The 72,089-nt window shown below is 35.5% G+C and overlaps 4 protein-coding genes and 2 pseudogenes across 8 annotated transcripts; 4 read left to right on the plus strand and 2 right to left on the minus strand.

The window, feature by feature from the left end:
- The first annotated feature begins 5,548 nt into the window (after positions 1-5,548).
- On the plus strand, positions 5,549-11,468 carry LOC120121728 (glyceraldehyde-3-phosphate dehydrogenase, cytosolic-like). The gene is made up of 4 exons (XM_039141029.1): positions 5,549-5,609; positions 5,684-5,781; positions 6,072-6,214; positions 11,360-11,468. The coding sequence occupies exons 1-4, from the start codon at positions 5,585-5,587 to the stop codon at positions 11,466-11,468; spliced, it is 375 nt and encodes a 124-aa protein (XP_038996960.1). The 5' UTR covers positions 5,549-5,584.
- Positions 11,469-15,025: 3,557 nt separating this feature from the next.
- On the plus strand, positions 15,026-18,135 carry LOC120121690 (lysine histidine transporter 1-like). The gene is made up of 9 exons (XM_039141002.1): positions 15,026-15,176; positions 16,168-16,318; positions 16,400-16,783; positions 16,873-17,266; positions 17,347-17,452; positions 17,529-17,620; positions 17,705-17,773; positions 17,860-17,991; positions 18,023-18,135. The coding sequence occupies exons 1-8, from the start codon at positions 15,116-15,118 to the stop codon at positions 17,956-17,958; spliced, it is 1,356 nt and encodes a 451-aa protein (XP_038996933.1). The 5' UTR covers positions 15,026-15,115; the 3' UTR covers positions 17,959-17,991; positions 18,023-18,135.
- Positions 18,136-19,430: 1,295 nt separating this feature from the next.
- On the plus strand, positions 19,431-21,377 carry LOC120121691 (annotated as a pseudogene).
- Positions 21,378-21,605: 228 nt separating this feature from the next.
- On the minus strand, positions 21,606-26,342 carry LOC120121689 (transcription factor GTE8-like). Of its 5 annotated transcripts, XM_039140997.1 has the most exons (11): positions 26,125-26,342; positions 24,147-25,388; positions 23,962-24,010; positions 23,743-23,871; positions 23,206-23,261; positions 22,964-23,108; positions 22,724-22,801; positions 22,529-22,647; positions 22,389-22,455; positions 22,106-22,236; positions 21,606-22,022 (listed from the first exon to the last, which is right to left on the minus strand). In XM_039140997.1, the coding sequence occupies exons 2-11, from the start codon at positions 25,209-25,211 to the stop codon at positions 21,756-21,758; spliced, it is 2,106 nt and encodes a 701-aa protein (XP_038996928.1). In that variant the 5' UTR covers positions 25,212-25,388; positions 26,125-26,342; the 3' UTR covers positions 21,606-21,755. The 5 variants fall into 5 exon arrangements, with proteins under 5 accessions (XP_038996928.1, XP_038996927.1, XP_038996932.1 ...); XM_039140996.1 differs by lacking the exon at positions 26,125-26,342 and having other exon boundaries at positions 22,964-23,036; positions 23,191-23,261; positions 24,147-25,190; XM_039141001.1 differs by lacking the exons at positions 22,724-22,801; positions 26,125-26,342 and having other exon boundaries at positions 22,964-23,036; positions 24,147-25,800.
- A 4,014-nt stretch (positions 26,343-30,356) lies between these two features.
- Positions 30,357-37,997, plus strand: LOC120121729 (annotated as a pseudogene).
- Positions 37,998-38,220: 223 nt separating this feature from the next.
- On the minus strand, positions 38,221-39,925 carry LOC120121692 (probable adenylate kinase 7, mitochondrial). The gene is made up of 4 exons (XM_039141003.1): positions 39,508-39,925; positions 39,149-39,289; positions 38,807-38,965; positions 38,221-38,623 (listed from the first exon to the last, which is right to left on the minus strand). The coding sequence occupies exons 1-4, from the start codon at positions 39,856-39,858 to the stop codon at positions 38,471-38,473; spliced, it is 804 nt and encodes a 267-aa protein (XP_038996934.1). The 5' UTR covers positions 39,859-39,925; the 3' UTR covers positions 38,221-38,470.
- Between the last annotated feature and the right edge of the window lie 32,164 nt (positions 39,926-72,089).

Below are 72,089 nucleotides of genomic sequence, written 5' to 3' on the forward strand. Positions count from 1 at the left end.
TCCGTCTTCTAGCTCGCGTAAATACACACAATGATCATATTTGCTTCTTGTGTACTTCTGCCCTATCATAAACTTGTCACATCGCTTGTACCACTACCTTGGAGATTGCTTCAATCCGTACAACGATTTTTCTAATTTGCACACCATCTCTTCTTTTTCGGCAACTTTGAATCCATCTGGCTGAGTCATGTAGATTTCCTCATCCAAGTCTCCATGTAAAAATGCAGTTTTTACATCCATCTGAACTAGTTCCAAATCCAACTGTGCTACCAAAGCTAACAAAATTCTGATGGAGGAATGTTTTACAACTGGAGAAAATACTTCATTATAATCAACTCCCTCCATTTGAGCGTAGCCTTTAGCCACCAATCTTGCTTTGTAGCGGATATTATTCTTGTCAGGAAATCCATCTTTCTTTGCATATACCCACTTGCACCCAATTACATTCTTTCCCTTCTGAAGACTAGCTAGTTTCCACGTCTGATTCTTTTGAAGGGATTACATTTCTTTATTCATGGCGATCCTCCACTTTTTATGTTCTGAACTTTGAACTGCTTCATTAAAAGTGGCAGGAACGTCATCAATTGCAATTGGTGATGCAAAAGAGACCATATCAGCATAACGAGCAGGTTGTCTAATGGTCCTCTTTCCCTTTCTGAGTGCAATTGATTCATGTTGCTGTGGAGGTTCTTGGGTCTGAACCTCTTCTTCATCTGACTCTTCTTTTACCATAGGAGAGTCAACATCAGTTTCTTTATTGGTTGGGACAATCTTGCTTCCTTCAAACTCCTTTGGGAGTTCCATCTGTCTGGTCTAATTTTTCTGAAGTCACCTTTCTCAACACGGTAGATTCATCAAAGGTAACATCCCTGTTGAAGATTATTTTCTTTGTTTCTGGACACCAAAGACGATAGCCTTTCACACCAGAGGTGATCCCCATAAAGATCGCCTTCTTTGCTCTTGGATCCAGCTTTGACTCCTTAACATGGTAGTATGCAGTGGAACCAAACACATGTAAGGAATCATAATCTATAGCAGGTACTCCAAGCCATTTCTCTAATGGTGTTTTACCACCAATAGCAGTCGATGGTAAGCGATTGACAAGGTGACAAGCATAGACCAAAGCCTCAGCCCAAAATTCTTTGCCTAACCCAGCATTAGACAACATACACCGAACCTTCTCCACTAATGTCCGGTTCATACGCTCTGCCACCCCATTCTGTTGTGGTGTACCTATGACAGTGAAGTGCCTGACAATACCTTCCTCTTCACAGACTTTCAGAAATGGATCATTTTTGTACTCTCCACCATTGTCTGTACGGAGACGTTTGATTTTTCTGCCTGTTTGAGTCTCTATCATCTTTTTTCCATTTAAGGAAAAATCCTAGCACCTCATCCTTTGTCTTCATTGGATACACCCAAACTCTCCGGGAAAAATCATCAACAAAGGTGACATAATAGTGTGTTCTTCCAAATAAAGTTGTATTGGAAGACCCCCATACATCTGAATGAACATAATCCAAAATACCTTTAGTATCATGGATTGCTGTTCCAAATTTCACCCTCGTCTTCTTCCCTTTGATGCAATGCTCACAAAAAGCTAATTTGCAAGTCCGAGCACCCTTCAATAATCCTTGATCTATGAGTAATTTCAAGTATTTTTCACCAACATGCCCCAAGCGCATATGCCATAACCTGGTTGCTTCTGAGTCATGTTCATCAGTAGAAGTTGCCACTGCTGCTGTCCCAACAATTGTACTACCCAGAAAGTAATACACATTGTTTCTTTTTCGGATTCCCTTCATTATCACCAGTGCACCAGAGATAATCCTCATAATCCCATCTTTTGCCCTCACTTCTAAACCTTTTGACTCTAAGGTTCCCACAGAGATGAGATTTCTCATTAAATCTGGTACATAATGGACACCTGTTAAGGTTCTGATTGATCCATCCTGATTCCTCAAGCGAATTGAACCAATCTCAAGTGTTTCAAGAGGGGAATTATTTGCTGTGTAGATAATTCCACCTTTTAGTTCTTTAAAATCAAAGAACCATTCTCTATTGGGGGTCATATGGTGGCTACAAGCTGAATCTAACAGCCATGAACTGGAACAGTTGGTTGATGGCATAACAGCGAATGCGAAATCTGAATCTGAATCATCATACTCGACCACATTTGATTCTGAGACAGCCTTCCCCCTTTCAGGTTTGCCTTTATTCTTTAGCCTGGGACATTCTTTCTTCCAGTGCCCTTTTTCTCGACAAAAGGCACATTCATCTTTGCTCAATCTAGACTTTGACTTCGATCTCCCTCTGATTCCTTTATTCTGACTCTTCGAACGGCCTCTAACAACAAGAGCTTCTACTTCGACACTTGTGTTTTCTTGTTTGTCTTTCTTTCTCAATTCATAACTATACAAGGCAGCAGTTACTTCACTGAGAGACACATCAATCTTCCCATGAAGTAGAGTAGTTTCAAGATGCTTAAACTCATCAGAAAGTGATCCCATCAACATCAGAGCCAGATCTTCATCTTCAAAAGTCACGTCCATATTCATCATATCAGTCACCAGCTGATTAAAGCTAGTAATGTGATCATTCATAGTGGTACCTGGTATATAGTTAAAGCGGAACAATCTCTTTTTCATGTAGAGTTTGTTCTGACCGCTTTTCTTCAAAAATTTCTCCTCCAGTGCCTTCCACAATTTACTTGCAGAAGTTTCCTTAGAAAATGCATACTTCTGCTCTCTAGAAAGACACGATCAAATAGTACCACATGCCATTCTATTGATCCTCTTCCATTCTTTCTCCTCAACATCATCTGGTTTTTCTCCTCCAATAGCAATGTCTAGACCCTGCTGAAATAGGGCATCTAGAACCTCACTTTGCCACATGCCGAAATGACCGGTGCCATAAAAAATCTTCACTGCAATTCTAACATTTGTCACATCATTTCTTGCCAAAATTAAAGATGAAGAAGCGTCTGTGATTTCTGCTACAAATTCTATTTAATAGCTGCCAATGCAGAATGTCAATTATCCCAAGGAAATTTTTTCTGATGTAGAAGATCATCCTAAGCCACAACCACATAGCATACTAAAATAAACCAAGAGCTCTGATACCAATTGTTGTGGAATTCGGGTTAATTTCCACCAATAACAGATTCACCTTCAAAACTATTATCTAGGTGACTAGTGTGAAAACGATTGTACTAAAAATCACCCCAAGGTATATTCCCAGGAAAGAGGAGGGGTCACAATGGTCCCTCTTAAAACCTACTTTCCTTAGACAGAACTACCAAGACAAGTAATTTTAATAGGACAATAATTAACAACAACTATACCCGACAATAGCTATTAAATAGATATAAAAGAGAACACCAAAATATTTCACTAATAGATGAAATATTACAAAGAGAGAAAGAATACAAATAGCCTTTAATATAGAAGAAGGCTTATATTTGTGGGATGATTAACTAAAGAGGAGGATGGTTTTATTTATAACAAAAGAATTTCCCCTCCTCCTTATACACAACCAATGTGGGACTTTGCCAAAAACCAACAGGTAGAACAATTAGAGCTTTAGAATACCTCTGGAATGTCCTCGTTACATTTGTATTTGGACCAAAGAAATTTTACCCATAGTTGGTCTTTCTTGGTTAAAATGTTAAAAGCAATCTTCATTATAAATGCATTATTTCGTTGTTCAAGATTCTGAAAACCAAGACCACCATGGTTAATCGGACGACAAACATCCTTCCAATTAACAAGATGAACGCCTCTCCTACCATCATCAATACCCCAAATTAATCTCTCGATATCGTTACATACGCGTATTGGAAGCACCGCCAACTGTATTGTATAAACAGTTAAATATGCGAGGACTAATTTCGCAAGCGTGACCCGCCTCGCGAGCGACAGAGATCGCATTTTCCATCCATTTAATCTCTCACGAACCATCTGAATTAAATATTGATAAAATGCGGCTGTAACACAGTCATGCAACAAAGGAACTTCCAAGTACTGGCCCATATCAGATACCATTCTATAGCTGAAACTAGCACTGATCTCTACCCGTTTTTCAGAAGGAATGTTCTTAGAAAAGAATATGGCGGTTTTCGAGACACTCACTTTTTGTCCTGAGGTAATGCAAAATTTTGTCGAAATTGAGAGAATGATCTTTTGCTCAGACGATGCTTCCGTAAAAAGAAGCATATCATCAGCAAGAAACAAATGCGATATACCGGGTCCTGGATTATAAGTTTTGAAAGGTTTCCAATTCCCCCGATCAACTTCAATCTGGATTGCTTATGCCAAACATTCTATACAGAGAACAAATAAATAAGGCGATAGGGGTCACCTTGCTGTAATCTGCGTGAGGGCGTAAAAGAGGATGTCATAGATCCATTCCAAAGAATATGAGTACAAATGAAAGATACAAATCGCATAATAAGTCTCAATAACATCTCCAGAATACCCAAATCAGTCAAAGTGCTTCAATTACGCCTACTCCAAGCGATCATAGGCCTTCTCCAAATCTATTTTGATTATCATCTAACTCTTTCGCCCTACCTTTTATTTCATTGAGTGGATAACTTCCTAAGTGATGATGATGTTATCTACAATTGATTGACCTGACAAAAAACTGGTTTAATTATCTGAAACCCACCGTGATAACAAAGGCTTTAGATGGTACACAATCAGTTTTGTTACGGCTTTATAAACCACATTACAAAGGCTTATTGGTCGAAATCTACTAATCATTTCTGGGAATTGAACCTTTGGCAGTAAAATAAGTAAGGTTTGATTAAGATCAGTACGCCATTGATCTCTCTCAAAAATTCCACTGATATATTAACATACCACACTGTTTACTACCTGCAAAATTTTTATGGTAGAACGCTACATGAATACCATCTATCTCGGGAGATTTAAGTGGTGCCATACTAAAAAAAACAGTCATAACTTTATCATCGGTGAGAGGCCGGTCTAATGTAGCCAACTAAGATTGCGATACATGTGGAAATAGTCTCTTCATGTACTCAACCTCCCTTCCCTCACTTTGAAGTAATCGACTAAAGGACACAACCAAAAGATGTAAGTCCTCTTCATGAGTACACCATAAACCATTTTCGTCTTTTGAGAGCAGTGATCTTACTTTGTCGATGTTTCGCCATGACAGATGCATGATAATACTTAGTATTACGATCTCCATGGACAACTCAATTCGAAGATGCTTTCTGTCTCCAGAAACTCTCTTCTTGTTCGAGCACCATTTATAATTCTGCACGAAGTTGAACGTCAAGGTCGTAGAGGAAATCAAAGTGGCCATTCCTCAACGCCCTTTCAATTCCCTAAATGCGAGCTAATAATAATCTTTTTACTTTTACCAATGTGACAAAAAATATTGGTGTTCCAAGCTTGTGCTTCAAAAGTAAAGCCACTCACATTCGTACTGAAATCCTAGTCCTCATGCCACACAGTCCTTAGGAAATCTTGAAATTGAGGATGGTCATTCCAAGCATCTATATATCGGAAAGGGCGATTAGGTTATTCATGACAAATTCGGTATTGTTGAGGGTCTCATGACTACTGTACACTCGATCACTGGTAAGTACTTTGTGTTCTATTGTGTTTTTTGCATCAAATTAGTGTATTGTTGACTGACTGTCATTTTTATTCAGCTACCCAGAAGACTGTTGATGGTCCATCAATGAAGGACTGGAGAGGTGGTAGAGCTGCTTCCTTCAATATCATTCCCAGCAGCACTGGAGCTGCCAAGGATGTATCCATTTTTGCACTTTCTGGTTAAGTTGTATGATATTTTTGTTTTGTTTTTTTGGCAGGGCTTGTAATTCTACCATGATTTATAAATTTTATATTTTTTTATTGAAAATGTAATTATTTCTGAGAAAATCCAACCTCAGGGCCCAATTAACTTGTGATTAGTTTCAGACGTTAAAACCTGTATTTTAGCCCCTTAGCTGGTTATGACTAGCATGCTATATATTGTTGTTAAATGATTATTGGAAATAAAGTTTACTGGTCGATTATCATCTTGTAACGACATAGGCTGTTGGCAAAGTGTTGCCAGCATTGAATGGTAAGCTGACTGGAATGGCTTTCCGTGTTCCCACTGTTGATGTCTCAGTGGTTGACCTCACTGTGAGGCTTGAGAAGAAGGCTTCTTACGAGGATGTCAAGGCTGCTATCAAGTAAAGATTAAGAATATTGATCTTATATAGTGTTGTATTTAATATAAAGATGCATGTTGTTGAGAAATAAATGAGTACAAGTAATTTCCCTATAACCAGATTAGTGAGAATGCGAAATAAAAGCGGAAAAATAATACTCGAAATTGATAACAGAGTTCAGTCAATTGTGCCTACGTCTCCGGACTGCTGCAGATCTTTTACTAAGAGAGAAAATTTACAGGTATTTACAAAACACTCATTACTCACAAGAAAGCTCTTTAGTATTGGGAGAAAGAAATGATTTGGAATTATTTTAAAGCTAAATGGGTTAGGGTATTTATAGTTGAAGCTTAGAGACTAATCTTTGAAAATACCCTAAAGTCCAAGGACTAATTATAATTATCCCATTACCCAAAATTCAAAAAAAAAAAAACTGCACCGAAATTCGGTGCCTACCATTCCAATGCATTTTTCAACAATTTGTTCTGCCTAACCCTTGCCAGCCGCCCATGTGGTGCTTGACTTTTCAACAATCTCCCACTTGAAGACTGATTTTAATCTGTCTTCACACCTCGATCAATGCAACAACATTTATGGTCTTGTTAGTCTAGCATGCCAATAGAAGCTGAAAACAACTTCAGTTTGTTCGTAGTCACCGTCTTTGTTAACATATCTGCCGGATTTTGAGCTCCACTAATCTTTTCAAGTTTCAAAATCCCATCTTACAGAAGATATCGGATAAAATGATATCGCAATTGTATGTGCTTCGTCCTGGAATGAAAAGACGGATTCTTTGCTAGATGGATAGCACTTTGAGTGTCGCAATACAAGACATTGTTTTCTTGTTTCTTGCCTAAATCTTCCAAGAAACTTTGGAGCCAGACCATCTCCTTGTTGGCTTCCGTAACAGCGACATATTCTGCTTCAGTTGTGGAGAGAGCAACTATCTTCTGTAGTTGAGAAACCCAACTCACTGCGGTTTCTCCTAGAGTATAGACATACCCTGTAGTGCTCCTTCTGATGTCAACATTTCCGACTAAGTCAGCATCTACATAGCCTGTCAGTATCGTATCTCCACCTTTGAAACAAAGTGATTTATTTGTGGTACTTCACAAATATCTGAGGATCCATTTGACTGCTTCTAGTGTACCTTGCCTGGATTATTCATGTACATGCTAACAGCTCCCACTGTATGAGCAATATCTGGTCTAGTACAAACCATGACATACATCAGACTTCCAATTGCTGAGGCATACAACACCTTCACCATGTGTGTACGTTCTTCCTTCGTCTTTGGTGATTGTTCTTTGGAGAGTCTAAAATGAACACATAGAGGTGTACTTACTGGTTTAGCATCTTGCATGTTGAACCTAGAGAGTACTTTGTTGATGTACTCAGCCTGTGATAACATCAAAGTCCCCGAATTTGTGTCTCTCTTAACCCTCATCCCAGTAATCTACTTTTCAGCGCCTAGATCTTTCATTACAAACTGCTTCGACAAATTTTTCTTCAAGTTTATAATCTCTTGCATGTATGAGCCTGCAACGAGCATGTTATCAACGTACAATAATAAAATAATGAAGTTGTTGTCGAACCTTTTGATGTAGCAACAATGATCTGCTTGACGTCTGGTAAAACCACTGCTACTCATAAAGCTATCGAACTTCTTGTACCACTGTCTAGGAGCTTGTTTTAAACCATACAAGCTCTTCTTCAACCTGCATACCAGGTTTTTCTTGCCTGCCTCTATGAAGCCTTCTGGATGCCTCATATAGATTTCTTCCTCTAAATCACCATAAAGGAACGTTGTCTTTACATCTAACTGCTCAAGATGTAAATTCTATGTTGCTACAATTTTCAACACCAGTCTGATTGTAGACAGCTTCACAACTGGAGAGAAAATTTCATTGTAGTCAATACTTTCTTTTTGCTGAAAACCTTTGACAACCAATCTTGCTTTGTAGCGTTTGCTCTCATCATGCTCTTCTTTGATCTTGTAAATCCACTTGTTATGGAGTGCTTTCTTTCTTGGTGGTAATTTAGCTAATTCCCACGTCTGATTTGACATAAATGAGTCCATCTCATCTTTCATAGAAGACTCCCACTTGACTGAATCCTCCACCTACATTGCTTCATCATAGCACTCTGGTTCACCATTGTCAGTTAGCAACAAGTAGTGCAAAGAAGGCAAATAACGCTGGGTTGGTTTAGGAATTCTAGAGGAGCATCTCAATTCTGGTGTGCCTGGTTCTTCTTGTACTGCTTCAGGACTGATCTGAACATCATTTCCAGAAATCTCCTCGAACTCAACAAATTCCTTTTTTAAGCTTCGGTATTTGAGCTACTTGATTCTATTGACCTATCTTTGTACATCACATTCTCATTGAAAATGACATCTTTGCTTCTGATGATCTTTCAATTTTCGTAGTCTAAAAAACGGTAACCGAACTCATCACCACCATAACCAACAAAGACACATTTGTTGGACTTGGCATCAAGTTTACTTCTTTCAACAGAGTTTATGTGTACATAAGAAATACAACCAAACACTATTAAGTGTGAAAGGTTTATTTCTTTCTTGCTCCAAAATTCCTCTGGTATTCCACCATCCAAGGGAACTGAGGACCCACGGTTGATCAGGTAAGCTGCAGTGTTGATAGCTTCAGCCCATAGAAATTTGGGCAATCCGGCATGTATCCTCATGCTTTTGGCACGTTCATTCAGAGTTATGTTCATGCGCTCTGCTACACTATTCTGTTGCGGTGTCATGGGAACTGTTGTCTCTATCTTGATCCCATTGTTTACGCAGAAATCTCTGAATATTTTATTTCTGTATTCTCCTCCATTATCAGACCTCAACCGCTTGACTTTCAAACCAGTCTCATTTTCCACCATGGCCTTCCATTTTCTGAAGGTATCAAAGACTTCTAATTTCTTCTTCAAAAAATAAACCCACACATTTCTTGTAGAATCATCGATGAAGGTGACATAATATAGTGAGCCTGTAAGAGATGGAACTGGAGATGGTCCCCATACATCAGTATGAACCAACTCTAACTTTTCTGCCTTGGGTGTCTTGTCAATCTTTGCAAAACTGACTTTCTTTTGTTTACCAAAGATGCAATCCTCACGTAGTCCGACATCTACATTCTTTAGATCCGACAGCTTCTCTTTTGACAAAAGTGTATTCATCCCTTTCTCGTTCATATGACCAAGCCTTTGGTGCCATAGGTTTGATTTTTCCATCAGCATCTGTTACTGCAATGATATTCTCTAAATTTGAGGTTACATAGAGAGTATCAGTCTTCTTACCACGAGCAATGACGATTGCTCCTTTGGTAATCTTTCATTCACAACCTGAAAAGGTTATACTATATCCTTCTCCATCAAGCTGTCCTACAGAAATCAAATTTCTTTTGAGGCCAGGAATATGTCTCACTCATTTCAGCGTCCAAGTGGTCTAGTTTTGACAACTTTAATCGGATGTCTCATTTTCCGACGATATTCAAGGTTTCATCATCAACTAGATGAACATTCCCAAAATCACCACTGACATAGTTCTATGTGATTTATTGGCATGGGGTGGAGTGGAAAGATGCCCCTGAATCCAAAATCCATGATTCAATCGGACTGTTGACGCTTAGAATCATGGCATCATCTGTCTCCTTTGTCATGTTGGCAGATTCTTATGCGCCGGTATCTTTCTTCAGTGCTCGACAATCTCTTTTAAAGTGACCCTTCTTGCCACAATTATAACAGGTAAAATCTTTCTTTCATGTTCTTGATTTGCCCCTTCTGGATTTCGATCTGCCACGATTTGAATTTCTTTCTAAAGTTCTCCCTCCGAACTCCGTGTGCAAGGCTGAGGAGCTTAATGCTTCACTCGATTCTCTCCGTCGAATTTCTTCACTCAATACCAGATCCCGAACATCGTCGAATTTTAATTTGCTGTTTCTCGACGAGCTGCTGACTGCTGTAACAGTAGTATTCCAACTATCTGGTATAGATGATAAAAGAATTAAAGCTCGAATTTCATCATTGAATTCAATTTCCACGGAACTCAACTGGGTTGTGATTGTGTTGAGTTCATTTAGGTGTTGAGCCACTGATGCCCCTTCCGCCATCCGCAAATTGAATAATCGCCTCATCAAATGAACTTTGTTTGAGGCCGATAGCTTCTCATACATACTAGAGAAAGCCGCCATAAGACTCGCCGTGGTCTTTTCCTTTGCTATGTTAAAAGCAACATTGCAGGATAACGTCAGTCGGATAACTCCGAGGGCTTGTCTGTCGAGAAAAGCTCAATCTTCATTCTTCATGCCCTTTGGTTGCTTTCCTGAGAGAGCTTGATATAGATTTTTCTGGTACATAAAATCTTCAATCTGCATCTTCCAAAAGCCAAAGTCCGCACTATCGAACTTTTCAATTTTCATCTTCCCTTCGTATGCAACCATCGCTCCCACTCGAATTTGGCTTTGTTTGGATCGTTTCTGACAATTCTTGCGAACCACCGTGTATTAGAACACCTCCGTCGACAAATTCGTATCGCCGACAATTTTTTTTACTATTCACAAAATTCACTATTCACATGAATAGTAATTAATAGTAATGAAGAGTAACCTCGTAAAAAAATTAATAAAATTCACAACCAAAATCTCTGATTACCAGTTGTTAGGAAATAAACGAGTACAAGTATTTTCCATATAACCAGATTAGTGAGAATGCGAAATAAAAGTGGAAAAAATAATACCCGGAATTGATAACGGAGTTAAGCCAATTGTGCATGCGTCTCCGCACTGCTGCAAATATTTTACTAAGAGAGAAAATTTACAAGTGTTTACAAAACACTAACTACTTACAAGAAAACTCTCTAGTATTGGGAGAAAGAAATGATTTGGGATGATTTTGAAGCTAAATGAGTTAGAGTATTTATAGTTGAAGCTTAAGGACTAATCTTTAAAAATACTCTAAAGTCCAGGGACTAATTATAATTATCCCATTATCCAAAATTCAAAAAAAAAAAACTGCATCGAAATTCGGTGCCTACCATTCCAATGCATTTTTCAACAATTTGTTCTGTTTAACCCTTGCCAGCCGCCCATGTTGTGCTTGACTTTTCAACACATGCCTTATTTATGTAACGATGATGTGGATCTTTTTGTGTAGGAAGGCATCCGAGACCACAATGAAGGGAATTCTTGGTTACGTAGATGAAGATTTGGTCTCAACCGACTTTGTTGGAGAGAACAGGTGCAGTGCCGCATTCTTCCAATAATATGTTCTTTAATGTTGATGGTTGTGGCTAAGTTTTGTATAGGTCGACTCTTTAGACAGGGAAATTGTAGCCTTTGTGATGCAGTGTTGTGATTTATTTAAAGAGATCAAGCATCTTTGATGCCAAGGCAGGAATTGCTTTGAATGACAACTTTGCTAAGCTTGTTGCCTGGTATGACAATGAGTGGGGTTACAGGTAAATCATATATATCCTTCACTTACGTTGTAGTAAACAGAGTTTCTCGTTGGTGGATTTTTTGTCTAATGGTGACATTCTTTCGGTGCCGCAGTTCTCGAGTGGTCGACTTGATTCGACACATGGCTTCATGCTAAGTGGGCGAAGCTTTAGCCTCTTCAGCTTTGGCAAGCAATTTAGATAGAGCTAGAGGAGAGATGCATGTTGTCCGATGTCGGACCGATAGATGAATAAAATAAGATAGAAAATTCCTAGTTATGTCGATTTGTTCTATATTAATTTTTTGAGGTTTCTTTATATAATTACTGTTCTCTTACCTATAATAGCGTCATAATTGTGCGTTATGTTTCTACCAACTATTAGTTGATTTTTCAGCGTTCACATGGAAAATGAAATCTAAGGCTCCGCGTCTCTCTAACAGCAGATTGATTCTCTATTATTTGAATTTTCAAACTAAATTCTATGTTCATATTAATTTTTTATAAAAAAAAATTAACTAGATTTTTTTTATTTTTATTAATATATTTGAATAGAATACAACGTGGACAGGTGTATTTATAATGCAACCACTGGTAAAGGTTCAAGTTGGAGTAGAGTTATTTATTACAACCCCACAACAAAAGGTCCATGAATCATATGACATTCTTAATTAAATCAGACGTGCCGATTGGAAATATAAGTTCAACCGTTGAATAGAATATTCATTCCTATATTATCATTTCGGGGTAATAATTTCTTACTTTCCATTGTTTATTAATTAGGGAAAGAGGGGTGTAGTTTCGGCCTCGAATCATGAGTCAATTAATTCAACGATGTTAGGATAATATTAATCAGATGTTAATTAATTAGGATCTCATTTAAAAGATTGTTTAATGGAATTTAATCATTTGACACGTGTTAACATCTCTTTAAAAATGAATCCAATGTCTAAAAATCCAAGGAAAAGCGGAAAAAAGGGTCCCCATAGATCGAGTTAAGAATACGAGGGTGGAATTTCAATTAAATTAAAAATATATATACGTCACAGGGTTATAACTTTTGTATAATAGGGTAAACTACACATTTAATATCTAAATTATTATTTTTATTCTATTTTAATACCTAAACTTTATTTCTTTTAAAGTCGTACTTGATGTTGAGTTTTCGTTTCAATTTATATTTCGCTATTAAAATATTTTTGGGTTTAAGATTTTCCTTAAATAAGTCGGTGTAATCTTTTAAAATGCAATTCGGGATAAGAAATTATAATTACCTTTAACGGTAACTATGATGGGAATGGAATTTCTTTATTTCCACAAATGAAATTAATTTAACATTAAATGTATTTAATTAATAACTACATAAATAACAATTCCAACAGCTTGAAAAAATATCCCAAAAATAATAATTAATTTAATATGTCCCAAATGTGTGTTGCCATCTCGTGAATCCATTGAAACGTTACAGATATCAATTAGAACTAATTTGATTTTTACACATTCTAATTAGCTATTTTTAGCATTTTCTTTATCTGTTTAGCTATTCATACGAAGCTTTAATACAATTATTTCTATAATTAACTATTTTTCTATCTTTGCAAACCTATATTTTCGACATGTTCATATGTTCTTACTATATTTATGTTATTTTCTATTTTTAGTCTTAAATTATTATTCTTCGTCATCTTGAATAAATTTAACAATTTCACTCTGTTTTGCATGTTATTATAATCTTTAGAATATTAAAAATTCATATAAATTTATGACATATTGTATTGTTTTGTATTTCATGTCGCCCATTATTATTTTTATATAATTTATTATGACGTGGATTTCAAAATCTAAAAAACTTTAAGAAAACCTAATTTTAATTTAAGGAATAAAAATATAATTTGTGTTTTCTTATATTATATTTAATTAATTTGTGGCTAACAACAATCCTACTTAAAAAAAATATCACGCCTTTTTCATATACTGTAATATAATAAAACACGAATGATGAAGAAATAAACAGCGTGAATGTCTCAACCATAAACTAAATATGTAGAGTCTGGTTTAATCCACAACAACATTTCCCTACACTAAAAAGGTAATCAAATAAAGAAATAAAACTCTTTAATTTAAAATAAAAAATTAGACGACATATTTCTAATTACAAAGAGTAAACTATATTGGTAGTCTTAAACTTTTAGAGTACTTTCACTTTGATCACTGAACTTTTAAAACTTACATTACAATCGTTAAATTTTAAATTTGCTTTCATTGCAGTTACCGTCATTACAAAAACCTAATGTGTCACGTTCAAGTCTTCTTCTCAAATAATATCATAAGGTTTCAAATTAACAGTCGTCGAAAATGTTAAGTTTCCGATGAAATGAGTAATTGTCAATCAATTTTAAGGATGAGAATGGTTCGTTTGATAAGAAGGTTAACATAGTTTAGTTTCAAGTTAATCTAATAGTTAAAAATGGTGGATCAAAAAGTTTAGTTGTTAGTTTCAATTAGATTTGAGTAGATTGAGAGATTTTCAGAAGAGAATGAATCGAGTGAAAGAAATAGAAGAAAATAATGAGTAGTTTGATGATCTTTTCGATTGAAGAAACCATTGAACGAAGACAAAAACGATGACAAAATGAGGTGACAATTCAATAGAAACTAAAAGCTAAAACCTTTTGATCCACTATTATTAACCGTCAGATCAACTTGAAACTAAACTATGATAATTGTCTGATCAAACATACCATTCCTATCGTTAGGAGTGACTGGCAACCGCTCCATTCATAAAAAAAATAGTCTTTGCTAACAGTCAATTTGAAAAATTGATTTTTTTTAAAAAAAGAAGATTTTAACATATCAAATCAGCTTTTCTTAACATAAGTTACCTTAATGAGAATGAATAAAAAATTTAGAGATTGTAATGTAAGTTTTAAAAGTTTAGTGAACAAATTAAGAGTGAGTTAAAAGTTCAGGGACTATCAAAGTAATTACTCTAAAAATAAAACTCTTTTAACTAATAATTTTATAATATCTTTATATTACTTTAAAAAAGACTTATTTTATATTATGCTCAACAGATATTAAATAATTTATGTTAATCCTAAAAATGATAATTAATATAATTTTTATCTGGACTATCTGTGTAAAAGTATTGATTTCACGATATAATAAAATTATTAATGAAATATAATTATTAAGTACTGTTTGGTTCGTCGACTTTAGCCCCCCCTTTTTTTTGTTCATCAGAAATGGTTTAAAAACATAAAGTCAAACAAAAAAACATGAAACCCGTCAGCATCGACAACGGGTGAGGCCCTTTTCTTTTTCTCATTTCCTTTATTGTAGGATCCCTTCAGCCTTTATAAGCACCAACCCAACACAGTTTTGATCTGTCTTCCTACTCCTCAACTTCCGTTTTCTAACTTTTGATTACAACCTTTCGTTCCTCTCTGCTCATTTTGATCAGTTTCAGACATCATGGGAACTCATCAACCTCCTCCTCCTTCCAATGGTGATTATGCCCCCAACAACACCGTAAGTTCTTTTTATTACATTACATTTGTGCATGCAAAAGTGCATCTTTGTCTTGTTCCTGTACGATATATTTGTCTGTTCTTTAGTTTCGATCCAAAATTTGTTCTTGAAGACCATTTAGTTTTTTTTTTTAAACGGAAATGAATTTTCCAGACGTTTCGTTTTTAACAGCAGGTTCAGTTTTATTATCTAGTATCTGTATGATTTAGTTTTCTGTATATAGCTTAAAAAATCTTTAACTTTGATCAAAGCATAGTTTTTGGATGGAAAAAACAGCGATGGGAGAGTTCTAGCCCGGTTTAAAGTTCAACCCGGTTCAATTCCGGATATAATCCGGGCCATGAAAGTCGTAGACAGAAAATATATTAGCATTTACTTACAATAATAACTCGAAAAATGGAAGTAAAATCATGTGCTCCTGGTTCAATGGACTTTTCTTCTTGTATTTTTAGTCAACATATGTGGCTTGATGTATATGGCTAATGTTCCGTACGTTCAACTGACGAAACACCAAACCTTATTTTCAACGATGACTATTGAAAAATACACCATATTGTGGACTGAACTGAAACTATTGTTTTATATGGAAACTGCAGATATTTTTTTAGAGTGATCCTTTTTCATTGGCTGCTGCTGTTAGTCAATAAGTCTATAAGTCAATTACGTTTTTTTTTATTATTGTTTCAATCAAAAGCTTTGTCGAACCCATTGTTATCAACCAACTTGTTAGAAATATTGTTCTCTAAAGTCAAGCCTAACTGTTTAAAATTATATACCTATATATGTTCTATAGAACTGTTCACATGTAAGCACATGGTCGGTTTTGTAATATAATTCTTTCAGACCAGACAAGTTTTTTTTCCTCTTCCTACTCTTGGAGTAGGACAACTCTATGTATGTATGTAAGTATGTATGCATGCATGCATGTATGTATGAATTTGTTGCTGTCAAGCTTAAAGGAGAATTGTGTACCATTTGTGAATCACAGGTGCAAGAAAAATCAGAGAAGCAGAAAGCAATTGATGATTGGCTACCTATTAACTCATCAAGAAGTAGAAAATGGTGGTTTTCAGCTTTCCACAATGTCACTGCTATGGTTGGAGCTGGTGTGCTCAGTCTTCCTTATGCCATGGCCGAGCTCGGATGGTATGTTACGATACTTCACCATGAAAGGAATATCGAAATTGAATTTGATAGACTTATCTCTCGTTTTCGTTATGTTTTCAGGGGTCCTGGTGTGTTTATCATGGTCTTCTCGTGGATCATTACCTTGTATACTCTATGGCAAATGGTCGAGATGCATGAGCTTGTTCCCGGGAAACGTTTCGATCGGTACCATGAACTGGGACAATATGCCTTTGGCGAAAAACTCGGTCTCTACATTGTGGTGCCACAGCAACTTGTTGTTGAAGTTAGTCTCTGCATTGTTTACATGGTTACCGGTGGCCAATCGTTGAAGAAGTTCCACGACACTGTCTGTCCTAGCTGCAAACAAATTAAGCTGACCTATTTCATCATGATTTTTGCCTCTGTCGAATTTGTGCTGTCTCACCTTCCTAATTTCGACTCGATTTCTGGTGTTTCCTTAGCTGCTGCTGTCATGTCCTTGAGGTATATAACAAATTCACAATTCACATCCTCTGTTGTGCCTTATTGATAAATGTTAACTCAAGATTTGGTGATTGGTTTTTCTCACACAGTTACTCGACCATCGCTTGGGCAGCTTCACTATCTAAGGGTGTTCAGGATGATGTGCAATATGGCTACAAAGCGTCGACTACGCCCGGAACTGTGTTTGGCTTCCTCAGTGGCTTGGGAGATATAGCTTTTGCTTACTCTGGACACAATGTGGTGTTGGAGATCCAAGCTACGATCGAATCTACTCCCGAGAGGCCATCAAAGGGACCGATGTGGAAAGGTGTCGTTGTCGCATACATAGTCATTGCCTTGTGCTACTTCCCAGTTGCCTTAATCGGATACTGGATGTTTGGCAATTCTGTCCGAGACAACATCCTTCTCTCATTGGAGAAACCAGCATGGCTCATTGCAATGGCCAACATGTTTGTTGTTATTCATGTTATCGGAAGCTACCAGGTTCGTATCAGGTGGTGTTTCTTATTATCTTTTTGGTTCAGATTTAATCAATTAGGCGTCGGTTTATGTTGTCTCTATAGATCTATGCAATGCCGGTGTTTGACATGATCGAAACTCTGCTAGTAAAGAAACTAGACTTCCCGCCTTCCCAAATGCTCCGATTCATTGTTCGCAATTCTTATGTTGGTAAGTGAAACCAAAACTCTTTGTTTCTTTCAACCTACTTGAATGTAAGTTCATGCATCACACATTTTCATTGCAGCAATAACGATGTTCTTCGGGATTACTTTCCCGTTCTTCGGTGGTCTTCTTGGTTTCTTCGGAGGACTCGCGTTTGCACCAACAACATACTTCGTAAGCCACATCATCATCACAAAAACTAACAATTCTCTTTGAAGAATTTTCACATCAAGAACTCATTTCTTTCTTGTTCTTCAGCTCCCCTGTATCATGTGGCTTGTCATCTACAAACCGAAAAAATTCGGCTTATCTTGGTGGACTAACTGGGTAAGAAAACTTGATTCAAAGCTTATTAACCTTATTTCCTTATTTAGTTGATCTTATTTGGGTTTCCTTTTTCTTTTCCCCCTCAGATCTGCATTGTAATTGGTGTTTTATTGATGGTCCTATCACCTATTGGAGGATTGAGGCAAATCATAATTCAAGCCAAAGACTACAAATTTTACTCTTGAATTGTTGTCTTCAGACAGTGAAGAAATTTATAGGCATATAGGCCTATTATCAATCAATTCATAGGGTTTTATGCTAGAAGTTTGCAGAATATAAACCAATTATTAGGGTAATTAAGATTAAATATCTGTTTGAAGGAGTCTGCAGCAGAAGAGTAGTTTTATGCCATGAATTTTGCATTTGAGAAATCAGTCAGTTTTTTCAAGTACTTATCTGAAAGCATTGTGGGTACAAATTATATCAACATCAATAAAATACAAATTGCGAGGTTTATGCTGTTTTAAGGCCGGCCTCGAATCCGAGTGTTGAATGAGTATGCTCATGTATTCATAGGATCTTATTTGTATACGCATGAAATGACCATACAGCTCAGTTGGCAGAGCACAAGGTTCTTAACCTTGAGGTCGTGGGATGGAGTCTCACGGAAGGCATTTCATAATATGGAGGTCTCCTACGGAAGCTGTTCTCAACCTGGTGTTGGGGGCAGTCTACTATCTTACCTCCCCTTATCCCATTACATATGGGAATAAGGGTCAGCTAATTTTTTTTTATTTGTATACGCATATGACAAAATGTATGGAGGCTATTATGTGCCTAGCCTGCAACAATACAAGGAGAATCAACCATCCATTCCCTTTCATAGTAAGTCGTTATCAGAAAATAGAGATGCAAAAATGTCAATAAATGAGGTAATATATTCATCAAATCGAAGAAGGAAACTGCAAGACTCAAATGTTATTATCTGTGGACCTACTTTGAATTACCAAGTTGTATTATTCTAATTAATGCAAATGCTCTATTCGGCAATAATTTCTCATACGCTTCGAATCATACAACAATAGCTGGAAAAAACTGTCTGATGATGCATATTACTTCGTAAAGTTATAATATTCTAAACATATAAAAAGATATTTAACATGCATTGGATTTTTTTGTCATTGCAGAACAATGACATTTGGAAATGGATGAAAACATTCGAATGAAAACAAACATCAGAATCAAAAGTAGTCTGTCGTAATATTTTTTACGAATTTGTCTTGGCGGAGTTTGCTTTACATTTGGTGTCGTTTGCTTGATTCACCTTCTTTGAAACTACCAATCAAATATATATTTCTTTGTTACTACCAATCAAATATATATTTCTTTGTTGAATGCTTCATAGTTATTTGTTGATCATCATCATCATCTTCTTCCAACATAGTTTCTGGCACTGTGTAAGCTCATGTTTCAACAATGGGGACTGAATCTCCTCCTCATCAAAAGCTCGATCCTACGAACAAGGTAAGTTCCATTTTGAACATCGAACAACGATGGACGGGAATGTGTTTTGTAGAATTCAATTTGAGAGAAAGATGAATGAGTTTTTGTTATGAACTTCCAGGTGGATGAAGATAAACTAAAGAAGCAGAAGGAGATTGATGACTGGCTTCCAATCACTTCTTCAAGAGACGCAAAATGGTGGTATGCTGCATTCCACAACGTCACGGCTATGGTTGGTGCAGGCGTCCTTAGTCTTCCTTATGCCATGTCACATCTCAGATGGTATGTCTTGATTTACTTATTCCGTTTCTTTCAGGGATCGATCCTTTTTTTTTTTGCAATCGATCTCTGTGGACTGTAGTTCGAGACTAATAGGTTTTCATGCATATGATATGAAGAAAGATTAATATTTGACTATGTATATATGAAGGGGTCCTGGTGTTGTGATTTTGATCCTGTTATGGGTCGTCACACTATGCACTCTGTGGCAAATGGTTAAGATGCATGAGATGGTTCCTGGGAAAAGGTTCGATCCGTACCATGAACTCGGTCAGCATGCCTTTGGTGAAAAGCTTGGACTTTACATAGTGGTGCCTCAACAACTGATCGTTGAAGTTGGTGTTGACATAGTTTACATGGTTACCGGAGGCAAATCGCTGGAGAAAATCTGTCATTTGGTCTGCGACAAGCCATGCAAGGACATCAAAACGGCATATTTTATCATGATTTTCTCCTCGGTTCATTTTGTACTTGCCCACCTCCCGAATTTCAACTCCATTTCTGGGGTCTCTTTGGCTGCTGCAGTCATGTCTCTCACGTATTTATTTCCATCAGCTTTAAACATTTTAACAAAATCCACATATTGGACTGATGTTTTAATTTGTTTCATGCAGTTACTCTACCATAGCCTGCACTGCTTCAGTCCAAAAGGGCGTCCAACCTGACGTGCAATACGGCTACAAAGCCCCCACCCCCAGTGGAACCGTCTTAAATTTCTTTACGGCGTTAGGAGATGTGGCGTTTGCATATGCCGGACACAATGTTGTGTTGGAGATTCAAGCAACAATCCCTTCAAAAGGTCCAATGTGGAGAGGTGTGCTCATTGCATAAATTGTTGTGGCATTGTGTTATTTCCCCGTTGCACTCGTTGGATACTACATGTTTGGCAACAAAGTCGACGACAACATCCTCATTACATTGGAGAAACCAAGGTGGCTTATAGTCGCGGCTAACATGTTTGTCGTAATCCATGTCATCGGAAGCTATCAGGTTTGGAAACATGTTTGGTCTGCTTCAGCTTGATGTTCTGTTGGCTGAACAAGTACACAGTTTTCACACTGGTGTTTTTCTTTGTTTGGCAAATGCAGCTATATGCCATGCCTGTTTTTGACATAATCGAAATGGTGATGGTAAAGAAATGGCACTTTAGACCGACTCAAACACTTTGATTCTTCGTCCGCAACTTCTATGTCGGTAAGTAAAGTAATTTCCCCGTCCAAAGTTTACGAGAATCTGAGTTTGAAGTCATGATATCTGCAATCTTGGCTCTTGAACGGTCTCCTATGTTCCCCGAAATGAATGAAATGTTATATGTTCATTGTTTCAGCTGCAACAATGTATGTTGCAATTACGTTTCCCTTCTTTGGTGGTCTTCTTGGATTCTTTGGAGGATTTGCTTTTGCACCAACAACCTATTTTTTAAGTGCCCAAACCATTTTTTATTCTTCGAATCTTTATTCAATTGGAATTCTACTGGTTAACTCTGAAAAAATATGTCCATCTGATATATATATTTTCTGTAATTTCAGCTTCCATGCATCATGTGGCTTGCTATATACAAACCAAAGAGGTTCATTTTATCTTGGTGTACAAACTGGGTATATTTTTAACTTAAAACATCCTAAAGTTCTATGTTTCTCGAACTCTTCATTTCCGAGTATTGATGTCTAAGTAACATAGATGAGGTTTCTTCCTCGTATTGTCATCTGTTTTCTAGACATTAAATCTGATATTTGTTTTTTAAATATTCAGATATGTATCATACTGGGGCTTCTGCTAATGATTCTATCACCCATTGGAGGTTTGAGGAATATCATTATTAATGCCAAAGATTATCATTTCTACAATTAAATCGTTTCTGGGAATGTCATATAATAAGATTTGTATGGTTGTATCCATTGGTTGGCAATGGGGAAGGCTCACAACTGTTGTTTAAGCTTTCGTTGTATTGATTATCTGCCAGTCAGCCATTAGTGTGGTTTTGGATGCTGGTTTCTGTATGCAGTTTAGCTTTGAAAGATACCAGCAATGCCTGATTCACTACTGTTGCATCTGTAAAACTGAAACTGTTTTCAACTCAACCTAATTTTTGATAGTAGGTATTTCAGTAGGGTTTAAAGGATTGCTTACGACTTTTTATTGAATATGGTTTTGCACAGAATTCTACAAGTATTTATGAGATCGGGTACAGAAATTTGTTCAGTCGATATATGTTCTCTACTTCATTTCTCCTCACCTAGTCTAATAAAAGATGCATTTTTCAGTCTATTTCTCCATCCTCCGGATTATTTACGGGCTTTGGAACGGTAGGCGGTTCACCTTCTTCCTCTTCATCCTTCTTCATGTACAAACCAAGTTGTTCCAATGGGTTGTTGCTCCCGAGCTTAAAACTACCCAAGCCACCCTGAGAATGTTCTGGGCTTGTTTCATCGACTGAGCCATGCAGATTCTCAGCAGGGGCAGCTCTAAGCACTTCTAAGTCTTTGAGAAACCTGGAATTCTCATTGATTTCAACAGTCTTTTCCATCTACAAAAAAATGTGGAATATTAAGTCCATAATAAAACAAGGCAGCTAAATTATGAAATTGTTAATATGACGCATTCCTGTACCTTCAACAATGCCTGCCGTGCGGCATCCCTCTCAAGCTCCCTTTTCCGTCTGGCCTCAGCTGCAGCTTGGGTTTCGGCTCGTCCTTGAGCATCTTCAGCAGCCTTGGCTTCGGCTAGCAACTGTGCCTCATCTAGCCGACAATAACATATTTGTCACTTTGAAATACTAGATATAAATACACAAACTTGTCCTCAAAGACAAGCACACACATATATATAGTAACTTGAGCAAAAATTGCATTTCAAAAAGCCAGAAACACTAGATTGGACTTGGAGTTCAAACCTTTCTTACTTTGATGCTCAAGTTCTTCTCTCTCACGGCGCAGTTGTTCAGGATCCACATTCTCACCCTGATACAAAGTAAAAAAAGCTTGAAAAAGGAATAGGCATACAATAGTTTGACAAAACCAAGTTAGAACTAACCTGTGCAGTATGCGTCTTCTCTCGAGCTTTTAGAATGGTATCAGCAAATTGATTCTTCAATGTAGCAGCCCGGTAGAGTTTTTCAGGGGACACCTGTCTCTCAACTGGAGCACTCTCCCCTATAATTTTTAATTGGATAAACAGTGAGACACAGCTTTAAATAAATAAACCTTTGACGATCTTTGATGATTTTACTATCTTGGTGACAATCTGACTCGACAGAACTTGACTTTGCCTGAGAAGTCTGCTCAAGCTGATTGAAATGAACATCTTCTACAAGAGCCAATGGATTAACAATGCTTATATGCAAAAATGTGTATATATATATATATATATATATATAATTTCATGGCTTTTCGTCATTCAAGTAAACTAAGAACAGAAGTACAATATTTCTTGAGACTAATTACAAATAATATAAATTTAGACACTCACGATTCCTATCAAGAGGGTTGTTAACACTCGTTTTTTCATCAAATTGGGTTCCGGAATCTACAGCTCCCAGTACCTGAAGGATAATGCAGAGTAAGATGCTAGTTAGAAAGTAGTCTGGCCCACTTGAACCCCTGGGAATAGATAACTGTAATGTGGATCAAACACACCAACATGAGGTTAAAGAACTTAGTATTATTATTTAAAACCAAGTGTAACCAGCACAAAACCTTATGTGTACCCACCGGACTAGAAGCTTTAGTAGCAACAGCTTCATCGTCAGCACTGCCAGATTCTGAATCTGCAAAGAATACAAAAGAAACCGGTCATGGAAAAGGTATTTGGTCACATAAGAAAAACTTGCACTGAACATAATTTGGGGAAATTTTAGTAAACAATAGGAGAAACTAAAGAAATCGACTTGAAAAATATTAGCAATATTTTTTGATAGGATTTTTTTTTTTTGATAGGAAAAATATTAGCAATATTCAAAGTGATAAAGAAAAAGAGAAGTTAATACAGAAGGTTGTAATTTACCACATGGGGGGTCAAGAAATTGTTATTATCCTAAAATTGTTTGAATGCAAAAACCATTCTTTGTCAAAGAGTTTCTATATTTAAAAAAAATGAAGAAGAAGAAGCATGCCTACCATATGCAGGCTGCTAGGTAAATGACAGCACAGAAAACTGATAAAATGGATCCAAAAGAATGTAGCAGACTCAGGATTCATTATTTGACAAGATGAGGACCAAAAATAAAAATAAAGAGAAAATACAATTACCTCTGGAGCTGCCAGACCCAGCAGACTTGATGCTTCTAAGGTCTGCCTCCTCTATCTCCTTACGTGGATAGCTTGACACAGGAGGCTCATTTCCCCCAGCATCAACAACAACATTAGCCTGATCATCCCCTGCAAATGCAGAAGATAAACAGAGGAAGTCAGAAGTCTTAGAACATAGCTCAGAGGTTGGGATATCAAGCCAAGGGTTTGAAAGATTACCTCTGCCTTGTTGCATGGGTGAACTGTGCAGTCCAGATTTGTTCATTAGCTGTATAAGAAAACCATTTCCCAGAAAGAAAAGAAAAATAAATAAGAGTTTAGATGTAGGTAACCAGTTCATAAATATATACTACTTCGAAGCATCAATAGCAAGCATATTTTTCAGCATTTATATGGCTATGTACCTGAATTTCACAAGGTTCAGCTCTTGATTTGCAATTTTGTTTCTCTTGCAAATAGTCATCTAAAAGCTTCTGCAATATGAACAAGGTATTATCACTGAGGTCATCAATATCAATCTCAATTTCTTCCTCTTCTGAATCCCTTCCATTTGAACTATGCTCCCTCAAGAAATCAATTATATGCATAGGCATTTCTGTGAGTAAAGATTCCAACTCCACGCGTAGCTTGTGTTTTTCCTCATCCGTCATTCTCTTCACAGGGTCAGGTATAACATGTTGGGTGACAGAGATCGTCTTCCTCTTTTTAGCAGGAAGTATTGTCTTAGAAGTTTCTACATCCTCAGCAGGAGCTTTACTTTGAATCAACTGGGTAGCAACAGCAGGCAACTTCTTCTCAATATTTTTCCACCTGACTTCAAAAAATTTGTTAAGGGCATCAGCCATAACATGGACATCATTTCCAGGGGGGTTATAGGTCATTGCATTGGTGAAAGTAAGCCTCACATCATCATAAAACTCCCAGGGGCTTGTATATCCGCCTGAATCTATCTTCTTTTTAATTTTTCCTAGATCCATTGGGTGCTTTATAACATTGAAGTAATCAGGAATATTCAACTTCACTACATCTACAGGTTCATTGAAAACCCACCCATATTGATGTCCCATCAACCGTTTTAGCAAACCCTCACATTGCTTCATCAAGAAAATACTTGTTGTGTTTGCTTCTGAAACCTGCTTTGCAGTCTTAACTTTTCCTGAAGAACCCCGATTCTTCTTCCCCGGTTCAGAAGCCATCATGGGCAGTTTCTGAATATCCTTAACAAAAGGTAAGCATTGCCCATTGCTGCAACTAAGAATATCACTGGAGGATGACACAGTAACCCCATCGGTCCTTATCAACTCAACTTTCTTCTGAAGCATCTGTATCTGCTCCAGTTCATGCCTCAAACAATGTACCAAATCCTTTCTTTTAGAATGTGACATGTTTGAAAGGGTAAGCACTTGTATAGGAACACCAAAAGTGTCATGTTTAAAAGTGTCATGTTTATCAGAGTCAAACTGATACATTTCCTTGTTGGGGCACTTGAATCTTCTGAAGCAGTAACTTACGTATCAACTTCGTCCTGAGCTACCAGAACCCTTGGATTCACCGAGAGGCTCATATGGTTCAAATAGTACCTCCTGCAAACCTATCACTCTTTGCCAAAATCTTAGCCAAATTTACTTCCCTTCGTTTAATTGCCACTGATTTAATCACAAAACATACATCAACCATGGGAGACAAATTATCCCATCGGATTTCTAGACTAACTTTATACACCACCCTTAGATACAACTATTTAAGTAAGTTTGATAGTAGTTTTGAGCAAATTAGATGAACTCTTATAGTTTTGAGCAAATTAGATGAACTCTTATTCGCATTTACCCTAATACTGAAAACTTACCATTTTGTATACTTTCATGAACAAAATCATCTTTTGAAAGACCCAAATTCACCATATTAAACCCTAGAGAATATCAATAAAGAATTGACAGTCTTCCATTCCGCCGTGAATAACCCAGATTTATAATTTACCAAAAGCAAAAAGGAAATGCATGATATTTAATTGAATTTATTAAGAGTTTAATTAAATCAGTTCTTACAAGCATTACAAAAAACCCAAACTTCTTTAACCAAATTGTTTATCATTTTAAAAAATCCATTTAAAAAAATTATAAGGTTTAACCCTAAAAAGAAACACAAAAAAGAGAACACGATAGTCACATTTAACATTTTCAATCATGCATGATAAATTAATTGCAACATAAAGAGAAGCTAATTGGTCTGATTCGTATTTGAAAAATTTACAGTTTAATTTACTAGTTCAAAGCTCCAATCCTTACATCGGTACAACAAAACCCTAACCCAGTACCATATTCCCGTCAGCCCAACCAAAAACAACAAATTCTAAAAACTCAATAACAACCCCATGAAACTTACCAATCTTCCGTTGTTCCTTCACGGTTCCTCGAATTTCGAAAGCCCTAGCGGAAATTCCCTAATCTTTTCGGCAACGAATTGAAGGGGGGTAAACAGAAAGCTATTAACGATTGATTTTTGATAAAATAATTACTATTTTATCGGAAATTTTGAAAATTTGTATCGCTAAACACTATTAGTGAGAGCTTGGGTTGGGAGAGGGACGAAAAGGGTATCTTCTTCTGGGACACCCAAAGCAAATTGACTTTGCTGACTTTAGAGGTACTTTGACCTTTAGATTCAAGATGAAGTGATCGGACGGTCAGAATTACCTGCAATCTCATCCGTTGGTTTAAATCTTCAGTAAGATATATGTAGAGCACAATGTTCTTGATTTTGAGGTCGTAGGATCGAGTCCCACGGATGACATTTCATAATTCGGAGGTCTTCTACGGAAGTTGCTCTCAACCTGGTGTTAGGGGCAACCTACTATCTTACTTCCCCTTACCTCATTACATATGGGAGCAAGAGACATCCATATAGCCTTAGGTTTTTTATATGCTAATTAGGTGAAGTATTTCAGAAAAAAATAAATAAATTTATATAAATATATATTATTATTTTTAATAGTCTATAGTGATTATAAGATAAATTTATTAATAATTTTTTACCATTAATAATGTAAACACACCTTATAGACTATAAGATAATAATATTTCCTCTAATCATTAATTTTTTATTAATACTATTTTATTAAAAAATAATATATAAATATATTATTTTAGCTATCATTATTATTGTTAATAATATAATATTTTGATGATCAAAGATTCAAAATATTCTTTTCTCAACAAAAATAAAATATTTTAATTTTAGTAATCAAAATAAAAATATCTTCCACGACCCAACAGCAAAATTCAAAGCCTTAATGGTTGTTGAATTCTTCGTATTTTATTTTGGTACTTGTTACTTTTTAATAATTATAATATTTTAACTTAACTTCAATTATAAATGTATTTATTTTTATAATTATATGTATTTGATTATTATATTATTAATTCAGATTAAATGTTATAGAAATTCTTATGTTATGACAATAATTTTTTAAATTTAATTTTCTTCATATACAACATCATAAGTTAAATATTAATTTATTTAAAATATTTAATCAATAATTATTGGGGAAATTAGTTTATTAAATAAATATGGGTAAATATATTTTCTATTACTCATATTATAAATGTGATAAAAATAAAGTTATATTAATATTTGTATTATATTATTAAGTAACACTCGCATTTAATTTCAAGTAGAGATGGAAGTGAAGGATGGCATGCAGCAGCCTTGGCATGGTGGTCCCTTTTACATATATTTGTCCCATTTGTTTCTTAACACTTAGCTATTCGTCATTTAGATGTTATTTAATCTTGTTCGATTAAGCTGCCTTTATGGCTCTACGCCTAAACATAAGAGAGCCTGCTTATCTAATTATTGACTATCTTTGTCTGAATGTCATAGAATGAGACGTGGAATCTTATTGATTAACTCTTTCTGTTTCCGCTAATCATTTGTTTAACATATTTATAGACACTCATTTTCGTCCGGAGTTATTTTATTTTTTATATTATATATATATATATATATATATATATATATATATGTATATAGTAATATAATATTGTCGGAACCGTCTTTTGAGTTGATCCTAAAATTGGGATTCGACTTGAAATGAGTGAATTATAGTCGCCACCGATCACTTTAAAAAACATTTAGGTGGATCGGACACCATCTTACCTGATCTGCATTGTACCAGAAATGTATCGGGTTCGGGAGTCGGTTACGGTCAAGGAAGGATTAGCACTCTTGAGCCGCCCTTTCGGTATCAATTAATTTATCGGTTGTCTTTAATTACGAAAATTTAAAATTTAAATCGAAAATATTTATAGTTTAAAATATATATTATATATATATTTTAAAAGCGTTTTGAAAACATTTATATATTATATAAATTTTTAAAAATCATTTTAAAAATTTATATAATATATAGTTTTGAAAACGTTTTGAAAACATTTATATATTATATGGTTTTTAAAAATATTTTTAAGATATATATAATATATAGTTTTTTTAAAACATTTTTAAAAATATATATTGTATAGTTTTTAAAAAAAATCATTTTTGAAAACACGTATAATATATAGTTTTGAAATTTATATATTATATATTTTTGAAAACATTTTTATAACATATTGTTATTATTATTTATATTATTATTATTATTATTTATTTCCCTTTTATTCATTTCTTATTTTTATTTTTTATAGTTGTTTTCAGTCTAAAGTCCAAGTCCAATCCAAATAACGGGCCTGAATCAGCCCAACAGCAGATTAGACTTTCTTACTTAGGGGAATCACACAGTCAGTGCCGTGCAAGGAGGGAATCAAAGGGTCTGGTGCAAAACGGTCGGCGGAAATCCCGGGATGACCGGCCTCAACGGCCACGAGAGCCCCGTATTTCGGAACAGACAAACGGCCGGTGAAGGCTTATAAATACCAAACAGAGCCACGGTGACGGGGGACCATCATCGAGAGAAAATGGTACACACAGGTCATCCACAAACCAAACAGTAAACCAACGGAACCAACGAGTACACCAAACAACAACAGAGATATTAACAGAAAACACAACCAAAGGCAATATCACAAAATCGAAACCACAGAAAATACCAAAGGCCGAAGCCCCGCAAAAATCCAAGCAAAATATAAAAAACAAAGCAAAGTCAAGAGACCGTGTCAGAAACCAGAGAACCGAGAAGTCACCATCGGCGAAGGTAAAAAGTCGGATCTCCGGGCGCAGATTTACGTTGCTTGGGGTCTTTTTGTGAGGTTTGGGGCTCAGATATGGGACAATGGGATTAAGGAGAGCATTGTGGGTGTTTATATTTTGTCAGCCGCCGCCAATGACGGCCGGAAGCGACGGCGATCGGTGTCCGGGAAGGGTTGGCTGAGAGAATTTAAGAACTTTTCTCATTAGAGGGGAGAAGGATTTTCAGTGGAAATGTGAGAAATGAAGGTGATCGAGTGTTTTGATCTATTTATATACGAGGGACCATTGTGCAAATAGAGGATTTCTAAATCCTCTCCGTCATCCCTCGTACCTTGATCCGCTTTGCAGTTCAGTCACCAGTTGTAATTTGGCCACTGGATTTTCAATTGATTCAATTCGGTCCCATTTTATATTTCACATTTTTTACAATCTGACCCCCCAAATTCTTATTTTATTTATTATTATCATGGTTTTAATTATTACTAGCATTGTTTATTTTTACTTCATATCATTTCTATTTTATTACTTTTGAAATAATTTTTTTGATTTATTTTTTTATATTATTTATTTTATTTCCTTTTTTATTTTTATTTCATTTCTTTGATTTACTTTGATTTATTTACTTTTTTTAGTCTTTATTTCCTTTTCTTTCATTTTATTCCTTTTTTATGTTTTTTATTACTATTTTATATATTTTTTAATTTATGTTTTTTTGCCCTTTTTTATCTAATGTTCTTTTTTCATTTTTCACTAATAATCTCAATCGATCCAAGGTAAATAATTTGAATCGAATATTTTAAATTTCGATTTAAATTTTTAATTTTCGCAATTAAAGACAGCCGATAAATTAATTGGTACCGAAAGGGCGGCTCAAGGGTGCTAATCCTTCCTTGATCGTAACCGACTCCCGAACCCAATACGTTTCTGGTATAATACAGATCAGGTAAGATGGTGTCCGATCCACCTATATGTTTTTTAAAGTGATCGGTGGTGACTCTAATCCACTCATTTCAAATCGAAACCCAATTCCGGGCCCAACCCAAAAGACAGTTCCGACAATACTAACCATCCCTCCCAAGACTTGAAAGAGAGAAAATTCACTTTGCGTTCAATTACATCGATAAATGGATATTTAAAATATGAACAAATAAAAAGGAATAGCCCGACTGAGTTAGATGGCAATTGTCATATCCAAATATGAAGATTCCAGCCTGCTTCGGTCCCTCATCCTACATATGCCTCTTTGTCTCTGCATATTCCCCCTGCTTAATTCGAAAGGCGCATGAGCGATTTCATTTTCCACAAACGTTCAAGATTCTCTTGATCAATACATAAGAACATATGAAAAGAGAGACTAAAATACATGGTTTTGATGTGGGATTTTGGCATTTTGTACATACTATTAAAATACTAGTGTTTCAGCAACAATGGTTCTTGGTTTGAATGCAAAGGACCGGAGAAGGCTAACCGTTCGTGTCGATTACGTAAACCTTGGCCCCCATCGCAGTCACTTAGATCACTTCGTTCCGTTTTGATTCAGTGGGAAAACGGTGAAGAAATTCGGGGTCTACCAAAACTGCTTCACCCATATTTGGCTCCATTATCGATGAGGGAAAAATTGAGTTTAACGAGTTATTTAAATTGTACTTGTATCTAGTAAAGGATATATCTGTGAAAGGTTGAGATGCTGATGTGTTCCATAAGATTTTCTTATAATTCAACATTGTGGATTTGGCGGAATATGGTGTTATCAAAGAGACGGTAGACGTTATTGTTTCGATGAACAACAAAAGGAGCTATAGTAGTAACGCTACTCAACCAATCTTGTTCATTGAACTTGATAGAATTCCTTAAGGTCAAAACTTCTCTTCATCAATACTCAAGAGGCAGCTTGCTGAAGGAGCTACCAGAGGATAGGAGAATAAGTGAGCCTATTACTTCTCTCACGGATGAAGAACATGCTGAGGAAGCTAAGGTTGTCTCATTCACCGATGATGATGTTTCCTCACACTCATCTTTGAATGTTTCTTCTTCGACTTTGGAATCTAATGTTATTATGTTAGTTCCCTTCCTCGAAATAAAGAGGTGAAGCTCAGTTATTTGCTTTATGATCCAATATCTCATTATCTGCCCTTGGATCACTATGTTGTTTGATTTGGGGCATCGCCTTATGGTCAGTTTAAGATGAAGTCTCAATCTTTCTTAGATTAATTAAATTAAGCTTGGTAATATAGTAATTTCTACTGGATTGCAGAACGGATCGATTGCCACTATTGACGGTACGAAAGTTGATGGGGGAAAATATGTTGCCTTCAAATTCGACCATGGAAAGAACAAGTGTAACAAACTTGACATCAACAGACTGTGTTAGAATTCAAACGTGATTTTAAGGTATGGAGGCAAAATAAGAATGAAGCGGTAGTTTTGAAATGAATTATGTAGAAGTTATTAGAATTGAAACGTGACAAGTGGTAACAAAAAAAATTCATATGCAACTTAGATGGTGAGGCAGTAGGAGAAGAATAATGAAATGGCAAAATTATAGAGCAAATATATAAGCAAATTAATAAATATGCAGTAGAACTCCACTTCGACAAGTAATGGTTAGCAATAAATTGAGACGGTTTAGTATACTATAAATATATGTGATTGTAGTTCATGAAATGAGTATGTATGAGTGAAGGAAGCGAGTAGTAGTATACTAGTCGTAGCTAGTATCATATTTGATGTTCGTGATTGTATCGTATTTTGGTTCGTATTAATATTATCGTACGAGTTATAAATTTATAGAGTGCCCATCAATATTTCCAACAAGTGATATCGGAGCTTTATATGCCATCATTTTTTTTCATTGAGTAAACAAAGTTTTATTCCCCAATTAAGAATTAGTTTTTTCTGTTAGCGATCCAGAAACCTCGACAACAACTCCCTCTGCGGTATGACACTGTTATTCACATTCACAACAATGCTCTCAATAAGCAATGAAGTTAGTGTATCAGGCATCTCTGAACTGATGTCTGAAGGATCAATCTTTCTACTTGCCAGACCATGGGTTCTGCGAAAATAATTTGTAGTGACAAGATTGGTACCTCAACATTGATTCAGATGATTACAGTTGAAGCTTATATTGGTAGCAGAAAAATTGATCCTCCGAACAACAATTCAGAGATGTTTGATACACTAACTTCATTGCTTATTGAGAGCATTGATGTGAATGCGAATGACATTGTCTTTATCACAGAGGGAGGTGTTGTCGAGGTTATTGGATCGCCAACAGAGAAAAATAATTCTTAATTGGAGAATAAAACATTCTTACTCAATAAAGAAAATGATGACAGATAAAGCTCTGATATCACTTCTTGAAAACGTTGATGAAAACTTGATAAACTTATAACTCGTACAATAATATTGATACGAACCAAAATATGATACAATTGCGAATAATAAATATGAAACTAGCTGCAACTAGTTTACAAACACCACACTTAACCAAAACGTTGGTAAGCTCTCTCAATCTATTGGTTTTCTATTACTTGCTTCCTTCACTTATACATGTTCATTTCATGAACTACAATCATATATATTTATAGTATGCTAAACTGCCTCAATACGCTCTTGGAGCTTTCTTCAGTCCATACAAGGTTTTCTTCAATTGAAAGACTTTGTCTTCATGCCATTTTTTAGTGTATCCATGTAGTTACTCAATATAAACTTCTTCTTCTAGGTAGTCATTCAGAAATGCTAACTTCACATTCATCTGATAAATTTTTCATTTATTTTTAGCTACTACTGCTGTGAAAAGTCTAATGGTCTCCGTCCTTGCTACTGGAGCAAATACTTCATCGTAGTTTATCCATTGTCTTTGTTTGTAGCATTTAACAACTAATTTTGCTTTGTATTTCTCCATTTTCCTTTCTTGTTGGTCTTCATCTTATACACGCATTTCACTCCAATTGGGTTGTGACCTTCAAGTCAATTTGTTAGCTCCCATGTATCATTTCTTTCTATCTATGCAATTTCTTCATCCATATCATTCTTCCACTTATCATCTTCAATTGCTTCTTCATATGTTATTGGATCATTGTTTGAAAGTAAGCAAAAAAGTGAAACATTATTTAATTCGTAATCGTTGTATCTTTCAAAAAAAAAATTTCTCCCTGTAGATCTTCGAACTTTTGTGGGAGGTATTTTAGGATTTTCTTGGCCGTTGCTACCACTACTACTGCTTGTTGATGGTGATGTAGTTGAGTTTTGTTGAGGACCTTCATCATCATTTTGTTCATCTTGATTAATAAGATCGTCATTTTCATCAAAAACTAGTCCTTCAACTTTTTTGTCTTCTTTGCTCCATCTCCAGTATTTTATCTCGTCAAACACAATATCTCTTGAAATTATTATCTTCTTAGTAAGAAGATTATAGAGTCTATAAGTTTTGCTTCTTTCATCATAGCCGATGAAAATACACTTCTCTTCTCTATTATCGAGCTTTTTTCTTGTCTTCTCAGAAACATGTGCATATGCGATGCACCCAAAAATTTTGAGGTGTCAAACTCCTGATTTATTACTGTTCTATGCTTCATTTAGAGTCATGTACAACACACTTTTAGTTGGACATCGATTCAACAGGTAGATTGCACATCGAACAGCTTCGACCTAGAAATTTATCGGTAGATGCTTACATTTTATCATGCTCCTTGTCATGTCAAGTATTGCGCTTATATGTGGATGACATGATTTTCACCGGAAACAATCTAGGTATGTTTAAAGCTTTCAAGAAAACTATGATTAAAGAATTTGAAATGACAGATATTGGTGAAATGTCATACTTTCTTGGAGTCGAAGTGAAACAAATGCAAGATGGAAAATTTATTTCATAAAAGTACGTCGAGAAAATTTTGAGCAAATTCAGAATTGAAGATTGCAAGTCGATAGCCACTCCAGCAAAACCAGACATGAAATTAAGTGTTGAATCAATAAGAGAACTGATGAATCAAACCTTGTTTAAAAGTCTCGATGAAAGTCTAAGATATCTGACTATCACAAGATCAGATATTACATATGATGTGGGATTCGTAAGTAGATTCATTAAGAAGTCGAAACAAGATCATTGGATTGCAGCCAAAAGAATTTTAAGATATGTCAAATGCATGATGGATCATGGTCTACACACATTCAGAAAATTCGAAGTTGGTTGGTTATTCTGATAGTGATTATGGGGGAGACTTAGATGATCGAAAGAGTACTTAAGGATAGCTATTTCACATTGTCTCTGCAATATTTCATGGTCTTCAAAGAAGCAACAAACTGTAGCACTCTCAACATGTGAAGTCGAATACATAGCCGCAAAACATGCACTTGTCAAGCAATATGGTTGAAGAATATTTTAAACAAACTAAACTTGGCACAAGAAGAACCAACTACAATTTATGTCGACAACAAGTCTACAATTTCTCTTGCAAAAAATCTCATCTCTCATAGCCGAAGCAAGCACATTGATATAAAGTATCATTTTATACGAGAGCATGTGAAGAACAAAAATGTGGAATTAATCTACTGTCGAACCGAAGATGAATTAGTAGATATTATCATATTTATATGTCGGCAAAATTATATGGAAGTAGCAAACAAGTATCAAAGATTGACAACAAAAGCTTGTAGGTGGCATTTACAAAGCAATTGGAGAATTACGTAATTTGGCAACAAAGGGTGAAATGCTTACCTATTAAGAAATGAAGAATTGAGGTGGCAAAATTATAGAGTAAAGATGGCAGCAAATTAATAAATATACAGTAGAACTCCACTACGGCAAGTAGTGGTTGGCGGTAAATTGAGGTGGTTTAGCATACTATAAATATATGTGATTGTATTTCATGAAATGAGCATGTATGAGTGAAGGGAGCGTGTAGTAGAAAATCGAGAGATTGAGAGAGCTTAGCAAAGCTTTGGTTAAGTGTGGTGTTTGTAAACTAGCCGTAGCTAGTGTCATATTTGTTGTTCGTGATTGTACCATATTTTTGTTCGTATTATTATTATTGTACGAGTTATAAATTTATCGAGTGCCCATCAACATTTCCAACACTGTAGATGCTCATGTTTCCAGATATAACTCTTATGGTTCCTATTCGCCTGCATGGGCTGGCATGAGAAGCAATGGTTGTGAACATTTATATCAGAAGGCTCGTGAAATGGTTGCCAATAAAGGAGCCACGGTTAGGCGTGATCAAAGTGAGGAAGGTGCATCTTCTGGTTCTAAGGCTTCAGCTGCTGCTGATGCATATAATTGTTCTCTGGAATGGAACACGGGATATGGCAGACAAGAAAACGGACATGAAGGACAATACTTGGAAGAAAATGAACTACTGAATATTCAGTTAGAAGAAAATGTTTTAAGCCAGGGGAATCTTGGAACAAACGATGGCAAAAGTGACAGACTGATGAATGTCAAGTCCGTTCGAGCTTCATCAGACTTGGCTAGGAGCAATGGAAGCTCCATGAGTAAAGTGCATGCTCCAGCTCGGCGTCTTTCTAGGCTGTATCTTCATGCTTGTAAGGAAGGATCCCAACTAAGGCGAGCGAGTGCAGCTAGAAGTGCTCTTTCTGGACTTGCTTTGGTTGCAAAAGCATGTGGAAATGATGTTCCAAGGTACGTTCATGAACATTCTGTTCCAGTCCTCAATTCTCCAGTAGCTGAAGCTGGATTTTCCCAAAAGTCTTGGCTGTAATTCAGGGATTGTGAAATTGTTTTTTTAGTCCCTTTAAATTTTTAACGAGTACAATGGTAAATTATATTTTGGCTCCCTCAGAAATGATAGTTTTATGATTTAGTCTCTTCAAAAAAGTGTAGATTTTAAATTAATATATTATTAATTTTTCATTTTTGCCTCTTAAAAAATTTTAATTGAACTTTTTTTTCCTAGTTTCGTCCCTGCTGTAATTTAACCTCATACAGCACATGCATGATTTCTCAGTAGCTCAAAGATCATATGTGTGCTGACTACAGGTTGACGTTCTGGTTGTCAAACTGTGTTGTGTTGCGAGCAATTATAAGCTTAAACATTGGAGAGTTAAAGTCACCACTTTCTGCTGGACCTATGGAAAGAAATGGAGGTGGAAAGGGGAAGAAACCACCATCATCTCCGCTGAAATGAAAGAGAAAGGAAAATAAAACATCTAGTGATTGGGACAGCCTACTTGTCATTTTTTCGGCCCTCACATGGATCTTTTCGAGAATCATCGAGTCTGTCTGATGGCAGGTAACACGTACTCTTTTTCTTCCCCTATATTTGTAACGATTTTCTATCACATGATCTCACACTCGAATAATTGTCGGACCGAATTATGATCCTTATTACTATCTCAGACTCTCACTCCACATATGCAGTCCTTGGCTAGAAAGGAATTGATAAAGGTACTGGCTCTGGCTCAAGTACAAGTTACAGGAGGATACGTAGTTAAAATAATCAAGACCGAAGGAACTTTTCATTAGACCATTGGAAGAAGCTTTCAAGGATGCTTGTTTCGAGCTGCAGGGCACGACTGTGGCTGCTTGTGTCTGCTGTCTAAATTGGTATGTATATTTTGCTTTCAGAAATCGACTAAAAGGCACACAAAAACACTGAATTTTGCAGTGGGTTGACTATGGCTTTCTTGTCAGTGTATTAACATTTAAACGAGCATAAGAGACTTATAAAAGCATTGGAGGTAAAAACTATTTAAGAAAATCTAAAAGATCTAACCTGATTGTTGCTTTGTTTTTAATCCTAGACACTGTTATGGAATTTTACCATATTGATAATGTTAGTTTCTTTGTCATCATAATGGGAACTGCCACCGGTCTTGTTTCCCTATTGTGACGATTTCCCCCCTTATAATTTATGTTATAATTCATCCTTATTATGCATCTAGATAATGGAGCAATGCGTGCCTAGATTAGATGTGGCAATGTTCAATGCAATTCTCCGTGATTCTGCTGATGAAATCCCAACCGATCCTGTGTCTGACCCCATTAGTGATCCTCTGGTGCTTCCCATTCCAGCTGAGAAAACAAGTTTCTGTGCTGTTAAGCAATGCAAATGTGGTAGTCTTGGGATTAATCGTTGAGTTTAATCATGGTGTATTACGTTTATCATAATCCACTGTAACCATTATACGGTTGTAGTTACAACTGTTTGCAATATTCTGATATTACTTCCATGGTAGTTAATACGGTGAGAGTAACTTGTTTCTTCTCCTTTGAAGTAAAGCAATTTCATTTTTGTGGATGTCAGATCAGACACTGGTCTAGATGGTTGACTGATCTCTTTAGTATTGACGTCAATGACTTGGTTGGAGATGCGAATGACCAGGATGACAGTGACGAGCGACAAACCTCTTCGTCAAAGTCTTTCCCTCTCCTTAATGCCTTGAGTGATCTCATGATGCTTCCCAAGGATATGCTTCTAAGTAAACCCATCAGGGAACAGGTTCAACACCCTAACTTTAGACCTTTTGTTGGCTTCGTGGCTAATGAACATTGCTTTGATGTTTATTTACAATGCTTGAACTTTATTTTCAAAGGTATGTCCAACGTTTGCTGCAACATTGATTGAGAGAGTGCTCGACACTTTTGTCCCCGATGAGTTTTGCCCCAATCCAGTTGCAGATGATGTGCTTGAAGCTCTGGAAGTCGAGGTTAGTCTTATAAATCTTGAAGTACTCGTAGGGTTGACTCTTCCATATGCATGACTTGAACCTAAAATATTAAAAGACCCTTTACTTTGACTCAGAATCCTCTCGGATCCAAGGAAGGGTCTAATACAAATTTTCCATGTGTAGCATCTCCTCCAGTTAATTCGTCACTTTCTGCACCGCCAGTTGCTAACATCATTGGAGAAGTCGGAAGCAAATTTCACTTGAGAAGTGTGTTGTTGGTCCTAAGGAAATCATACACAAGTGATGATAAGCTCGATGAATTGAACTCGCGCTTATCCTCAATCTTCAATGTCTTCCAATCATCATCTGTTCAATCAAAGCCAAACCGGGTACAAATGGAAATGACTATCAAAATGCTATCAGATATAAACTCCTAAGTGATGCGTGGATAAACTCAGAATAAAGTGCGATTTATAAATGTTAATGAGTATATAAATGGACACTACCTTCATTTCCCCCCCCCCCTTCTTGAGCAGTAAATATGCAAGTAAATTTCTGCTTGTTATTCCATATAGGCATTTCTGAATAGAGCAAAGATTTACCATACTTGTAGTAGCTTTATGCCTTTTGATTTGAAAAACAAAATAATGTAAACGTAAATGAAGAAGACAAAGCAATCCTTATATTAGAAGCGATTATATGGGACAATGATCATCTCTGCCCTTGGCCAAAACTACATTACATACTTTCAAACTGCATAGTAACTCACAAAAGGGAAACATAACTTCAGAGGCAAATCCAACAAAGGTTGTTTGCCACACTAAAAAACTTGCCTATCACTCAATAGTTACATATTTACTATGATGCCGGAATACCAAAAGTAAACACTAGTTTTCAAGAATAAGGACGTTCACGACGTCAGCTTATGTGAAGAAGTGAGAGCATTAATATGTTGGAGATGTAATGCAGCCAAAAGACCTTGCCATGCATCCGCCGGTGTTCCGGATACCTGAAAGTTGAGAAGCTTCTTTTGCCTACTGTAATAATCCTCCACCGACTTGGCCTATGTACATCAAAATGATTTGTTGGCTAGTAAAAGTTTATGACATTCGATCCCGATTTCAAGAATCTAATAGTTTATCACATTCACACATGCATTTCACTAATCAAAGAGTGATAAAAAAAAGGGGCTAACAAATAACATGCTGCAGACCAATGGGTGTAATCCAACAGTGAATATTATTACCTGCTCTGAATATGCACGGACATTTTTCTTCCAGGAAGTTCCTACATCTTTGGAATGGCCTATGTGAAGAACTTCACTTTCTGAACTTTTCAACAGATATTCTTCAGTGCATTTAAATTTCACAACCAGATCAATATCAGTAACTTGATCAAGAATCTCCTGCAACACAAATAAAACTAGTGAACAAGCATTTCGATTAAACATTAAACAAAAAAAAGAGGTTCATTCAGATTCAAAAACTTAGCACCAAAAGGAGATTGATTAGCCTAAAATTGAATAGGGGTATATATAAACATGGAGAAACTATAGCTGCAAATACCATCAGAATAATAGATGACTTACAGCTTGGATCCTGTTACGAGGAATCCCATCAAGAATGAAACCATTTTCACCTCCATAGTAACCTTCTTCAAGTCTTTTAGATAACAAAGCAAAAATTACATCCTCTGGAACAAGCTTCCCTTCATTCACAGCATTTGCAATCTAAACCCAAATGGCACCAACCCATTAGCGTTCTTCACTATATTATTAATTAGACAATCAATTAAAATTTTATTTTGCAATCTTTTACGCCTAAAAAACAAATCTTCTCCAATATTACAGGAACCTTTAAAGCAAAAAAAAAAACGATCCAAAACTCAAAGAAAATACCCAGCTTTAAAGAAGATCGAAATTTATTCACAAAGGAAAAAAATATAGACCTGTTTGTAAAGAGAAGAGCGGGGATTAAGCTCTTGTCTAACGAGAGTACCCATTGAAATATGTGGAACTTCTAGAAGCTTCGACAGCCTCTCAGCAAAAGCATGTCGTTTGACCCCAGGCTCCCCAATAAGCACCCACTGTACTCCCCTCTCTGTCGCCGACCCATCCACGTCAATCTTCGGCTGAGCTGAACGCCGGTCCCAGTGAGCTTGATCGTACTCGTAGTATTCATCGTCGTAGGGGATCTCCAAGGCGGCGGCAGATCCAAAGAACCGGATCCGATGTCGGAGTGGATTAACGAAGGAAGAAACAACGGCGGCGGCAACTCGGAGCTTGGGGACGCAAGTCATTGGTGGCTTTAGGGTTTTAGGGAAAATGATTTTTTATTTTTTTTCAAAGAAAGGGAAAACTTTGGAAAGGGTTAACGAAAGAGCGGAGGATCTTTCCTTTTTCTCGAGATGGTGAAGAAACAAATGCCACTGTTGGATGAGAAAATTACAATCGTGGAACTGACAGATGTCGACGTTTTATTTGTTGATTGGGTGATTGGAAAAAATCATGTGGTTATGTTTTGCGAGCGTGAAAATGATGTGTTGTCACCGCGTGGTTTGTTATTTGGAACGGAAAAGTTGCCGGAGCTTTGGAAATGGTTAAAGGTTTAGAAGGTGACACGTGGATTTCATTGCAGGACAGCAGCTTTCTAGAAGCATAAAACTGGAATCAATAGAGCGTAATTAAATTATTATATAGTATAATTTAGTGAACATTGATCTGAGTAAACTCACTACTCAATAAAAAATTATATTATATAAGATTTTATTCAAAACTTAATTAAATGAACAAAATAAATAACTTATCCTTTTTATATAAATAAGTAGATTAACATAATATAACTTCTAGTATCGGCGTTCCTTTTGGGTTATAATTTAATAAATTATTATTTTGTCTGTTGTTTTTAATATATTAATCAACACCATTAATACGTGTTAAGTTTACTTATAAATTAAAAAAAATATTTATAAATGATACTGAATGAAATGTTAACTTTATATCAGATGATGGATAAAAAATAAATATATGAGAGCTATCTATTTTTAATTTTAAATCTATAATTACAGTTAATTTTATTAAATAAATAAAAATATAATAATATTCGTAATCTTGAAATAGAATAGTCAGCAATATTTAAAATAGATTAATATATAATATAACAACTAATTATATCACAACATAAATACCGTATATTTAAGTGATTGTATGTACTTATCAATTTGAGAGATCAGTACGGAGTCTTAAGTATGAATGTTCATATTTCAGTATCCGCATTTTTGGGTACTTGAAATTTTCGAGAACTAAAAATTCGACCCATGATCCGATCCGTAAAAGTCGGATACCCTTATATCGGGTACTCGCTAATTTGAGTAATAGGGTGCCCGTTAGTCCTGACTCATGATTTGTCCTCTGTTTTCTTCTTCATTTGATCTCTCTCTCACAACAAAACCAAAAACATAAAACTTAGAAAACTCCTTATATGAATTTTTAATGATCATTCAGTTTGGGAACAACGATATAGAAGTCAAATAGTAATCTGGATCTATTCTTTTATGTTGAAAAAGACAACAAACTATAATTAGAAGTCGGGGAAATAAGCGAAAGAAATGGGTCAGACATTTCGTCGAACGACTGGTAGGTTTTGATAATTAGACCAATCGACAAACACAACCCATGAAACAAGGAGGGATTTGGGTTCCAACGATGAACAGAAAATTTCCAAAGCATCCCAGCATGAAGATCTTAATCATGGTAATTTATTTCCTATTCGAATAGAATCAAACGATACCTTAGAAATGAATTTTGGACAGAGATTTCTACATGAAGGAAATTGAAAACTAATAAACTATATAAGGAAAAGAAGCACTGAATAATTTTGTACACATTTGAAGAATAATTACCCAGAAATTTAATTCATGAATTGACTATACCCGTTTAAATGAAATTTCATGACATGAGCCCGACCCAAAACCCGGATAAAATAGTGTAGACAATCATTCTCTTCCGAGTCTTTGTTCCGAGTTTTAATATATATATATATATATATTGAAAATATAATTTTCGAAAATATAATTTTTTGAAAATATATATGGTATAATATATAGTATATTAATTATTATATATTTTTGAAAACATGTTTAATATATATAATTTTTGAAATCATACAGGTTTTGAAAATATAATATATATTATATATTATATAATTTTTAAGATATATAGTTTTAATATATATATAGTATATTATTATTATCATCATCTTCTTTTCTTTTTCTTTTATTTAATTTTTATCATTATTTATTTTCCAAATCAAAATTATGTCCAAAGTCCAAAAGTTAGTGACCCAGCTCCAGTCAAGGTTCAAAACACAGACCCACTTACCTGACCCAGTAGAGGAGCTTGTTAAGGTTTCACACTCAAGTCAAGTGTCGCACAACGGGAACTGCACGATTTAAAGGAAAAAAAATAAACTATCAATATCAAAGGTGGCTAGGGTTTTTAAACCCTAAAGTATAAGGCATTTGCACAACCAATCCTGAGCCATTGGATCTGCAGGCAATCCAACGGTTAAGAAAGCCCCATAACATTCTAGAAGACAAAATACCACCAGCAAGCAAATGGTCGGTGCACATCACTCCCATATTTTCTCAATCGCGATTTCAGGGGAAAACTTCCCAAAACACTCACCGAAGCAACAATAAACACAAAACAGGCAGCACAATTAAATCGAAACAAAATCGGGTACAAATATTTTCCCGTGATTCTCGGCCAACACGAACAACAACAAACCCGAGCAAATCGGGGATAAGGGAAACAACCCCCGTCGAGGGGCTATATATACCTGCAGATCGAACAATCAAAGCAATCAAGTATCAAACACGCAAAATTAGCAAGAAACATTCGAATACCCATCGGAAAAATCAAGAAAAATCAAGGCTAGCAATGTTTTTTGCTCAGAAAAAAGAACGGTCGCCGGAAGTTGAAGAGACACATCGGAAAAGGTAAGAGCCGAGTGTTTTTTTAGATCTACGTTGTTTGGGGTTTATTTTGAAAATTTAGGGCTCGAGTTCGACTTTGGGGTGTTGAGATGAGTGATTTAGGCTAGCTTTTAGGATTCCAGCCACCGGTGGCGGTGATCCGGGTCGCGGGGCTTCGTCGGTGGGTGGTCGGCTTTTGGCCGGATGGAGAGAGAGAGTTGGGAAATAGTTTGGGTGAGTTTGGTTTTGAGAAATAGTTGAAAAATGAATGAAATTTGTATTTTTTGGCTATTTATAGGGGGACCTCTGTGTAATTACTAAATTTTTAAATTGTTTCTACAGTCTCTGAAGTTTTGATGCATAATTCATTTTGGTCATCTGTTGTAATTTTGTCTTTGAATTTTGAATTAATTCAATTTAATCCTTTGTAATATTTGTGTTTCTTTAATTCGATACCATGAACCTTCTTATTTTTTTGTTTAACATTAAATTTACATTTTTAGGCTATTTTAAAGTTTGTCAAAGGTGAGTAATTCGGATTGAATTTTTAAATTTTAATTTTAATTTTTACTTTTCACAATTAAGATATCCGGGGAATTAAATTGGTACAGAAAGAGCAGTGTAAGGGTGTTAATCCTTCCTTGACTGTAATCGACTCCCGAATCTGACTAATTTTTGGTAAGTCGTAGATCAGAAAAATGATAGGTTAAGGTGTCTGATCAACCTAATTTGAAATTATCAGTTTCAATTTAAGTCAAAACTCGATTCTGGGACCACTAGAAGGGCAGTTACGATAAATTGGCGACTCCACTGGGGACGGTAAGAGAGTCAGGCCAAAAATGATTCCCAGTTGTCTTCCTAAGCGAAAGTTGTAAGTTTGGATTATAATTCATCTTTTTGATCCTTGTTATTTACCTTTGATTGTTATTTTTCAAATAAATAGATGAACTAACGGTTTTCCAATGATTTCAGCATGTTTTAAAAAGACATCTATGATCTCAGGCTCTATACCCGAGCTCGAAACCATTTTTAAGTGGGGGCGAAAGTGACTCCTTTGTGGGAATTTATTCTCCGTATAAGCCTAGCAAGTAACCTTCGGTTATACCATATGTCTTCTTGTGAATTTATTCTCCGTACAGACATAAGAGAATGTATCCTCTCGAGTTTAACTTGGTTCACATGAGCCTGTGATGGGCTTAAGACTGGGGGTCTGACAAGCCTAAGGGGGCACCGACAATGAGAACTCGAGTACCTTTTTTAAAACCAAATCGTGATGCTGCAAGGAATTAAAGCCCACCCCAAAACTTCATTCAAAACCTAGGATGATTGATTTATTTCTTGCTTTATTTATAATGTTCAAATAATGCGAATTAGAAATATATACAGTTAGAATCCGCTCAAGAAAATAACATGTAGGATAGAAATTATGTCCGAGTAGGAACAAAAAACATGTAGGGTAAACATCATGAGGGGTATTAATTTCTATTTTCATTATTGTTTTTGTCTCACTAACTTGTTTCCTTTCATTTTTTGTTTTATTTCATTTTTATCATTTGCATCATTTAAAGATGTGTTGATCCGCAAAGTGTTCGTTAAACCTGAATAGTTTACATTATTTGACAAAGGGGTTTTAATGCAAGAGATAAAAATGCAGAAGTACGGCTGTGGTCAGAAAAGACTCAGAAGAAAAAAGGAGACAATTTGCAAGATAGCTGTGTCAGACCTAGTTGGCTATGCTTTCATCAGCCTCAAACAGAATGATATTCAGAAGTTGTGGAACATTTGAGACAATTAGAAAAATTACAGGAAACAGAGGTTTTACCAGCAATATGACGATATTGCACACCTACAAAACAGAGGTTTTACCAGCGTTAGAAGGATTCTAGAGCTTTATCTATGAGATAAGCTTATAGAGCTTTAGATATGAATATTGAGGAACAATAAACCTTTAATTGGAAACTTATTTAGAGGTTTGAGGTGTCTCAACGTGTCAAAGTTTTCCTTTGGTTGGTCCTGCAAAACAATCTTCTTACGAATATGGAGCGAGTGCGAAGACACCTCTCAGATTCTGGTTTGTGTCCAGTGTGCAATCTTAGAGATGAGGATGTGGATCATTTACTTCGAGATTGTCGGTTTGCTCGGGATATTTGGAATCACTTGATCAAAACTAAAGAATTAAGAGTGTTTATGGGTTTGCCATTTCAGGATTGGATGTGGTTGAATCTCTATGGCCATGGTATTGCCTCTATTAACAAGAACAATTGGTCGATTTTATTTATAATCGTTAGTTGGAGACTCTGGAAAAGAAGATGTGACTTTTTTGTTGCTGAAAATTTTGTTGATCATGGATGTTGTAACCGGTTTTCGTTCGGGCACTAATTTTTTATTTGGCGGGAAAAGTGATGTGAATAAATGGTTTTTAAAATAATTTGGGAGTCGCCATCGGCCTTTGGGGTCAGGTAGGTCGAATACCTAAAAATCATCCTTTAAAAGAGTTTTTAAGAAAACATCAATTAAAAGATAAACTGATCTGCGTTTTAACCAAAAATTCGTTCTTTTTAATAATAAAAAGGGATTCGTGGTCGGTTACGTTTAGGGAAGGATTAGCACCCCTACAACGCCCAAAATTGGTATTTTTTAATTATAAATTATCTCTATTATTAGAAATTTAAAAATTTAAAATATATTTAATTTATAATCCTATTATTTCAAAATTATAATTATGAAAAATATATTAATTTATATATAAATAAAATATTTATTTATTTAGAAATATCAGAAAAGGACTTTTAGGTGCCTTAAGACAACTCTTTTTCTTCGATATTAAAAAATAAATAATTAAAATAATTAATATATAATTTATAAAATAAGATATTTATTTATTTAAAAATATCAGAAAATGGACATCCAGTTGTTTTAAGACTGCCCTTTCTTAATATTGAAAAATAAATAAATATTAAAACAGGATTAAAATAAGTTAAAAGTAATTAAATAAGATTTTAATAAATAAAATAAATATTATTTATTATATAAATATATATATTTATGGCTAAATAATAATAATAATAGTAATAATAATTAAAAGTAAACATATAAAATTAACATATAACTAAAGTAAACATATAAAATTAACATATAACTAAACAATGAACAAAATTAAAACTATATATTTAAAATAAATAAAACTTGTAAAAAATAAATAAAAATTGAAATTAGTGACTAAATTATAACCTAATAGAATTAAATACCTAATTCATAATTAATTATTTAAAATTTCAATGGCTAAATATGTTATTCTACCCTTTATAATTTAGTGACTAGATTAAAAATTATATTAAATTCATATATCAAATTAAAAGAAATTAAAACATGTTATTCGGGGTTTAAAATATTAACTAATAAAGTTACGAGGACTAAATCGGTTATTTTAATTAAAATATATATTTTATGTTAATGACTAAATTATAAGTTAAATAAAATTAAGAGATCAAATTAAAACAATCATAAATTGATTTCAGTGACTATAATGGAAAAATTACAAAGTTACTGGGTTGCGGACAGGGTTTGTCCTTTAATTAATTACACACAGACCCCTCCCCAAAACGACGTCGTTCGGGGAGGGGTATATAAGCTCCAAACCAGACGGCCTTTCGGCCAAAATTCATTTTCTCCTCTCTCTCCTTCTCTCTCTTTCTGAGAGAGTTTTTAAACTCTCTCGTCCCTCTCTAACTTCCCTCATCGGAGGGAAGCCGGTCACCGGCCGCCATCCTTGTGCCGTCGATAACCTCACCGCCGGCTACTGCTTCCGGTGGCCGGAAAAACAAAAACCTCCTGAACGACAGATCCGAGTGATCTACGTTCAACTTTGTCCTTAGTTTTCCTTAAAACGTCCTGTATTTGCCTAGATCTAAGAAAATACCTTCGGTATTTTGTTTCTACGGCGGCCTATGAACTCCGGTGGCGTCGCAGCTTCTTCGGTAAGGCTTCTCTTAATTTTTGTTTCGATCTTTTGATGGTTTTGGTTGCTGTGTTCTCTCTGTCTTTTTTTTTCAGGTTCGGTTGATGGCTTTATAGCCATCACTGGCGCTTGTCTCGGACCGGGTAAAAGAATAGAGTTTGGTGAGTCACCAAACTTCCAGTGGTGACTCACCGTTGGGGCGACATGTGTGCGGCTAGAGTGGCTCTTCTGGAAACTTTCGATGAGGCGTGGCACTGACGGCGGCGTGGCAACAGCTGAAGCGTCAATGTGGAGGTGGTGGCTGAGTAGAGGCGGCGGCTGGCCTTCTGGAAGATTGAGGTGGCTGGGAGCTAGGGTTGATATAAACCCTAAACATTTAGGGTTACTATTGGGCTACCAAATATGGGCCTCTGTATTTGGGTTGGGTCTGTAATAGTAAATAAATAAAATTATTTAATAATAATAATAATATAATAATTATAATAATAATAATAATAATAATAAAATATAAATAATATTCGAATGAAAAAAACGAGTATCTTCAGCTGCCCCTCTTTGCTTATTCTTGTATTAACAAGAATAGGGAAAAGACGAAAAGATAATAAGTTTTTTTTTTCATTTGACTTCACTTGATCATGATGGAAATGTTGAACTAATTCTTCTTTGGGTTTAGTTTTTCTCATTATGAACTTTTCTATTGGGGATGACAAATCATCTCCTTTTGTGATGTAATCTAGCAAAAAGTTGAACAAATTCTTCTCATTATGAACTCCTTCTGGAAATGCTGATGATGATATATCTCTTTTTATGATAGAGTTATGCAAAAGGTTGAACAAGTTCTTTTCATTATGAACTTCCTCTTCCTTCTTCAGATGAGTTCTTCTCATTATGAACACTTCTGGCAATGCTGATCCATCAAATGATGAATTCAAACAAAAGGTTGAACAAATTCTTCTTATTATGAACTTCTTCTTCCTTCTTCAGATGAGTTCTTCTCATTATGAACTTTCTCTGGAAATGCTGATCCATCAGGTGATGGATTTGAGAAAAAGGTTGAACAAGCTCTTCTCATTATGAACTTCTTCTTCCTTCTTCAGATGAGTTCTTCTCATTATGAACTTTCTCTGGAAAAGCTGATCCATCAAGTGATGGATTTGAGCAAAAGGTTGAACAAGCTCTTCTCATTATGAACTTCTTCTTCCTTCTTCAGATGAGTTCTTCTCATTATGAACTTTCTGGCAATATTGATCCATCAAATGATGAATTCAAACAAAAGGTTGAACAAATTCTTCTCATTATGAACTTCTTCTTCCTTCTTCAGATGAGTTCTTATTATTATGAACTTTCTCTTGAAAAGCTAATCCATCGAGTGATGGATTTGAATCTTTGCTAAAATCTTTGAAATTCCTGTTAACATTTAACATGTATAAAATGAATGGAAATGCACCTATTTTTACAAATGCCTAAATATGATGCATGAATATTAAGTTCATTTTTATTTGATTTCAAATTGGTGAACTCGGTCTTTCTTCAATTGTGTAGAAATCCAATAAATCTTTCCTCTTCGAATGGAGAATCTATCATCTTTGAAGAGTGTAGATGTAGATATGCCTGAATTTTTGTATGATGTCACAAAACTACTTGAGAATAAAACTCAATAGTATAGGCTCTTGAAAAGCTCGCACTCATGCAACATGTTGATTCTGATAACTACTTAGTTGATCATGAAGTGATCTTTCAAGATGATTTCACAGATATTGATAGTTCTTCTGATGCCAAGGAAATCCTGAATTCTGATTCTGATGAGGAGAGTAAATTGTTATTCTTGACGAAAATGGGATACTCAAATGCTAAGTCTTCAATAGTCATAGAGATGTGATCCTGATTCATCAATTACAGAGTTGACAGATTTTATATGTGCTGCTCAAATGGCTAAGGCTGCTGACACACTTCTTCCGATAAAAGCTAGGAAGCCATTATGCAATGATCCTAATTACAAGAAAAGACGAAAGTTGGGCTATGATTTTCTTAAAAAAGAAGAAGCATAGGTAGCTTGGAAAGAAGCTTCTTGATAAAGACAATCATACAGTTCATCTTTCTAATATAATGATTGGTTTTAGAGTTCTTACCGAACCATATCAGATAACTCAAAGAACACTTCCAGAAGATGCTATTGAGTCTCCTTATTTATACTATGATAACGTGGTGGTTGCTTCAGTTGGTGTTTGGACCAAAACATCACAGTACTTATATGATGTAGAGCCAGAATTTGTAGATTTGAAGCATTTTTGTACTGATGTATGGAAAAAGTCTATATTCATAATCTGCCAATTGAGAACAGATTTCTTCTTGTTCCGCTTCCAAATAACTCTATGATGGTAATAATTTGTTTGCTTTTTAACAATGATTGCAAACGTTGATAAGTCTTACTTTGTATTCCATGCCTTTAAAAGTATTAACATAAAGTGATATTCAGAAATCTTTAACTTATTTCAAAATTATGTTAATCCATTAAATTGAATTTTCAAAAATAAATTGAATCTCAAATAAATTAAATTTAGAGGAAATAAACTTAGAATTTATTAATAAATAGATAGAATTGTATTCATATGAATGATAAAAATTCAAATGACTCAACAAATTATTAGCATAAGTATTTCTAAATTAATCAAATTGATATAATTTAGAGTACTGATGTAAGCTTTTGTCTGGAAGATCTCAAACGTTGTCAGAATGCTTGTAGATGTGAAGTTCCTCCCAAACTATCAAAATCTTAAGAGGGTTCAATTTCCAGATGTCTAATATCAACATACATTTGAGCCGCCCTTTCAGGTTTTCAACTCAAATCCTTCATTTGGTTGCAAGATGCCCTTTGTGGGTTTTTATCTTGACCCTTCTTTTTTCTTTTCTTTTTTTTTCTTTTTTCATTTCATTTTTTCTTCAAGCATAATATTTCTTGACAGAATCTGAGTTTACTGGGTTTCTCAGAATTTTTCCATCCATTTCTGCCAAGATCAACGCTCCTCCGGAAAAGGCCTTTTTACAACGTATGGCCCTTCCCAATTAGGCATCCATTTCCCACGGAAATCTTTATGTATAGGCAAGTTCTTTTTTAGTACTAGATCACCCTCTTGGAATTCTCTTGGATGTACTTTCTTGTCATGAGACTTCATCATCCGTTTTTGATACATCTGTCCATGGCAAATAGCTTTCAATCTTTTCTCCTCAATAAGGTTCAATTGATCAAATCGAGCTTGGATCCATTCAGATTCGTCCAATTTTACTTCTCTCAAAATTTGAAGCGATGGAATCTCGACTTCAATTGGTAAGACTGCTTCCATCCCATAGACTAAAGAAAAAGGCGTTGCCCCTGTAGATGTTCGAACAGTAGTTCGGTATGCATATAAAGCAAAAGGTAACTTCTCGTGCCAATATTTATAAGTTTCAGTGGTCTTTGTAATGATTCTCTTGATGTTCTTATTTGCTGCTTCAACTGCCCCATTCATCTTTGGACGATATGCCACTGAGTTTGCATGTTTGATCTTAAACTGTGCTTCGGTCATCATTTTGTTGTTCAGGTTCAGAGCATTATCTGTAATGATCCTTTCTGGTAGGCCATACCGGCAAATTATTTCTTTCTTTATGAATTTGCAGACTGTGGACCTCTTAATATTGGCATATGAAGCAGCTTTAACCCACTTGGTAAAATAGTCAATTGCCACAAGGATGAAACAATGTCCATTCGATGCTTTTGGTGTGATTGCCCCAATGACGTCTATTCCCCACATAGAAAATGGCCAGGGTGCTGTCATTACATGTAAAGGAGATGGGGGTACATGAATCTTATCTGCATATATTTGGCATTTATGACATTTCCTTGCATAATCAATGTAATCTGTATGCATGGTATCCCAATAATATCCATATCTTATTATTTTTCTAGCCATGGAAAGACCATTTGCATGTGTTCCACATATTCCACTGTGTACTTCCTCAATGATGCTTCTGGCTTCGCTGGTAATTAAACATCTCAATAGCATTTGATCATTGCTTCTTCTATACATAGTCTCGCCATCAAGAAAATATCCAGCAGCCATTCTTCTCAAGGTTCTTTTATCAATTTTAGATGCATTTTGTGGATAACTTTGATTTTTGATATATTGCAAGATATCATAATACCATGGTTTACCATCTACCTCTTCTTCCACACTATAACAATGTGCATGAATTTCATATACTTGCATTTTGATTGGCATCATATCGACTTTCTTAGTTGCCTGAAACATAGCAGCTAATGTAGCCAAAGCATCTGCCATTTGATTTTCTTCTCGAGGGAGATAATTGAAGGTGACTCTCTCAAATTCTTTCACTAATTCGAGGGTAAAATTTCGGTATTCCAATAATTTGGGATCTTTTGTTTCCCATTCACCTCGTAATTGATACACCACTAACGATGAATCTCCATATACCTTGAGACATTTAATTTTTCTTTCTATGGCTGCTTTCAATCCCATGACACAAGCTTCATATTCCGCCATGTTATTGGTGCAAAAGAACTCCAGTCTGCTTGTAAAGGGATAATAAATATTTTCTGGAGAAATTAACACTGCCCCGATTCCTCGTCCCAAGGCGTTGGATGCTCCATCAAAGTAAAGCTTCCAAGATTCATCATTTGTTCCGACTTCTTCATTCTTGGATATGCACAACAAATCTTCATCTGGAAAATTAAAATTCAAAGGTTGATAATCATCCGATACACGACTGGCCAGAAAATCAGCTATGACACTTCCTTTTATCGCTTTTTGGTTGACATATACAATATTAAACTCGGATAATAACATCTGCCATCTAGCCATTCTGCCTGTCAAAGCTGGTGATTCCATTAAGAATTTCAAAGGATCAAGTTTGGATATCAACCAAGTAGTATGATATAACATGTATTGTCTGAGTCTTCGAGTAGCCCACACCAAGGCACAACATAATTTTTGTATTGGTGGATATCGAATTTCACAATCAGTAAATTTCTTACTCAGATAATAAATGGCTTTTTTTTCTTCCAGATTCGTCATGCTGTCTCAGTACACATCCCATCGAATTTTCAAAGACTTTCAAGTAGAGAATTAACGGTCTATCAGGCATTGGTGATACTAAAATGGGGGCATTGAATAAATATTTCTTAATAATATCCAAAGTTTCTTGACATTCATCATTCCAGACTTCAGGATTGTTCTTTCAAAGTAATTTGAACACTAGATCACATTTGTCAGTTAATTGAGAAATGAACCGAGATATATAATTTAATCTTCCTAAAAAGCCTCGAACTTCTTTTTTTGTATTGGGTGGTGGAAGATCTTGAATTGCTTTTACTTTATCTGGATCAATCTCGATTCCTTTTTTGCTGACCACAAATCCCAAAAGCTTCCCAAAAGTTACCCCAAAAGTGCATTTAGCGGGGTTGAGCTTTAATTGATACTTCCTCAATCTCTGGAAAAGCTTTCTCAAATTTTGAATATGTTCTTCTTCGGTTCGGGATTTGGCAATCATGTCATCCACATATACTTCAATCTCTTTGTGCATCATGTCATGAAACAAAGTTACCATGGCTCTTTGATACGTTGCCCCTGCATTTTTCAATCCAAATGACATTACTTTATAGCAGAATGTGCCCCATATGGCTACAAATGTTGTTTTTTCCATGTCTTCAGGGTTCATTTTTATCTGATTATATCCTGAAAAGCCATCCATGAATGAAAACCATGCATGTCCTGCAGTATTGTCCACCAAGATATCTATGTGGGGTAATGGAAAGCTATCTTTCGGACTAGCTTTGTTGAGATCTCTGTAATCCACACACACATTCGAACTTTCCCATTTTTCTTTGGTACTGGAACAATGTTGGCTACCCATTCTGGGTATTTAGCTGCCTGTAGGAAACCTGCATTAATCTGCTTCATCACTTCCTCTTTGATCTGCAACAACATTTCTGGCCTTATTCGCCTGAGCTTTTGTTGGACCAGTTTATATTCTGGACTGATTGGATGTTTGTGCATCACTATATCTATACTCAAACCATGCATATCTTGATAAGACCAGGCGAATATATCTTTGAACTCTTGAAGGAGATTTATCAATTCTTGTTTTATCTGGATTGTCAGAGTAGTACCAATTTTCACCTCTTTCATTTCTTCATCTGTTCCCAGATTTACAGTCTCTATCTCTTCTTTGTGAGGTAAAATTTGTTTATCTTCTTTTTCTACCAGTCTTAATAATTCAGTAGGAACATCACATTCCAGTTCATCCTCCCACTCATTGATTTCCTCCAGACATATAGGCTGCTCTAAATTTATTTCTCGATTAAATTTGGGAATAAACATGCTATTAACATTGCGACACCTGAAAATTTAAATCGGACATATTTCCGAAAGGATATAGTAAATTTATGAAATAAATGAAAAATAATGAATGTAAAAATGTAAAGAATGTAAAGAATGATTGCCATTTGAGAATTTTAAAGAAAATTTATTATATTTGTATTAGGTGAACTTAACATAATTTTCTTTACAAGATAACAAAAAAGTTTTCATACTCTTGGGCTAAACATAAAGATTAGTTCTGAATATTACTCTGTGTTAATATTAAAAACTAAAGGGAGGTCATTAGTAGTCCAATTGTTGAGTGTTTCTCCAGGAAAACAAGGGCGGATCTTAGCCTAGTATTTGCCAGTCTTGTTGTCATTCATGATCATGTTGATAAATAATCCTTTCATAGCTTCTTCAACTATGCTTTGATCTTTCGTCAACTTTTCTTCTTTAAAGGCCTCAACAAGCTGTTGTTCTACATTAATTGTTCCTCCTGATCTGAATGTGGTCTTCAACTGTGGGAAAAACATGTGTTCCTAAAGGATTTCTTCTCCTTTCAACCTTGCCTTTCTATCTTCACATCTTCTTTTCATCTCTTTGTTCTTTTGCTGAAAATTAGGCTTAAATCCAAGCCCAAAACGATCTTTCTTCATCTTCATACTTACAGGAACTGAACTCCCTTGAAGATTCTTTCCTAAACCTTTCCCAGATTTAACTCCGATGCCTAAAGTCTGTCGTACAGTCATCTTGGTGCAATCAGACAATCTGGGATATGGAATTTTGATTCCCTCTGCAATAAAGGTTGCATTGACAAATTCAAGAGCTCGGAAAGAGTATTCGAGAGCATCATCATTGGTTTCAATATACGGAACATCACTTGTTATAGACGCAATGATTTCTTCTTCAGCTCCTACGCATATTAGTTGTCCATCAACAACAAATTTCAATTTCTGATGTAATGAAGAAGGAACAGCTCCTGCAGAATGAATCCATGGCCTCCCTAATAAACAGTTATATGTAGGGTGGATGTCCATCACCACAAAGTCAATATTGTACACGACTGGTCCGATCAACAACGGTATTTCCATTTTCCCAAGCACCTCTTTTTGAGTGCCATCAAAAGCTCGCACTACATTCTGATAACTTTTCATGTGCGATTTATCCACAGGCATTCTTTGAAGTGTGACTAGAGGCATCAAGTTAAGAGCGGATCCATTGTCAATCAATACTCCTGGCAAAACATGACCATGACAATGTGTGGTAATATTCAAAGCTTTTACTGACCCCATTCCGCCTTCAGGTATTTCATCATCCGTGAACGTTATGTAATTGTCAGTGGCTATATGTCCCACAATTCTGTCAAGCTTGTTGAGGGATATATCTTTAGGGATAAAGGTTTGATTAAGCATTCTCATCAAGGCATTTCTGTGTGCTTCTGAATTCATCAATAGATCAAGAATAGAAATTCGCGCTTGTTGTTTATGTAGTTGTTCAACCATATTATATTCACTATGTTTCAGGAATTTCAAAAATTCTTGCGCTTGTTTTTCTGTTACAGGCTCATTGAATGCTGGAGGGGATTCCTCATCAAATACCTTTTGGGGTATTACCATGGCTTTTTCTTTTGCTTTCACCTGTTCTGATGCATTTGATGTTTTAGGAGAGTAACATCTCCCACTTCTTGTAAAGAATCCGACTTCACTCACTGCTTCAGACGTCGAATCCAGACTCTGTATTTTCTCTTCTGTTTTTTCCAGAGAAACATATCCTCCTACCATTGAAACATTGGTAGTATAATTCCAAGGTACCCTGCGGGTATCCTTATATGTAAATGGTAAAGGAGTTGTGATAACTACTTTCGGCTTTATTGGTACAAGAATCACTGTAGATGATTTTACATTAATAATCACGGGATCACTTGTTCTCTGATTAGGTTTAGAATCTTCTGATGAGAAAACATCATATTCTCTTTTCCCTGGTTCTTCTTCAAAGAATTCTATCTATCTGTTATTCATCAATTTTTGCACCAAATCCCTAAATTTAGGACATAGTTAAATTTCATTCCCCTTCCGTTGATGATATTCACAATAATTCTTGCATTCATTATGCTTTGGCCTGAATTCTTGTGAAATTATACTAGATAAGGAGAGTTGTTGAAATATCCAAACAAAAGTAAATTTAATTTCAGAAACGTCAGTTTTTGTTTTCTTTCTGTTCTCTTCCTGAATTGCATTCACGTTTTTGTCTCCATGATTTGGCAGCGGATGATTTGATGTAGATGGTGAATTGAATTCCAACTTTCCAGTGTTGATCAAATTTTGAACCACTCTTTTGAATGCCAAACAGTTTTCAATAGAATGACCCGTAATTCCTTCATGGTAAACACAGTGCGCCTTTACATCATACCATGGAGGGAATGGTGGTTGCATGGGAACCAAAGGATAGGGCCGTATGACATCTGCTTTTAACAGCGAATCATAGATCTCAGCATAGGGTACTGGTAAAGGTGTAAAAGACAACCTTTCATTTTCCTTTCGAGATCCTCTGGACTCTACTCGATTAGTGTTTGTTTCTTCTTTCTTAACCCTTGGCTGGGTTATTGTAACACTTTTCGAAGAATCCTTGTTGTAAGAGTTTGCATTGTTGACTTCGTTCTCCTTTTTTTGGTACATAGGTCTTTTGGAACTAGACCCCTCATTTGATTCAATTTTGCCACTTTTCAAGACATTTTCAATGAGTTCTCCAGAAATGACCAAATCTGCAAAATTTCTGGTTGCATTCCCCATTAGATGATTTAATTAAGGATCTTTTAACGTATGGACAAACATTACTGTAGCCTTTTTTTCTGATAGAGGTGGCTGAACTTGGGCTGATGTGTCACGCCATCTCTGAGCATACTGTCTGAATGTTTCGATATTCTTTTTCTCCAAATTTTGGAGAGTCCATCTATCAGGGACCATGTCTGTTACGTGGCGGTACTGCTCTAGGAATACCTTAGCCAGATCCTTCCAGGATCTAATATTGGCTTTGGTCAATTGAGTATACCATTTTAAGGCTGGTCCTGTCAAACTATCTTGAAAGCAGTGAATTAACAATTTCTCGTCTTTCACATATCCTGCCATTATGCGACGAAACATAGTAATGTGGGATGAAGGGCATGTGGTACCGTCATATCTATCAAATTCGGGAATTTTGAACTTGATGGGGATGATTAGGTCTGGAACCAAACTCAACTCACTAGCGTCAAACCCATAGAATGATTCAGTTATTTCCACGGATTTCATTCGTTCTTCTAAGCTCCTGATCTGTCTGGTCAATTCTTCATTTACTTTTTCTTTCTCATTCAGCTCATTCAAATCTGAGATTATATGCTCAGCATTAAAATCCCCTATTTTTACATCTGATATAAGTGGATTTTTTCTTGAAGATGCAGGATCCACTTGTCGATTTTCATGTGGTTTGGCTTCTTGAAATGCTGATGTGCGGGCATTGATTTGTATAGGTGTAGTACCAGAGTGATAAATTGGTTCTGGTGGGAAACCTAGAGGATACATAGGTTCTTGGTCGAAAGATACAAGATTTTCATGTATTTTTCCAATGATAGCCTGCTTTTTAAACATGTCTTCTATTTTCTGCATCATGCTGTCTTGTGAGTTTGCAATACTGGCTTCAATTTTCTCTAGCTTCATTCTCATCTCTGCTTGTTCTTTATTATGTTGTTCCTCAATACGTTGTATTTTATCCTCCATAATTTTCTTAGTAGCTTGTCTAGTACCGTAGTGATGTTGTATTTCTCTTTTGGCCAGAATAACTGCGATTGAAAATTCTTTTGATATTATTTTTTTCAAATTTTAATTAATGAATGTTATCTTAATAAGAAAAAATACATAAAGAAAATAATGCAATGAATGTATGCAAAATGCATGTATGCAAAAGGTATTGATCCCAAAAAGTTAACTGTCATAGAACAACTTTCATCGGTATACAAAAGTTTCTTTATAATAGTTCATAATTACAGATAAGGCGTAGCTTTCCTATTAAGCTCTATAATTTTTTTCATTAGCCATGACATATTCTTTCCGAACTTAGAAACTGGATCAACGTGATGCTCAATTATTTTTGCTTCAACAGCTAGCTCCCCCAACATATCTAGCAACTTCGCTCATTTGTACCATGGCCTCGAATACCATATTTCTTCTTTCTTCACTTCTTTCTACATAGAAATCAGCTGATTTTTGCCATTGTTCATTAGTTCCTTCGAGAGTTTGCTCTAAGTCAGTGATTCTGACTTGACAATTGTGCAGAGTTTTTTCAAGATCTCTAATGCATCTTCGCAGTGAAGCACTCTCCTCATTACTTTCTTTAAGATCACTAGGTCCTAGATGAACCTTTTCTTGAAATAATGACTCTTCAAGTTGCAAAATGTAAGCATTAAACTCTGAGTTTTTGTTTCTAGAATGATCCAGATCTTCTTCAAGTTTTGTTCGTGCTTCTTGCGTCCTTTGATTAAGCTTCTGGATTTGAACATTCTTGTTTCTGCATCTTTGCATCCAATTGCTAGCCACTTCTTGCTCTACCTCAAGTTTGGTGTTGAAATTCTTCCTTTCCAGCTCCCAATTTTCTTTTTCAACATTGAACTCTTCAATCCTTTGGCCCCTAACTTCAAGTTCGGCAATCAGATGGTTTATTTCAGATTCAAACCCCTTGAACATGGTATTTTTCTCATCTTCAAATTTCTCAAGCATGTCGTTCTTTATCTCTTCTAAATCTTTGGTTCGATCCCTTTCTCTCTGCATTTCATTCATGATCTCGCGGTGTTCAGCTTTATGTTTTATAATTCGCTCTCTTCTGTCAACCTCAAAATCTTCCATTTTCTACTTTCCTTTCTCAAGGCTTTTGAGTAGACGGCTATTCTTTCCATTCAAATTTTCAACTCGACTTTTCTCGTTGTTCAATTCTTTGGTCATCTGTACTGTTGATCGGCTCGGTCCTGATGTTTTCCAAGTTTTATATAGCTCATGGTATTTCTTCTTTAACGTTCTGAATTCACCATCAACTTTTTCTTTGTTTTCTCTCAACATTGCACATTGTGATGAATGAAAGTCAATGTCAATACCCAACATAGCTTTATCTCGTCTCATTTGCTCTAATTCTCTCGACCAACATTCTCTTTCTGCTTCAAACTCAGGTCTCAGGATTTCAATCTCTGATGGAACCACCTTAATGCGATCTTCCATAGAGATATCCTCATTTTGGTCTGGTAGAGGGATATTTTCATTTTTCCTGACAGATCTCCATTCCTCATAATCAGGAGTTAACATTTCTTTTGCTGCTTTAGCTCGGATACAAAAAGTTGTTTTCCAAGCTATAAAGACCTCCATGATATTTCTTTTATAATTTTTGCTGTGGAATGCGAACTTAGACGAATGTAATTCAGCAGTGACAGGTACAAATTGACGACCTTCATACTATCTTATGACCAGAAGTGGTGCATATCCGATTCCTCCCCACAATCCGAGCATCATTACCCAGTTGTAATCACCACATTTGTAAAAGAATTCCCTTTGGATTTGCCACGGGGCTTGCCAAACAATGTCATCGCTTTGCAGATTTCGAAAGGCATTAATCCACATGTCTTTCGTAATTTTTTTCGGCCATTCTTGCTCTAGAAATTCTTTCAATGGTGAGTAGTCCGTATTAAAGCGTCGGTATGAAACCTTTTCTGTCCTCCAGAAGTGGCTACGGATCCAGACATATAACAATTGGGTACACCCTGAGAATCGTCCACCTCCTAGCTTTCTACAAGCGTTTAACGATTTGAAAGTTTCTGCTAGAATTGCAGAAGCAGGATTAATCCTTTTTGGTAGCTGCTCAAATAAATATACTACTGCAGCTTCAATATATCCCAATACTTTTGGGAAGATGACCATACCATATATACCCAGAGTAAAGAGATCGAATCGTACTTTAGTGTCTGGATGACTCTGAATAAGTTCTTTAATGTTGGTCCAAGCAATGCCTTCGCTTTCGCCCTTTTGTTTTGTACGGGATACCACCCATTCCTCTCGTACTCCGGCAATCTTTGCTAATTTAACTCGAAAAGGTTGAGTTTTAATTGACCTTGAATAAATTCGATTCTCCAAAGCCCCTTCTATATGTAGCAAAGTTGTGTACTCTTCAATAGTAGGAATCAAGTCCTCCTTATTGAGAGTGAAGCAATTGTACCCTGGATTCTAGAATTGAATTAGGGCTCGAAGTAAGTCATCATCAACTTTGACATAGAGCAAATATGGGATGTCTCCGTAAGTCTGATAAAACTGCAACTTTTTGTTTGAGTCCCAACTCTCCCAAATGCTTCGTAAATCTTGCATATAATTTCTTTTTAGCAAATCTGGAGCATAACTGGCTAACTCAGATACATAGTCATCCTGCAGACTGTCTCCCCCTTGTCTTTGTAAATCCTCAGCCCACTGTCTTACTTCTAAGTTTAGAACTATTTGATTTGAACACTTTTTATCCATGGATGAAGGTTTTCCAATGAGATAATTAACACGAGGATCAATGCCTTTTATCCTGTATGATGCTATGCAAACAGAAGAAATAAATAACACAAAAAAATGAATTAGTTTACATAATAAAGGAAAAAAATAATTTAATAATAATGTCTACTTAAATATTTTTATTTAAACATGCTTTCTTCATACTTTAAATAATTTAAATTCACATGCAATTTATTTAGTAAGAAAATAAATGAAAAAAATTAAAAGGAAAAGTTAGAATTCATTTCTCCTGTGTGTACACCTATTTTGGACACAATTTCGGCATGGCTTCAGATCGGAAGAATTTCTAGGGTTTATATGCAGGGTTTCAGATCTAAGAATAAAGGTACCCGAATTGTCCTTGTTAGTGCCCCCTTGGGCTGTTAACCCTCAATCCTAGTGCATCACAGACTAAAGTGGATCGAGTTCAATTCGAGGGGATACACTTCTCTATGTCTGACACGGAGAATAAATTCTCACGAAGACATAGAGCATATGAACCCCGAGAGTTACTTGCTAGGTCTGACACGGAGAATAAATTCTCATGAAGACGTCGCTTTCACTCCCACTTAAAAGGGACAAAACTCAATTATAGAGCTTTATGTTATGCAATGCAAGTGTTGTGTGTGAGGAGAAATGTTCAAACCTCTGACAGAAAAATAAATAATGAAATAAAATACTTGCAAGTAAAATGAAAGTAAAATGAAATATTAATAATATATATAAATACTATGAAAATAATAAGTATATATAAAAAATTTGAAAAGAAAGAATTATAAATTAAATATATGAATTTTTAATTTATAATTAATAGAGACAATTTATAATTGATTTTTAAAAGCTTGACTGTCCCCAGCGGAGTCGCCAAGCTGTCGTAACCGGTTTTCGTCCGGGCACGAATTTTTTATTTGGCGGGAAAAGTGATGTGAATAAATGGTTTTTAAAATAATTTGGGAGTCGCCATCGACCTTTGGGGTCAGGTAGGCCGAATACCTAAAAATCATCATTTAAAAGAGTTTTTAAGAAAACATCGATTAAAAGATAAACTGATCTGCGTTTTAACCAAAAATTCATTTTTTTAATAATAAAAAGGGATTCGTGGTCGGTTACGTTTAGGGAAGGATTAGCACCCCTACAACGCCCAAAATTGGTACTTTTTAATTATAAATTGTCTCTATTATTAGAAATTTAAAAATTCAAAATATATTTAATTTATAATCCTATTATTTCAAAATTATAATTATGAAAAATATATTAATTTATATATAAATAAAATATTTATTTATTTAGAAATATCAGAAAAGGACTTATAGGTGCCTTAAGATAGCTTTTTTCTTCGATATTAAAAATAAATAATTAAAACAATTAATATATAATTTATAAAATAGGATATTTATTTATTTAAAAATATCAGAAAATGTACATCCAGTTGTTTTAAGACTGCTCTTTCTTAATATTGAAAAATAAATAAATATTAAAACATGATTAAAATAAGTTAAAAGTAATTAAATAAGATTTTAATAAATAAAATAAATATTATTTATGATATAAATATATATATTTATGGCTAAATAACAATAATAATAGTAATAATAATTAAAAGTAAACATATAAAATTAACATATAACTAAACAATGAACAAAATTAAAACTATATATTTAAAATAAATAAAACTTGTAAAAAATAAATAAAAATTGAAATTAGTGACTAAATTATAACCTAATAGAATTAAATACCTAATCCATAATTAATTATTTAAAATTTCAATGGCTAAATATGTTATTCTACCCTTTATAATTTTGTGACTAGATTAAAAATTATATTAAATTCATATATCAAATTAAAAAAATTAAAACATGTTATTCGGGGTTTAAAATATTAACTAATAAAGTTACGAGGACTAAATCGGTTATTTTAATTAAAATATATATTTTATGTTAATGACTAAATTATAAGTTAAATAAAATTAAGAGATCAAATTAAAACGATCATAAATTGATTTCAGTGACTATAATGGAAAATTACAAAGTTATTGGGTTGCGGACAGGGTTTGTCCTTTAATTAATTACACACAGACCCCTCCCCAAAACAACATCGTTCGGGGAGGGGTATATAAGCCCCAAACCAGACGGCCTTTCGGCCAAAATTCATTTTCTCCTCTCTCTCATTCTCTCTCTTTCTGAGAGAGTTTTTAAAATCTCTCGTCCCTCTCTAACTTCCCTCATCGGAGGGAAGCCGGTCACCGGCCGGCATCCTTGTGCCGCCGATAACCTCACCGCCGGCCACCGTTTCCGGTGGCCGGAAAAACAAAAACCTCCCGAACGACAGATCCGAGTGATCTACGTTCAACTTTGTCCTTAGTTTTCCTTAAAACATCCCGTATTTTCCTAGATCTAAGAAAAATACCTTCGGTATTTTGTTTCTACGGCGGCCTATGAACTCCGGTGGCGTCGCAGCTTCTTCGGTAAGGCTTCTCTTAATTTTTGTTTCGATCTTTTGATGGTTTTGGTTGCTGTGTTCTCTCTGTCTCTTTTTTTTCAGGTTCGGTTGATGGCTTTATAGCCATCACCGGCGCTTGTCTCATACCGGGTAAAAGAATAGAGTTTGGTGAGTCACCAAACTTCCAGTGGTGACTCACCGTTGGGGCGACATGTGTGCGGCTGGAGTGGCTCTTCTGGAAACTTTCGATGAGGCGTGGCACTGACGGCGGTGTGGCAACAGCTGAAGTGTCAACGTGGAGGTGGTGGCTGAGCAGAGGCGGCGGCTGGCCTTCTGGAAGATTGAGGCGGCTGGGAGCTAGGGTTGATACAAACCCTAAATATTTAGGGTTATTGTTGGGCTACCGAATATGGGCATCTGTATTTGGGTTGGGTCTGTAATAGTAAATAAATAAAATTATTTAATAATAATAATAATAATATAATAATTATAATTATAATTATAATTATATTTATAATAATAATAAAATATAAATAATATTCAAATGAAAAAAAACGAGTATCTTCAATGGAAATCTTATTACTTCTTTCCATCAAATGGTTTCAACCATTGTTGAAGCAAGGAGCTCGCCTAGTGCACCCAGGAATTCAAACCAGGCTAGGTCCATATCTCCTCACAGCCAATTGTGGGTTGCTCCTTGTGGATAGATAAAAGCGAATGTGGACGGGGCGGTTAATATTCAAGGAGACGAGGTCGCTGCGGGTGTTGTTCTTCGTGATGAGCGTGGCTCCTGGATCTTCGATTTTTTTTCGTAGTTGATAAAAACATAAGAAATATTATAAAAAAAGTCGATGACAATCAACTTTGATATTATAAACATGAAGTTGATAAAATAAAAATCAATATATAATATTCTAGTTAAGTACAATTATACAACTTAGAGATATACATGTGCACACCAAATTCAATTGTAATTTATAAACATTTAATACAATATACAACAATAAATATACACATGCACACCAAATTAAAGAAGTTGAGAAAATAAAATTCAATATAATATTCCATTTCCCATTTCCTAATGCTCAATTTCATGGAAAATTTGATAAGTCAACTATAAGAAAACTACATCAATCAATAAAATGAGCTTTCGGCTCTTCTGCCCCTTTCCTGGTTATTTACAAATATTTTAATTTATATATTCTAATACATTAATAATCTATAAAATTTATATATTTTATTTAACTAAATGATAATGCATTACCATAAATTTTAAAATTAAATTTATTTTAATGATACATAAAAATTTGTACACAATCAATACATCGACACAAATACTAAGAATATATTAAAGGGATGTTAAGTTTTTTATTCTAAATTCAATATTCGTATATTATAATTTTTGCGTGTTATAATCCTATATAAAATATTATGTAGATATGTTTCTTCCAAAATCACCTGCTGCATGCATGATATTGAATATTGAAAGGTCAGAACTCTTCTTTTAACATGAAAAAGAAGCTGCAAGGTCCTCAACTCATGTACGGCAGGCGCCCACACATGTTTTCATTTCCCACTTTAATCCATTTTTAAACTCTTTTTGTGCTCCATACCTTTCATTTTCCCATTCTTCATTGTATATCACCTTTTTTGTATAGCCAACCCCAAATTATAGAATTTCCGTTTGTTTTGTGTTCTTGCAAGTATATAATATAGGGTTCAATCGCTACAATGTGTGATTTTTAAGCTATAGCTCAAGCCGTGGGTTTATACCAGAGGGTGCGGAGCCTCAATGGTGCGTGAACACGATAGGAGGGGAATTGTCGCTCGTGGAGGCAGAGATGGTGGTAGAGGATTTGGATACGGACGGTGATGGGCTGTTGGGGCTGGAAGGTTTCATGAGGTTAGTGGATGAAGTTGGAGATGAAGATAGAATGAAGGATTTGAAAGAGGCTTTCAAGATGTATGAAATGGAAGCTGGCTGTGGGTTATTACCCCAAAAAGTTTGGAGAGGATGCTTGGTAGATTGAGTGAGCCTAGGAGTTTAGAGGATTGTAAATTGATGATTTCTCGGTTTGATCTTAATGGTGATGGTGTTATCAATTTTGATGAATTTAGACTCCTGATGTTATGATCTACATACATACATTTATGTACATCATGCAGGGCAGTTTGTAAATGATCAGCATGGGATTATAAAAATTAGTATCATTTTGTTAAATTTCAGAATTTATCATGTGAAGCCGATCTATTTATAATCTGTATACATTTCTCATGAAAACCCACAAATGCTTATCTCGCATACGTAAAACTTTTATCTTTCTTATTTCCGAAACGCTTTTTCGCATAAGGGATATAACTGCACCTGGCTCTGGAGTTCCAAATACTGAACCCGGCAACGATGCAATTTGTCCTGCTGAAGCGCCATATCGATGGTTGAAGGCCTCAGCCACCATCGACCTGCGAAACAAAACTGGGAGTGCTTTAACAGTTGGTCGTTTCAGCTAAGTTACTCAAACTCGAGTGTGTCGGATATGAGTTTCATCCACATATTTGGTGGATCCTTAGAGGATCATATCTTCATACCTATGTTCATATATATGCTGGATAACAATACTTCATCTAAAATGAAGGGTCATTGCAAAAAACATTGGTAATGAAACAAGGTGATGTTCCTAGGAATATGTAGTTTCGAATAATCAGCGATCAAGTCTAGAATATTACAAGATAATAACTTTATTACCTCTATGTCGAGTGATGGGTACTTCTTCTTAGGGCGCGCACTTCAAATCAAGTAAAAAAAATGCCATTCAAATAAAATCTAGAAAGCCTGAAATGGACTGAACAATGAGAAATGATATGAAACCTTATCCACATTTTGCCATGAATTTGTCCACCGAATCCCGGTTCTACAGTCATCACGGGAACCATTCCACAGGATTTTCGCTGTCAACCTAACAGCACCACCGAAGAGAAAAATCAATCACATCGTCAAATATTTTATTGTTCTTCCAAAAACAATCCACAGTATAACAATGATCAAAGAATTAGACTGAAATCCATTCATTTCCAAGAACTAGCTAAAACAAATAATTCAAAATCCATTCATTCAAGAACTAGATATATTATTAATATTTGTAAAAATATATATATATAATTTCATAATTATTTTTGGTAATTCAAAATTGTAACACCTTAATTTAGGGGCTAAATTTTAAAAATTATAAAGTATTGATTTTAAATTGGTATTTTGGAAGAAATTGGGGATTAAATTGTAAAATCGTAAAGTTGGCAGACCATTTTAAGAAGTACAAGAATTTCAGTGACTAAACTCATGGTTTACTCATTTTTCATAGGATGAATTATAAACCCCTTCCTCGATCAGATTCCAGAATGTTTTCCTATTTCCCTTTCCCCGTTGACCCTCATTTCCACTCCGATCTACTTACCGTCCGGCGTCCGTTTGACGAACTGAAACCACTATCGTGTTCGTTATCGACCGATGAACAAAACCCCTCAAACATTTTGTTGTGAATTGTCATCGTTTGTCGTTAATTTCAGTTGGAAGTATCGTCAGTTTTAACTCGATTTCAGTTGGTTTTTCGTCGATTCACGACGATCCGACCATCCGTTTTCGACACCTCCCGCACCATCGTGTTCCTTGCATCGTTCCGAGTCCACGGTGGTCTCCGTCGTCGCCGACGGGTGGAGGGGTGAGAAAGTCAAAGTTTTCAACGTTTCGGTATCGAGCTCTCTACTATTCAAAATTGTGAACCGAGCTTGGTAAGTGTCTCAAAATGCCTTAAAATTAATTCATGTTAGGGTGATATTTGTGTAAAACTCGAGCGTTAGTTTTGTAAATATTGTTAAAAGGGTGCTAATTTTGTAATTAATTTCTGTTAGGGTGATATTTGTGTAAAACTGTTGACCGTTGACCAGCGTTGACCAGCGTTGACCAAAACTTTGACCGGCGTTGACTGACCGTTGATTTTTTTCCGGTATACCTATCCTGACATTATTCGACGCCCTGAGTTTGATTTCGTAGTCCGTTTTTTCGAAATTTGGACCTGAAAGTCTCGAAATTGCCAGTCAAACCCGTTGACTTTGACAGAAAAGTCAATTTTCGAAAATTCATATTTTATTTTTTTTTCGACGTTCTGAATCCGAAGACCGTTTCGTCAAATTCAAACCCGGTAAGCTGTTTTTGACTGATTTATCACCCGATTCGATCAATTTTTCGGAATTAAGCTCCTTTTTTATGTAATTGCTGTTGATATACATCTGAGGGATTATTGGAAGTTGATTTCAAAATCGAGGGCGTTCAAATGGAATTTAATGGTTGATCAGTATGACATTAAAATTGAGGTAATATTTTACTACCTCTTTATGCTTTATGGAACATGTTGATATTGGTAAATGCATGAATAAGATAGTGTTGGTCACTTTTGTGGAGTTGATTAATTTATACACTCGATATGAATGCGGTAGAAATTCGGTAACTGAATACAGATCGAATGACTAATATAAGAGATTGAGGGATTGTTAGAATTAAATTACAAGTTTTGTGATTAGTGATAAAGAAATCAACCCTGGATTAGTAACTTATATTTTATATCAACAAAGGTTAAATATTAAAGGTACTCGGATGAGAAATTATGAGAATACTCTGGTTTGGTAAAATTACGAAAATACCCTTATATTGTAAGATGACAAGAATTGTCCCTAGAAGTTGGTTAATAACTCTGAAAAGACATATTAATCCGGTAAAAATTACTGATGTGCATAAGAAATGCTAGTTTTGTTTAGGAAATGCGGATAACCGGTTTTTAACCCCAAGAGGGTTTTGGGCAAGAATCTAGAAGTCTGTTAAGGAATCATTTCAAGCTCAGAGAATGTTCGAGAAAGCAATTAACCATAGAATCTCTATATTATAATTATTTTCGTTAAGAGTTAATACCGAAGTTATCTGGTTAAAAAATTACAAAAATTCCCTTGAGAGGTAAAGATAGTCCGAGTTGATTATGAATGAGAAAGTACTTTGAAGATTTGTACTTAACTCGATAAATTACAGATTTAATTGTTAAGATCCCGTCTTTGTGCAAAAAGTTCCTGATAACCTGTTGGTAACTTCTGAGAAAACAATTGACCTGGAAATCTCTGAGTTAAGAATAAATTATTGAGGGTGCTCTTTTGTCAGAATTGTTCGAAAGGTCTGGAAAAGATGATACGTTTGAATTAAATAATAAGATCGTACGGAAGTAAATGATTGTAATACAATGGATATGTAAAATGACCAGAATACCCCTGTAATGGAAGACTCAAGAATATCACCAAGCCCAAGAATGAATAAACATCTTCAAGCTTTGAAATGAATAGAAAAACGTTGAGCACCAAAATGCTCTTATGGCCTAGACTAAGTAAATGTTTTGGATTAATTAAGGAATCCAAATAAACATGGATGTTGTACTACCCTTAAAAGTTATGGAACACAACTTAAGTGAGTTGATCAACCTCAATGATATGTCAGTACCTGAACTGTATAGATATTACTTGAATGCGTGTTCGTCTACTCAAGTTTAGCTCGATGATAATTTTGAAAGTATTCAGCTCAACTCAACTCTAGATCGCATTCGGTAATAAGAAATGGATATTCGTTAGACAAATCAACCACGGAGACCAAATTGAATTGAACGGAAGTACAATATGTATCTAAAATTCAGAAACATCTGGATTACCCTAGAAAACCCGAATAACTGGAATAGACTTGACTGTTAAATGAACTAAGTAACCCAATGGCTGGATTAAGTAAGTGATTTGGATAAGTTTGGAAACTCAGATGAGGTTACATAGTGTACAATTACTATGGGTTATGAACCAAAAATCAAGTATGTCAGCATTTCATGATATCGTTAAAGTGTGGAAGTGAAAGAAAGACCCTTGGAAGACCCATTCAGCGATGACTCTAAAGATGATTTATGCACATTAATTATTGTTATTAAAGAATGAATACCTGAATGACAAAGAATGAACCAATCAACATGCATTAATTCTGGAGTTGTTAAACTTGAGTTTTTTCAATAGTCCGATAGTCAACACCGACTGTAACTGAAGATCTGTGTTCCTCTACCTGTTAAGATTATTCAATATCTTTGAATAATATCTGTAAATTCTGGTGTGTTCCCTACTCACATGAATATTTTATCTGATTTTCGATTTAAATTCTGATCTGACACTTGACATGGATTCTGATATGATATCTGAAATGGATTTTGATCTGATACTTGACTTGGATTCTGATCTGATACTTGACCTGGATTTTGATATGATACTTGACATGAATTATGTTTTGATTTTTTATATATCCGTTTACGGACGGAACATGTTTTATTTGGGGGTTATTGTTGGAGGAAGAATACCTGGAGGCTCATCGGCTTTGTGCTCAGGGCCTTACTGGACGTGACGGGGTTGTATGGTTCTAGGGAACCTACACATTTTGTACGTGATGGATGGGGATATATATATATATGTTTTAAAAGATCTGTATCTTTTTACTGGTTTTACGGGAACACACTAGATAACCTATTCTGATCTCCTGAACCTAGACATCCGAAATATTTTCATCTGAACTGAAAACTCATTGTCCGTTACTATCTGAAATATCAGTAGGATCTTTGCTCTGCATGAAAATCCATAGATGTTCGGAACTAATAAGAAAATATATGTTTATATGTATCTACATGTTCTTCAGCATCATTTGGTAGTTCTATATTACTGAGCTTTCCAAAGCTCACTCTGTTACTCATCTTTTCAGGCTAAAAGAATTGTACCAGTGCAGTTATCGACTTGTGTCCGCTATTTGTGAGTACTATAAATGGGTGCGGATATATGTGCAAGTATACACAATCAAACAAGTAATACAGTGATAAGTTGAGTATCGTCTCCACAGGGAATTGGGGAAATCAAATAAGTTTGTCAAGGCACTTTACTTTGTCATCTAAGTAAAGTTAGTGATGGTATACACAAATGAGAATGTTGTGGCAAAATGGAATGAATGATGTGAAAAAAGAATGGTGGTAGTGTGGTCGCAATTGAATATGTTGTGGCAAGTTGGATGAAATATCGTGGCAAATTCAATTGTGATAAGTGCAAATAAATGGAAATGTCAAGGCAAAATAAAATATAAATATACGATTTGATTAATAAGACTTTAGCTTTCTCACACGACAAGCTACTATAGAAGTGAGTAATATGAGTCACTGGAAAAATCTAATTCTATTTCTCCTAATGATATTTCTTCTATGCCTAGCTTGCCCGACAGAGTCTACTAAAGTGTCCTATGCTATCTCTAGTAAGGGACTCGATAGATTAAAGATGCTCTGGCATAACCGATTGGCGTAAACCCCCTGCAGTGATCCTATTGGTCTAGATAACAGGATATGTCTCGGTAATACCTTTTTGTGGCAGCATTAACATCTAACCTATCATTTTTGCATAACTCCTTTTAGTCGAATGAAATCCTAACCTTATCTCTAAGGTGGATTAGGCCTAGTTACTACCTAGAACCCCTTGTTTATATAGTTCCTCCCTAGTTTCTCTCGAACACTAAGGATAATTTGCCAAGGCATTCTCTCGAACCCTCCAGGCCTCCTAAGGAAAGGTTACTCTCGTAGCTCCTACAATCTTAAGGCATTAAGTTTCATAAACAAAACATATTGAAGCATAGAAAGACAACCATTCATTGAAATAAAAACTTAAACATCCAAGTGAACTCCCACCAAATAGGATTAGTTCATGGTGGGGTTCAAAATAAACAAGCACAAAGCAAGTTTCATTCATTCCTTACAACCCAATAACAAAATATGAAAGCAAAGAACTAAGGGGGAGAAAAAGCCTTCAATGTGCACTGAACGCCACTCCCTTAGGCTTGTCAAGGAGAAATGCCACGGTAAGTATGATTAACTGAGAAAAGTAAAACCTTCTCTCTCTAAATTTTAAGCTCAAATTGGTATGGGACCAAAAGTCCTTCTCATTGTGGCTTCATCCTCTATATATAAGGGGAGAAAAAACCTTAGAAATTGGTGTTGAAATTCCTAGGATACCCTAAACTTTGCTTGATTCTTGTGAGGATTGGGAAGTGGTCCAGCATGGACATCTGGAAATGACCTATACTGGGTGGTTGGCTGAGCACCTGACATCTGCAGCATGGGTAGCATGGTCGGCATGGTGTAGCATGGCCTGTGCAATGCTAATCCAGGTGGATTTCTCGCTCTTGGTGAAAATGGGGGACAACTGACTTCAAAAATATCTTCTCACTTTTTGCTCGTTTTCGAAATGCCAATCCAACTTGGCATTTTCATCCTGCTCAGCAGTCTCTTAATGTCATGGCATTTCCTTTTCTCTTTTCTTTGCTCTCAATTTCTGCACATCATTAGACAAACACCTTCCCCATAAAGCAGCACTGATGACAAAATAAAATATCACGGCAAAACGAATTCCACCACATGCAAATATATGTTCCTAAATGAATCTACATGGTTCTAAATGAGATCTTAGACATTCAATAACTTAAGTGAAAAGGTCCCAAAATATGACCTTTTTACAGAGTTATCACACCCCCAAACTTAAGCTATTGCTTGTCCTCAAGCAATGGATAGTATTAAGCAAAATAAAAAATACCATGGCAAGTTCAGAAGCAGAATAGTTATATGGGATAAAATTTCAGCCCTCAACATCTGGCTTCAACATGCTAGACTAGTTCGAGAAATCAAGTATTGTCCTCTAGGAAAAGATCCTTTGTATGAGTGTGTGCGTGTTTGTATCCAGTCCATGCTTAATAAACCTAAAAATTTTCTAAGCAAGCTTTTTTAATTTGCCACGACATTTACAAATTTTTACTCCACATTGTTTTCTTTTCTTTCATTAATTATGCTACGAGATGAGTCAGCCCATCACTCATACCATCCCACACTCTAAGAGCCCATCACTCCTACCATCCCACACTCTAAGTGAAAAAGAGCATACCTTCTACCCCCGAGGTAGTCAGGTAGTGTCATTATGTGACTTCTTTCATTACTCATATGCCATAGCTGCCATTTATTTAACTGCAGTTTCCAGAAAATACCGTGGCATAGCGGAGTGTCTCTCTACAGATATGCCGAGACATTTATTCACAACTTCATTCCCTTTTTTATGGGGTTTTCATCATTCAAAGTTTTATGCCACAATATTTAATAATTCTCTTATAAAAAATTTCTAAGTTTCTCAAGCATGGAAAGAATACAATCGTGTATTCAAGGGTTTCAAAGAAGCAAGTCCTAGAGTTGGTTCTATCATCCTCAACCAGTCATGTACAATATATCCTAGCCATCAAGAATTCTTCATCATCGGGCATCATTAACTAATTCCAGCAAACTATTCAGGACTTACTAATGTCATGGAAAATTTATTTTACTAACACTATCATGCAATGATTGGAGAACCCTACTTCCCCCAAACTTGAGAGAAGCATTATCCTCAATGCTTACTAAAAACTAAGGTAAAACTAGACTACATGCTATGAAATGCAATGCAATGCAAGGTACCTTGACTTCATGCTTGTGGTGGCGCGACGATTGTGCAACGGGTGCGCTTCTAAAATTATGTGGTGCTGGAGTGTTCAGAATCTGATGTTGGTACGGTTGAAGGTTGTATGGACCCTAACCTTGTAAAGAAAAATAAAATAGTCAATTAAAAGGAAGCGAAATAAATATTTATTTACACAAGAGTAATTTTAAAATGTCACGGCATCCTTAAGATGTTGGGCCAATATTAACTTTATGCAAGAGAAGTGCAGTCTTGTCACTTAATGGTGGGACTCCTTGGTATGCCTTCAGGCGCTGGCCATTGACTTTAAAGATGGACCCATCATCCATGTTCTTGATATCCACAACGCCATACGGGTAAACATGGTGGACTTCAAATGGTCTCGACCATCGTGACTTCAGTTTGCCATGGAAGAGTTTGAGCCTAGAGTTAAACAGGAGCACTTTCTGGCCAACATGAAAATGACATGGAAAAAGCATTTTGTCATGCCACTTCTTCGTTTTTTCCTTGAATAACTTGGTATTTTCATATGCTTGTGCTCGAAACTCTTCTATTTCATTCAGATCGAGCAGTCATTTCTCCTCAGCTAGTTGTGCGTCGAAGTTCAGCTTCTTGATTGCCCAGTATGCCTCATGTTCTAGCTCAACTGGTAGGTGACAAGCTTTTCCAAATACCATC

The sequence above is a fragment of the Hibiscus syriacus genome, unplaced genomic scaffold (genome assembly GCF_006381635.1).
Source record: "Hibiscus syriacus cultivar Baekdansim isolate YM2019G1 unplaced genomic scaffold, ASM638163v2 tig00110378_pilon, whole genome shotgun sequence".
Lineage (NCBI taxonomy): Eukaryota > Viridiplantae > Streptophyta > Magnoliopsida > Malvales > Malvaceae > Hibiscus > Hibiscus syriacus.

What these genes read in the sequence shown, in the direction of transcription:
- LOC120121728 (XM_039141029.1), top strand. Translation starts at nt 5,585, where the DNA reads ATGACTACTGTACACTCGATCACTG. An exon ending in GCAGCACTGGAGCTGCCAAG is followed by an intron (nt 5,782 to 6,071) that starts GATGTATCCATT and finishes GTAACGACATAG; the next exon opens with GCTGTTGGCAAAGTGTTGCC. An exon ending in GATGTCAAGGCTGCTATCAA is followed by an intron (nt 6,215 to 11,359) that starts GTAAAGATTAAG and finishes CTTTTTGTGTAG; the next exon opens with GAAGGCATCCGAGACCACAA.
- LOC120121689 (XM_039140997.1), bottom strand. Translation starts at nt 25,211, where the DNA reads ATGTATCAGTTTGACTCTGATAAACATGACACTTTTAAACATGACACT. An exon ending in CTGAACCTTGTGAAATTCAG is followed by an intron (nt 24,011 to 24,146) that starts GTACATAGCCAT and finishes TTTCTTATACAG; the next exon opens with CTAATGAACAAATCTGGACT. An exon ending in CAACCCTCTTGATAGGAATC is followed by an intron (nt 22,802 to 22,963) that starts GTGAGTGTCTAA and finishes TGGCTCTTGTAG; the next exon opens with AAGATGTTCATTTCAATCAG.
- LOC120121690 (XM_039141002.1), top strand. Translation starts at nt 15,116, where the DNA reads ATGGGAACTCATCAACCTCCTCCTCCTTCCAATGGTGATTATGCCCCC. An exon ending in ATGTTATCGGAAGCTACCAG is followed by an intron (nt 17,267 to 17,346) that starts GTTCGTATCAGG and finishes TTGTCTCTATAG; the next exon opens with ATCTATGCAATGCCGGTGTT. An exon ending in TGTTCGCAATTCTTATGTTG is followed by an intron (nt 17,453 to 17,528) that starts GTAAGTGAAACC and finishes TTTTCATTGCAG; the next exon opens with CAATAACGATGTTCTTCGGG.
- LOC120121692 (XM_039141003.1), bottom strand. Translation starts at nt 39,858, where the DNA reads ATGACTTGCGTCCCCAAGCTCCGAGTTGCCGCCGCCGTTGTTTCTTCC. An exon ending in CTCGTAACAGGATCCAAGCT is followed by an intron (nt 38,966 to 39,148) that starts GTAAGTCATCTA and finishes TTTGTGTTGCAG; the next exon opens with GAGATTCTTGATCAAGTTAC. An exon ending in TCCGTGCATATTCAGAGCAG is followed by an intron (nt 38,624 to 38,806) that starts GTAATAATATTC and finishes TGATGTACATAG; the next exon opens with GCCAAGTCGGTGGAGGATTA.